Source organism: Ovis aries, chromosome 9 (genome assembly GCF_016772045.2).
Source record: "Ovis aries strain OAR_USU_Benz2616 breed Rambouillet chromosome 9, ARS-UI_Ramb_v3.0, whole genome shotgun sequence".
Lineage (NCBI taxonomy): Eukaryota > Metazoa > Chordata > Mammalia > Artiodactyla > Bovidae > Ovis > Ovis aries.
In genome coordinates this window covers 23133826-23205914 of record NC_056062.1, presented here as the reverse complement: position 1 = coordinate 23205914, position 72089 = coordinate 23133826, and positions in this window count along the sequence as shown.

The following is a 72089-nucleotide window of genomic DNA, read 5'->3' as shown; positions in this document are numbered from 1 at the left end:
GTCCCATCATTCCAAATGTGTACTTAAGAGCACCAGCTCACAGCTGAACAGAATTAATTACCTCTCCCCAAGACATTTTCAACAGTTTGCAAACTGTTTTCTGCCTCAAGCCCTTCCATCCTCAAAGTCATCTTCCTGCCTCGCTCTGCCGATTTCACACTGGCTGTCCTAAAGCACACTTCCTGTTCTATCACTTCTGTGCAATGGTTCCTGGACGCCTAGGGAATCCAGTCTGGGTGGAGATGTCTTTCTTGTTTCTGTAGCTTATGCTTCCCAGCTCCCTGCCCACAGCCTCCTGGCAGAAGACAAGAATGATGGTTAGAGCTGTATGCTCACAGCTGAGTCAGTGGGAGCACCATGAGGTTGAGTGAGGAGCAACCAAGGTCCCCTCCCTCCCCCATAGCTAGCTCCTCTCATGATTCCCAGACCTGTGTTCACCTTGTCTCCTCCCCAAGTTCTCCATAAAGAGACAGACTTCATCAGATTCAAAGGCTGACCATACCACCTGCACTGACCCTTCTCCCTGCTCTCAGATGCTTTCTCTTCCACCCCGAGGAACTCACCCCCACCTTGCCTGACCTGAAGCCCTCTACTACCACATACCCTGCCCCTCCTTCCCTTTCTGGTCCTCTTGGGCTCCCCGAGGTCAAAGGTTGCAACATGATGATCTAGTTAACTTATCCACATTGAAGATATTCAGCACAGGCAGTGACCTACTTATCCGAGCCTGTAATTTAACTGAAAGCACCATCCCAGGCTAGAAGGAGGATACAGCAGTTGGAGGGCTGATGGTGGCTAGTGTCATCATCTAGGGAGAATGGGACCTTGCATTGTCTTTAAGTAAGATGTGATGGATCACCAACCCTTGCTATCCACTCTTGCTTGAAGGAGGTGATGGGCCATCATGAAAAAAAGCACTGAACTGAGAGCTGATTGACTTGGGTTCTAGGCTTGATTCTGCCAGTTGCCTAGTGGTGACCTTGGGCAAGTCATTTGTCTTCTCTCCTCCTCAGAATCCCTGTGTCTTAAAGTAGAGATGGCCAAGAGGTCCCTTAATGTTCCTTCTGGGTATGACTTCCTATGACTCTCTGGCAGACCCAGGCTCATCAGACCAACATCATGGCTGAGCTGGGATTCCACATCAAGTGAAGCTTCTGGTTGGTTCTTTAGCCTCCCTGTTGTATCACCTTTTCCAGGGTTAGTAGCTACCCTGTGACCCAGGAAAGAGCTCAGCCTCCATCCCTTCATCCTGGCCACATCAGAGAGACAGGAGCCAAAAATAAGTCGTCTATTCCTCATAGATGATAGCAGGATCAAGTGATACAGGACTGTTGAGCCTACTGGGTCCTGATGCTGGGGCTTGGGCCCATGCAGGCACATGGCTAGCAGGCTGGCTGAACTCTGAGAGTTCTTTTCAAAACTGAAATGTAACCTGCCTCAGACCAGAGCATGGTAGGTGGTCTCCATTCTTGGATTCTAAATGACTGAAGGTAACTGTTTTTCCTGGCCCCCTTATGATCCAGTATAATGTTATTGTGATTGGAAGCGTGGTGGAGAAGGGATTTTTTTTCCTCTTTCTAATCCCCAGGAACCCTGAGAGGGTTGGGTTTGTAAATCTTAGTACTTTCAGCATCCCAGGGATGATGTGTGATGCTTTGGAGGGCAGAGAGGATTGACCCCTCTGGGTCCTGGGCTGAGTTCTCTGCCTCTGACTCCTGGTGTGACCTTGGGCAAATCATTTGTGTTTTATGAGCCATGTCTTTCTTACCTGTAACAGGACGAGTTTGAGCTGGTGCTTCTCTCTGGCACCTACAGGTCCAACATTCTGGGCCTTGGTGATTCCATGATAAAAGGTATTCATGGAATCAACCCAGAGGGTCAAATCTCCTAGTATCATTGACTGATCCTGGGGACTTCTTGCAATTTGGTCTCCAATTGTCTATCATCATCTCCAGTCATCTCTCCATCTACCCCTCTCATCCCACCCCGTTCTCTTCAACATGGCTTCTTCTTTCATACATTTAAAAGCTGGCACTTGCAGTTGTGTCTACTTAGACTTCTATTTTAAGTCTTCTCCAATCCATGAAACCTTTTCATCCTTCCAACCCAGTTTCCATGTCACCTTCTCTGCGAAGTCTTCCTAATCTCCCTCTGGCTGATGGATTCATGACTATACTCTGGGTGTTCCTGGAACTCCCAGGGAGATACGTCAACTATAATAGTATTCATGTAAAGTTCTTGGTGCAAATTAGACCCTACTGTGAGCTTCATTGTCCCTGCCTCTAACCCCCGCCACAAATTTGTACACTGAAGTACACTACCCCACTACCTTAGAATGGAACAGTGTTTCAAAACAGGGTCTTTAGAGAGATAATTAAAGTAAAACGAAGTCATTAAGGTGGACCGTAGTCCTATATGCAAACTTTTGAAAGGTCTTGGACACAAGCAAGTACAGAGAAAAGACCATGGGAAGACACGGGGTGAAGACAGCAGTCTGCAAGCCAGGGAGAGGACCCTGCAACAGATTGCTCCCTCACAGCCCTCAGAAGGCACCAAGCTTTTTATATGTTTATATATAAACCTCAGCGCAGTCGGTAAGGAATCCCCCTGCAGTGCAGGAGACTGCAGTTCAATCCATGGGTCAGGAAGATCCCCTGGAGAAGGAAATGACAACCCACTCCAGTATTCTTGCCTGGGAAATCCCATGGACAGAGGAGCCTGGCAGGCTACAGTCCATGGGGTTGCAGAGAGTCATGGGGTTGCACGACAGTCACTAAACTACCAGCAGATGTTTTCTAGTCCCCACTTGGTTTCTGCCCCTGCTCCTCACTCCCTCCTTCTGCTTCTGCATACCAGCAGTGCTGTGCCCATCTCCATTTTCTTTTATTCATTTTTTAAACTATCTTGGCCCAGTTTATTTATTTACTTATTTATATTTTTTAGCTTTTCTGTTTTTGGCCACGTGGCATGTGGGATTATAGTTCCTGGACCAGAGATCAAACCTGCGCCCCTTGCAGTGAAACATGGAGCCTTAACCACTGGACCATCAAGGAAAGTCCCTCCATTTTAAGCCAGAGACCCTAAACGCTGCTCCCCTTCTATTCTGCCCCTGCTTTGGCTCTATCTTTATCCTCAAACACGAAGCTTTCCATTCAACCCCAAACAGAAACTTGGATGTTTCCCCACAGTCGGGGCCAAGACATCTCCCGGGGCCTTTGGGTTGTTGACATTATTCCTTTTCAGCAACAGCCCTGCCTGGTTGACTTTAGAATTGATAGCACCTTTGAAACTTACATAGGAGAGCCATGCCAGCCCACTCCCCATCCCAGGAGGCATGCAGGCAGTGAGATGACCCAGAATTCTTTATGGTTCCCACCTCATAAATTGCAGCTCGCTTGGGCCAGCGGCTGGGAAGTGAGTCTGAATGCTGATTTACAGAACAGTTGTCAAACACGGGCTGCTCATTGCCAATGCCAAGAAAAGACCCAATCCCTGGGTGCCTTTTCCATCTTTCTCCCAGTGACAGCTCCTGCCCCAACATCAAAGGCTTGTTTCCTCTGTGGGGCCAGCAAAAACTTATCTATGCCTTTTCAGGCGTGAGTCATCTGTCCGTTTATGATTGTCCTCTGGATCTCTTTTGGGAACGTGGTAATTACAGAATCTGAGATCATGGCCGTCCTTGGCATGTTCACTCCACCATCTGGTCCCCAAGATGTTCCCAAGTTACCTTTGTACCCAGCAGGCCGCTGTGAATTCACCTGAGCATCCCATAGATGCCTGCTCCCTGGCCCCTGCTGTGTCTTGGTCATTATCTCTGTCATTATCTCCTGGGATAATCTGTTCTGTCCAGTGGCACTGAGCTCATTGCATTGGGCACCATTCCAGAAACAATGGTCATAGTAATATTTTTAGAGGAGGCTACGTGATAATTGTGGAAACAGCACACAGCATTCAACAATCAGGCTTGGGATTTCAACTCTGGCTGTGCCAATGAACAGCCAGACCAGTGACCTAAATGTCCAGTGCCTCAGTTCCCCCATGAGCCTAATGAGCAGAGAGTAATGGCAATTAAATGAAATAGCCCGTGTAATGTGCTCAGAGCAATTCATGCCATTGGCTAGATCCCTCAAACCCAGTCCATTTATTTCCTACTTCCCTTGAGCTTTTATTATAGCATCAAGTTTGGAGAGAATTAAGATGCAGGTGAGAGTGCTGTCTTGAGGAGCCAAGGGGCAGTATTTCTCCAGCAGTCACCTCTGAAGGAGAGTCAACCTGGGAAGCAGCGTGTGAAACACATACTAAGTGACACAGCCTCTGGAGTCATTTATTTCCTTTGTGTCCGTGGTGTGGGCTGGGGTTGCTGATATGGTTTCCTCTGTGTGGCTCCCTCCTTAGGTGGGACCACGGCCTTCTGTCGATACCTGTTGGACAGCTCCTAGTACTGTCGGAACCATGGAGGGTGAGGATTAAGCAGCTCCAGCCACATGGTAGTAGAGAAAACAGTATTGGCTGTGGGGTCGCTCAGGCCTGGATTGACTCCTTGTGATGTCCTGTACTAGCTATATAGCCTTGGAAAGCCATCTCTCCTTAAGCCTCAGTTTCCTCACCTACAAATGGAGGATAACAGTATCCATTGTCTCCCAGATGACTCAGGTTAAAAGAAAAGGAAAATTCAATTCCAAATTGCTTAGTAATACGGGAGACATTGTATCACATAACTGAAAGAAAAAAAAAATCCAGAGATAGGACGTCAGGCATAGTCTGATCAGGGGTCTGACTCTACTCTTCTGCCATAATCTCAGCTCTAGTGCCATCCTTATGCTGTGTGTTGGCTTTGTCTTTAGACTGGCTTCTTTCATGCAGCAAAATGCCTGTTTGTTGCTCCTTTCCCATAATCAGAAAGTCTCAGCTTGGGTCAGACTATCTCTGGTGACGTGACCACTGCTGGACCAACCCCTGTGGCGCTTGGAGCATCTTCAGTCCACTCTGAAGACGGGTTAAGTACTCCTCAAATCACCTGCTACCAGGGAGAGATGAAATGATGTTGGGAGGACAACTGCCACGCTAACCAGAGTGAAATTTTGAGCACTAAGCAGCTGCTGAAATACTACTATGCCAGTTTTAGAGAACTGATTCTGTGCTGGGCAGGCAGCATCTCATTTACTTCTCACACCCATCCAGTATCATGACATGACCAGCATCCTTGGACCAGCTTCTCTTCCAAACACTTCTCTGCATGTCTCAGATTTCCCATCACTGTGGTCCTCCTACCAACCGTGACACTATCATTGATTTAAATGGTGGCTGAATAATGACCCCCTAAAATATTCACGTTCTAATCCCAGAACCTGGGGATGTTACTTACACAGCAAAGGGACTTGGCAGATAGGATAAAGGTTAAAGATCTTGAAATGGGGGGATTATCCTGGATTATCTGAGTGGACCCTAAATGTAAACACAATGCTCCTCACACAATGGATGCAGAGTTAGACTTAACCATGGAGAAAGAGACTGTGATGATGTGAGCAGTGACTGGATTGATGTGCTTTGTATGAAAGGAAGGGGCCACAGCCAATAGAGGCTGAAAAGACAAGGAAACCAATTCTCCCCTCAGAGCCTCTGGAAGAAACAAGCCTTGCTGATGTCTTTAACTTTAGCTCAGTGAAAATGATTTCATACTTCTGAATTCCAGGACTGTAAAGATGATAAAGTTTTGTTGTTTCAAGCCACTAAGTGTGTGGCAACTTGTCACAGTGGCCATAGGATGCTAATGCAAAATATAATTACGTGAGCTGTCGGGTATGGGGCCAGGCACTCATCTAAGTAGTGTTATTTCATTTAATTCTCACAATCCTGGCAGGTGGTGAGTATTGTTATCATTCCCATTTTATAGCTGGGCAAACCTAACCAAAATGACATTACAGACTTTGCTAAAACATACTACTCAGAAGTGAGGGGGATGTTCCTGGTGTTCTAGTGGCTAAGACTCCATGCTCCTAATGCAAGGGGCCTGGGTTCGATCCCTGGTTGGGGAACTATCGAGCATGTCTCAACTAAAGATCCAGAATGCCACAACGAAAATGGAAAATCCCATGTGCTACAACTAAGTCCCAGCTCAACCAAAAAAAAAAAAAAAAAAAGACGTGATGGCTTATGCCCCGACACTCAGGTATCAGAAGTGGCAAGGTTTCCCGCTGCCCTCCACTGTCTGCCATGGGCTCAGCACAGGGAGCTTCACCCCACTCCACTCCCCCCTCTTGCCAACTGTTCACCTGTCCTGTACTTATTCAGTAGACCAGCTTCCCATTGTTCTTAATTGATTCCCACCCCTGGCTGCCAGGCTCCTATCCTGCCTCATAGCAGAACCTGGCCCCTCCCTGTCTTCTTCCATCTCAATAACTAGCCAACATTTCCTCTCCCTGATTCCAACCATCTGGCATTGAAAACAGGCACCAAAATCTGGTGGTTCTTTTGGCTGGAAGTTTTATTGGCCTGGGGCTATGTTTTTAAAATATTGAATAGTATAATCAGGCAGGGGTAAGGCAGAGCAAGCAACCTGGCACCTGTTGTATTTCACAACCACTGGAGGAAGCAAGGCCTCTTATTATCCCCATTTTACAGATGGTGACACTGAGGCCAAGAGATTCCTGGAAAGTAATTTAACCAGTAAGGGATGGAAGCTGGATCCAAACCTAGGCAGTGTGCCTTCAGAACTTCTGATCTTATCCATCACTTTCCTTTTCAACTGCTCAGCAGTCAGGTGAAAGTGAAAGTTGTTAGTCGCTCAGTTGTGTCTGATTCTTTGGGACCCCATGGACTGTAGCCCACCAGGCTTCTCCATGGAATTCTCCAGGCAAGAATACTGCAGTAGGTCACTGTTCCCTTCTCCAGGGTATCTTCCCAACCCAGGGATCGAACCCAGGTCTCCTGCAACACAGGCAGATTCTTTACCCTCTGAGCCACCAGATAAATCCCTTGGCCTAAAGGCAAAGTAAAGACTAATATTCTTTCTAAGAGTGTAGAGAAGGCCATCTGAACACAAGGCCTCAAAGCACATGTATATGACATATAGCAAGCACATATAGTAGCTTTTGGAACTCTGAACATGATACCTTATCTATAAAATGGAGGGAAAAAATAACTATCTGATCAAATTATTATGAAGATTTATCAGGTGAAGACACCACATACAGATTTCAGATCATGGTACCAGGCAGAGGCTAAGTCCTCAAAATTAGCTATTTTATTTTACACATATCTGATTAAACATGATATGTCATGTTTGTTATAGGCATGCATATATAGTTATATATATTAGTGTTTATACTCACATGAATTTTTCTGCCTATCACCACATTGCTTACAAATGACTGGACAAATTTTTAAGCTGGGATGATTTAGTTTCAACATCTTTGAAATTCACTTTTGGGGGGCTCTGAGAATAAGAGTTGACTCATTGGAAAAGACCCTGATGCTGAGAGGGATTGGGGGCAGGAGGAGAAGGGGACGACAGAGGATGAGACAGCTAGATGGCATCACTGACTCGATGGACATGAGTATGAGTGAACTCTGGGAGTTGGTGATGGACAGGGAGGCCTGGCGTTCTGTGATTCATAGGGTTGCAAAGAGTTGGACATGACTGAGCAACTGAACTGAACTGAGAATAAATACCCCAAAGAGCTAGGTGAAATTGTGGCACAGTGACAGGCCTCCCTGGCTGCTGGTTTTGCCAACACAGGTCCATAAAGTCAAAGCTATAGTTTTTCCAGTAGTCATGTACCGATGTGAGAGTTGGACCATAAAGAAGGCTGAGCGCTGAAGAAATGATGCTTTTGAATTGTGCTGCTGGAGAAGACTCTTGAGAGACCCTTGGACTGCAAGGAGATCCAACCAGTCAATCCTAAAGGGAATCCACCCTGAGTATTTGTTGGAGGGATTGATACTGAAGCTGAAGCTACAATCCTTTGGCTACCTGATGCGAAGAGCCAACTCATGGGAAAAGACCCCGATGCTGGGAAAGATTGAGGGCAGGAGGAGAAGAGGGCAACAGATGAGATGATTAGATAACATCACTGACTCAATGGACACGAGTTTGAGCAAACTCCGGGAGATAGTGAAGGACAGGAAAGCCTGATGTGCTGGAGCCCATGGGGTCACAGAGTTGGACATGACTGAGTGACTGAACAACAAAGAAAGGTGAGGACAAAGAAAAATATCAAATATGAGAAATATGTCAAACAGGAGCTCAAGCCCAGAGCAATGGGGCAGATCCTCTAACTGCAGGTGTTGTTGTATAATATAAATGCTTCTTCTCGGATGGCTCTGAGCTCCTGGGCAAGGATCAGCAGAGGTTAACTGAGGGAACCATGTGCTCCGAGTAGTACCTGGTACCCATCTTGTGAATAACATAGACCCAGGAGAGGAGGCTGAAAGTGCTTTACCTGGAGTCATGGATGAGTCAGGAAGGTCTCATGGAGAAGATGGAGGGCCATTTTGCCTTAAAGATAACATAGTGGAGTTGAGTGATGATGATCAGTGAAATGGAAAAGTCAGCCTCTGGGGGTTGAGATTGGAGTTGGGGTTGGGGATGAGGTCAGAGTAGACACTGGGCTGGGAATCAACAGACCAGGAGTTTGGGTGGCAGAACACATCAGACGTAAGGAAGCGGTGAGCCCTACCCCACGCCAACCCTCCCCAACCAACTCCCCCCTCCCCCCGGCAGCAATGCTCGACTGCCCACTGCATGGGAGCACTCCCGTTCATGTTTTGTTGAGAAAACCATGGATTCCTTCTTGCAAACAGGACTGACAGATGCTGGGCGTGGAACTGCTTAATGAGTTTGAGTTTTGAATTTCATCCAAGGCTTTGACACTGTGCTACCCAAAGCAGACAGCTCTTTGAATTCATTATGTGTTGGTTGAATGCCAATATTTTCCCCACCAAAGACTCCTTCAAATACTTTCCCACAGTAAACTACATGTTTCAGAAGATCTTCCAATGCAGTGTATTTATTGAATTATAATTTTTGTTTTTATTTGAAGTGAGTAGCTCACTAAGTGGAGCAGATAGAATTCCGGATAAGCAAATGGACTCTATTAATCAGGAAACATAGGCTATCCTTGCCAATCTTTTTGAAATGGTAAAAATAGCTTAAGTATTTTATTACTTCCTTCATGATCACTAAATTGGGAAACATTAATAAAGAAAAGCAGACACAGAGTTTAATCTTTGTATTTCTATCTATTGATGCAGATGGCTATATACATTTTGTGGGTATAAAGAAATGGAGAAAGATATCTGTGATGGTTAGCTATGTCTACTTAGCTCTAGGACCCAGAAATTTAACCAAGCCTAGTCTGGGTGTTGCTATGAAGGTATTTTGTACATCTGGTTAGCATCTCCAATCCATTGACTTTAAACCAAGGAAATTCCCCTTGAACTGTGGGTGAGTCTCATCCAACCTGTTGAAGACTGTAAGAGTGAAAACTGAGATTTCCCTGAGAAGGAAAACTTCTGCCTACAGACTATAGCATCAACTTTTGCTTGAGTTTCCAGCCTGCTGGCCTGTATCTTATGCACATTTTAAGATCCATGAAGTCCATATATATTTTGGACTCATGAGGCAATTACTTAAGTTTTCTTTCTCTCTGTCCACATACACACAACACACACACAATCAGTTCTCTTTCTCTGCACAGTGCTGACTGGGACAATGGTCCTGACCAATAAACAAAGTCGGGCTCATTTAGAACAGTGGTACACATACTCTAAATATGCTAATGTTCAAACATCTTATAAGCATGAAATACAGGTTCTTGGCAGGGAGTAGGGGGTAGTAGAGTGAGCCTCTGGGTCATTGCAGGGTAGTTGCAGGACTGTGTGCAACCAACCTCATCATTAGACCTAATTAAAAAAAAATCCTGTGTATCTCATTTATCTGTTACATGGCCAATTATTTATTGAGTGCTTACTCTGGGGTTCATATAAATACTCGGGTTTACCCCATCTTGTGGGCCTCCCTGATGGCTCAGAGGTAAAGAATCCACCTGCTAATGCAGGAGAGGTGGGTTTGGTCCCTGGGTCAGGAAGATCCCCTGGAGAAGGGAATGGCAACCCACTCCAGTATTCTTGCCTGGGAAATCCCATGGACAGAGGAGCCTGTCAGGCTACAGTCCATGGGGTCGTGAAAGAGTGGGGCATGACTTAGTGACTAAACAACAATGACAGCAAGCTCCACCCTGCAGACAGAATGAAGGACTCCCTGGGAGTCTGTATCCCATACATCACGGCGCTGTGACCAAGATAGCAGGCTATGCCGCTCACGTCCCATTACTCAATGAGATGCAGAGCCTTTGTGCTCTCATTCTGCTTTGCAAACAAACATTTTGTCCTACCCAGACACCAGCAAGCCTGTCTGCATCCACCTAAAGACAAGATAGACTACCAAGGAGGCTTCCAAAAATGCTGACCAGGGAAACGGCATATGTGCTATTTCAAAAATAATAATACATCATCAGTTGATTGAAAATGTAATATTCAGAATAATAGAATAGCTAGGAATTTGATCAAGCATGAACAAGCCAAAGGCTCCTAATGCACTGTGAATTAATCATCAATCCATTTATTGGTGGAAGACAACCTCAACCCATACATCAAAGGAAGGGCAGAATGGTCTCAGAAAGCCTTAGCTAATCAGAATAAGTAAATCCATTTCAAGGTGACATTCAATTTTATGGGGGAAAAAATTACATTCTCCTGGGTGCTTGGGATCCCAGGGTATTTCTAGTTCAGTATCTATACAAAGGAGGCATGCAAACCCATGGTTCGCTAAATGAAATAGAAACTTTGGTTAAAGTTCTTAACTGCTGTGCAAATTTACTTTTTGGTTCTCGACTATCTTCCAGATAGAGCCTTCTTTGAGATCATGAAGGGCACAGTATAGGCAAATTTGCCATGAACATATTCATCTTCTGGGGACTTCCCTGGTGGTACAGTGGTTTAGACTCCATGCTTCCAATGCAGCAGGCATGGGTTCGATCCCTGGCCAGGGAAATAGGATTCCACATGTCACACACACACACAAAAAATAAATAAAAAAAAAAATACAGCTCCCAGAAGATCTGTTCAATGATTCACTCACCAAACATATAAACAAGGACTTCCCTAGTGGTTCAGTGGTTAGGGCTCTGCTTCCACTGCAGGTGGCATGAGTTTGATCCCTGGTTGAGGAACTGAGATCCTGCATGCCATATGGCCAATAATTAAAATACTATAAAAATTAAAAAAAAATTCAAGGTCTCCTGAGAGCACAAGTGTTGAAATTCATCCTGATGTAATCCAGACTGTCTCGAATGTTTATTGAATATTCTCTAGATGTTTATCATGCACCTTCATGTGTAAGCACCACTGTAGTAAATGCTGGGGTTATAAAGTTAAACCGGGGGCCTTCGCTCAAAGTCTGGTGAGTTAAGACTCCGCGCTTCCACTGCAGGGGGTGGGAGTTCGACCCCTGGTAAGGGAACTAGGATCCCTCATGCCTCACAGTGTTGTCAACAATTTTGTTCTGAATTCAACTGGGGAGATCTCTAGTCTTGAAGGAAAGACAGAAAAGGAAGTATTTCATATAGTCATGGAAGCAAGAACCTGAGGGACCATTTGTGCCCTGAGGGTGGAAAGTCAAAGAGAGAAGGAGAAATAGTAACTGTTAATTCCAGTTCCAGCCATTAAAGGGATTTGCAATGATGCTTGTCAGTGAGTGGTGGATTGGAGGGCTGGAGTGGTGAAGGAGCTGAGTGTATTTCTGTGGTGGAGCCTGTCTCACGGAAACATGAGGACAAGAGAAAAGAAAGCACTCCAACAGTGAGGATCTGGGTAGACCTAAGAGAAGGCAAGGGGGCTCCCCTGGTGACTTGGTGGCAAAGAATCCGCCTGCCATGCCGGAGACCCAGGTTCAATCCCTGGGTCAGGAAGATCTCCTGGAGGAGGTCATGGCAACCCACTCCAGTATTCTTGCCTGTAGAATTCCATGGACAGAGGAGCCTGGTGGTCTATATAGTCCATGGGGTCTCAAAGAGTTGGACACGACTGAGTGGCAAACACACTTTAAGAGCAGGCAAGAGTCAAGCACTCTTCAGGACTCCCCATCTTCTGTCTCTCTCCTCTTCCTGTCTCAGCTCTGGGCTGTCTGTGTAGGAGCCTCATTCTCTCCTCTGCTGCCACAACTCCACGCAGCCGGGCAAGATGGCTGCCAGCAGTTCTAGGGGAGCATCATTCCAGACTTGTAGCTCCTCCTCAAAGGAGAAATTGGTGCCGTGATCAGAAAACCAAAGAAAGATATTGGAAGGCGAACAACAATAACAACAAATCAAATAGAAACAAATCTCTGCCTCATTAGAGAACCAGACTTACTGAGATGTAGAGATATTAAGATGCTTGACTCTTGGTTTCTCTTCCATAGTCCTTGAAGTCAGGCTTCCTAACATTTTCCCAACTTCATGGAACAGGTAGAGTCCTGAGGTTAACTGACTAAGCTGCCCCCAAAAGGAAGTGAGTGGCTCCAGACCTCCAGGTCCCTTCCCTGCTGTTCAAGAGCCAAGAGGACCAATATCTTGACCCAAACTATTACCCACTAGTCAGGATGCTACTTTTTGCCTTTAAGACTTTAAAGAAGGAAAACACTGGGCCAATAATGGTCACTTGTTCCTTAGTTCCTTAACTTCAGCATCATGATGTAGAGATAGTTGAAAGGCATCAAGGAACGGGGAAGAGTAACACCTCCTTGGAGGACAGAGGCTTCCTCCTGGTTCAGGGCAGAAAGCAAGAGACTTGCTTCTTGTAGTGGTGGTTTCTGGAAACCAAGGGCAAATGCTAGGCTGGATTCTTGAGCAAACACTCTGGGAAAAGCCAGAGGAACATGTTCCACGTTCCATGACCCAAGCACCTTGAAGTGAGAGGCAGGTAGGTGAAGGTAGGCAACTTGGCAGGATGAGGTTAACTACCAGTGTGTCCTGGAAACAGAAGGCAGCAGTCCAATTATTATCAGCAGCAGAAATTTCTGTCTGAGCCTAGACTTTAATATGTGTTTAAAACTATGTCCTAGGGGCAAGCTGAATATATTGGAAAGGCTGGAAATAGAGTGGATGCATGGTACATTTTTGTAAAAATAAATTAAACACTTTAAACAAGTTATTTTACTTTCAGTTCAGTTCAGTTCAGTCTCTCAGTCATTTCTGACTCTTTGTGACCCCATGGACTGCAGAATGCCAGGCCTCTCTGTCCATCACCAATTCCCCGATCTTACTCAAACTCATGTCCATTGAGTCGGTGATGCTATGCAACCATCTCATCCTCTGTCGTCCCCTTCTCCTCCTGCCTTCAATCTTTCCCAGCATCAGGGTCTTTTCCAATGAGTTAGTTCTTCACATCAGGTGACCAAAGTATTGGAGCTTCAGTTTCAGCATCAGTCCTTCCACTGAATATTCAGGACTGATTTCCTTTAGGATTGACTGGTTGGATCTCCTTGCAGTCCGAGGGACCCTCAACAGTCTTCTCCAACACCACAGTTCAAAAGCATCAATTCTTTAGTGCTCAGCTTTCTTTATGGTCCAACTCTCACATCTGTATGTGACTATTGGACCTTTGTCGGCAAAGTAATGTCTCTGTTTTTGAATATGCTGTCTAGGTTGGTCATAGCTTTTCTTCCAAGAAGCAAGCATCTTTTAATTTCATGGCTGCAGTCACCATCTGCAGTAATTTTGGAGCCTCCCAAAATAAAATCTGTTACTGTTTCCATTGTTTCCCCACCTATTTGCCATGAAGTGATGGGACTGGATGCTGTAATCTTAGTTTTCTGAATGTTGAGTTTTAAGCCAGATTTTTCACTCTCTTCTTTCACTTTCATCAAGAGGCTGTTTAGTTCTTCTCTGCTTTCTGCCATAAGGGTGGTATCATCTGCATATCTGAAGTTATTGTTATTTCTCCTGGCAATCTTGATTCCAAGCTTGTGCTTCATCCAGCCCAGCGTTTCTCATGATGTACTCTGCATATAAGTTAAATAGGCAGGGTGACAATATACAGGCTTGACATACTCTTCCCGATTTGGAACTAGTCTGTTGTTCCATGTCCAGTTCTAACTGTTGCTTCTTGACCTGCATACAGATTTCTCAAGAGGCAGGTCAGGTAGTCTGGTATTCCCACCTCTTTAAGAATTTTTCAGTTTGTTGTGATCCATACAATGTTGCTTTTGAATTGATGCTTTTGAACTGTGGTGTTGGAGAACATTCTTGAGAGTCCCTTGGATTGCAAGGAGATCCAACCAGTCCATTCTGAAGGAAATCAGTCCTGAATATTCAGTGGAAGGACTGATGCTGAAGCTGAAGCTCCAATACTTTGGCCACCTGATGTGAAGAACTGACTCATTCGAAAAGACCCTGATGCTGGGAAGATTGAAGGTGGGAGGAGAAGGGAACAACAGAGGATGAGACGGTCGCATGGCATCACTGACCTGATGGACATGAATTTGAGTAAGCTCCGGGAGTTGATAACGCACAGGGAAATCTGGCATTCTGCAGTCTGTGGGGTCACAAAGAGTCGGACATGACGGAGCGACTGAACTGAACTGAACTGAACTGAACTGAACTGAACACAGTCAAAGGCTTTGGCATAGCCAATAAAGCAGATGTAGATGTTTTTCTGGAACTCTCTTGCTTTTTTAATGATCCAACGGATGTTGGCAATTTGATCTCTGGTTCCTCTGCCTTTTCTAAATCCAGCTTAAACACCTGGAAGTTCACAGTTCACATACTGTTGAAGCCTGGCTAGGAGAATTTTGAGCATTACTTGGCTAGCATGTGAGATGAGTGCAATTGTGCGGTAGTTTGAGCATTCTTTGGCATTGCCTTTCTTTGGGGTTGGAATGAAAACTGACCTTTTCCAGTCCTGTGGCCACTGCTGAGTTCTCCAAATTTGCTGGCATATTGAGTGGAATACTTTCACAGCATCATCTTTTAGGATTTGAAATAATTCAACTGGAATTCTTTCACCTCCACTAGCTTTGTTCGTAGTGATGCTTCCTAAGGCCCACTTGCCTTTGCATTCCAAGATGTCTGGCTCTAGATTAGTGATCACTTCATTATGATTATCTGGGTTGTGAAGATCTTTTTTGTACAGTTCTTCCATGTATTCTTGCCACCTCTTCTTAATATCTTCTGCTTCTGTTAGGTCCATACCATTTCTGTCCTTTATTGTGCCCATCATTGCATGAAATGTTCCCTTGGTATCTCTAATTTTCTTGAAGAGATCTCGACTTCCCCATCCTATTGTTTCCCTCTATTTCTTTGCTTTGATCGCTGAGGAAGGCTTTCTTATCTCTCCATGCTATTCTTTGGAACTCTGCATTCAAATTTTCCTTTATAAACCTCTTTTCCTCTGCCCTCTCCCCTCCTCTTCCACAGAACTCCCCATCCCTTCTCTCTGCTCTTCTCTTCTGTTCTCTCCTTTTCTCTTCCCTTCTCCTCTTCTCTCCTCTCTTCTCCTCTCTTCCCTTCTCTTCTTTCTCTCTCTCTCACACACAAAGTTAACGCATGCTGTGTTTCCATTCCTGCAGTGGAGATTCTGGGGGTGCTGGCTAAGACTCGCTAACAAAGTACATCCAGATAGAAGATAACAAGAGCTAGAAAGAATCTTAGTAACTGCCTACACCAGTCCTTTCAATTTACAGAGAAGAAAACCAAGACCCAGGAAGGGAGATAACCTGCCCACTTCCCTAACCTGAGAGGCAGAGCTGGGTCTCTAAGATTTCCAGATCAGTGCATGGCGCTGTTCTTCCCCCCCACCCCCAGGTGTGTAATTCTTTCCAAGTCTAGAAAGTGGAGGCAGGATGTGAACCAGAGCCTGTCCAATGTGGAAGAAGGAGGCATGCTGGGGATCAGATCCTGACTACACTAGCTGTGTGAACCTTGGGCAAGCTACTTTAGTTCTCTGAGCTCAATTTCCCATAATATAAGAGATGAATTTATAGTATTATTGTGAGGATTGAATTACTTCAAGTAAAATCTAACATTATGTTAATAGAATGATAGTATACAAAAAATAAATCTCAATTATGAATATAGAGGCAAGAATTTGAAATAGATTATTAGGGAATAGAATCTAGCATGTGTCAAAAGAAGACTATACGATGATCAAGCCTGGTATATTGTAGGAATGAAAGGGCGGTTCAATGTCAGGAAACAACACATAATCCTTTACATCAAAAATTAGACTAAAAAAAGATCATATCAGTAGATACTGAAAATGGCATTTTGCAAATGAGATAAGAATTACATTTCTAGTACAGTGCTTGACACACAGTTTCTCAAGCGATGGTAGCTTTTGTTAAGAATCATGGAATCATGATTAATCAGCACCAGCTGGGTTATACAAAGACTTTGACTTTTATGAAGATAGCAGTTATTTCTTGGAGTATTTCCTGAGCTAGATTTCAAATATAAGCCAATCTACTTACCATGTTGAGAAAATAAACATGCTGATTTTATTAGGTTCATCTGATCCCCACACCACCTGTTCTTCAAGCCCAAAGCTATTTTTAATCTCTGTAGGACAGTGTTCCTCCATCTTTAAAGTAGAAATGATAATGTATCTCCATTATAGGTTTGTGGGAATCAAATGAGACAATCAGTGCACAGACTGGGCAGATTGCCTCCACGAGGCAATCACTAAAGTGTGCCCATGTCCCCTGGGAGTGGCCTTTAGTTTCAGCCTAATTTCCCTAAATAGTCATGTGAATGCCTGGGTGGCAGATCTGTAATTCAGGTGAAAATGAAAAGGCAGACAAGCTTCTTTGGTGGGAATTACTGTGACCTACACTATCTATAGCTCTGGTGAGACTGTCAGGTCAAATCCAAGGCAAAAGACATTTACGGGCATCTTGAGAGCAATCATCCAAGGAGAAGAAATACTAAAAGTGGAATATGTTGAAAGAGAGTTTCAGGGAAACAGCAAGAAAAGACTTTGGCTTGGATTAGACTCGTGGGAAAGACTTCAGAAATTATCATTTAAAAGTCATGTCTCCTCCAGAGTGTATAACCTCAGTACTTTGCAAAGAAATAGTTAGTTTCTTACTTATTTAAAACACTTGGAATATTTTAATACTTACAGAAAAGTAGCAAGAACAGTGTAAAGAATGCCCATGTTGCCTCATGCGAGGAATCCACTCATGTTTCATCAAATGCCTTGTAACAAAGGAATCCAGTTCAGAATCGTGGTCACCCTTAGTCCTCACGTGTCTTTTGTCTCCTTCAAGGTGGAACAGTTCCTCAAATTCACCTTGACATTCATGACTTCAACATGTGCTTTTCTCTTTAAATATGACATTTAAAAATTCCAGTTCACAGCAGCGATAATTCCATTAGTAATAAAACTTGTTAGTAATGAGGTAGATGCTGGCCAAGTGCAAAGTCCTTTGTGAAGTTTGACAGTGGAAAATGTACTTGCAGCATCTAGTGTTTTCTTATGATTCCTTGATTCCTTTTGGAGGATGACATTTATTTTTTAAAAGAAAACCCACTTTTTAAACACTACAGAACATTTATTTTGTAAAATGTCCTTTAATTTGTGTTTGTCTGAAGTATCCTGACGATTGTATTCAGCCTATGCCTTTTTGGCAGGAATTTCATAGAAGTGACTCTCTGATCTTCTTGCTGCATCTCATCAAATGACGTGCAGTGCTGTGTTTAACCATTACTGATGGTGTTAACTTTGATCACTCCATCAAGGTTCTAGGCTTGTCCACTGTAAAGTTACCCTTTCTCCCTATGTAGTTAATAAGCATTTTTGTGGGGGGATGTTTCAAGACTAATATCTTCTTCCTCATTCGGTTTCACCTGCCTTACTATTAGCCCACATTGATGGTTCTTGCCTGAATTAATTTTTTACCGTGTGTGTGTGAGCTCAGTCATGGCCAACCCTTTGCCACCCCCATGGACTGAAGCTCACCAGGCTCCTCTGTCTATAGAGTTTTCCAGGCAAGAATACTGAAGTGAGTTGCCATTTCCTTCTCCAGGGATCTTCCTGACCCAGAAATTGAACCCGTACCTCTAAAGTCTCCTGCATTGGCAGGCAGGTTCTTACCACTAGCACCACCTGGGAAGCCCTGATTTTTACCATCACAGTTGCCAAATGGTGACCTTTTAATTCCATCTTTTCATCTACATTTATTAGTTGCTATTTTGTTGTGAGGAAGAGATTTTACGTTTTCCCTCTTTATTTATTGATGTATTTTTATCAAGGTGGGGATATGAGTTCTTAATTTATTCAGTGGCACCCAATCCATTAGTATCCTTATTTATTTTGTTACTCAAACTGTCCTCAATTTGGCCAGTGGGAATGCCTTTCGGCTTGACCCTGTGTTCTTCTGATGTGACCCCATCATTCTTTGAGGACTTTGAGCATTTTCTAGTACACAATATTCCAGGCTTGTCTTATACGTCTTCTGACTCAGCCCTGAGATGAACCATTTTTTTCTGAGAAGCCCTGGGTCCATTTAATGAAGAATGTTATTTCGAGACTAAGATCTGGATGCTAGGTACAGTTGTTGTAATTTGGCTGTTATTACTTCCAGAGTCTTTCAGTCTCTAATTCAGTGGCTCGTTTTAACTTTCTCTTTTTCTATATTTGTGACTCCCTTCTATAATAGTGAGAAGCCTGGTTCCCATTATCCTCAAATATTTGCGGATTCATCTACTTCTTCCCATATCTAACCAACCTCCCAATCTTGCTGGGCTGGTAGCCTGCTGGGCTGTTTTCTCACTTGAATCTCAATCCCTTGGGGCCTTCCTCCTCATCCTAGCCTGCCAAATGGATTTTGAACTGAATTATTCAGGAAGGAAGGAAGAGAGAAGAGAAGCCAAATAAATACAAATATATATATATATATTTTAATAATTTTTAGTTTGGTTCTGGATATGGGAAGATGGGGATGCTCATGAATAGTCAGAAGTATGAGTGTATGTGTGTGTGTGTGTATATATATATATATATATATATATAAAACAAAGTTGAATTTTTAAAAAATTAAATTAAATTTATTTATTATTTTTGGCTTTGCTGAAACTTCGTTGTTGTGCACAGGCTTTCTCAAATTACATGGGCTTCTCACTGCGGTGGCTTCTCTTGTTGTAGAGCATGGGCTCCAGAGCACACGCTCAGTCATTGTGGTCTTAGTTGCCCCAGGGCATGTGGGATCTTCCCCAACTAGGGATTGATCCCATGTCCTCTACATCAGCTGGCAGATTTTTAACCACTGAACCACCAGAGAAGTCCAGAAGTGTGTATCTGTACAATGTTTCTGTTTTAAATATGATGCTCAATTCCTCTTTATTCAATATAGCCAATCAGACACACACATGCAAAATCATACCCTTTCACCTAGAAATTCCACTTCTGAGAAATTATCCTATTTCACTGGACAAATATAATAGACAGTAGTAGTATTTGTTGCAACATTGCACATAATAGCAGAAACCTAAAAATGTGAATGTCAAATAAATTACAGTTTATCAACAGAATGCACCAGACAAATGTTGTATAGATCTATGTCCTTTGTCACAGGAAATGGCAATAACATATTGTCATGTGAGAAACTGAATTAAAAGGAACAAATATCATACATTCTCTTTGAATACACATACTCTCTTCATGGGGGAGAATCTCAAAGGCACTTCATACAACAGTGGGTTTTCTCTAGTTGTGGACTGTTAGATTGTTGTACTGTTTTATTTAAAATTTTTTGATTAGTATAAATTCAACAGTGAACATATGTTATGAAATTAAGAAAAAAGACAAAAAAAATAATCACAAAACCTAAAACTTGATATTTTATCTGGGGACTTCCTTAATGGTCCAGTGGTTAAGAATCTGTGTTTCCATTACAGGGCGAACAGGTTTGATTCCTGATCAGGGAACAAAGATCCTGCATGCTGTGCAATGTGGGCAAGAATTAAAATAAAATAAGGTAAAATAAAATAAAAACATGCCTTTCCCCCAAGTGAATAAGGTCAATAGATAATTGACAGAGATTAGAAAAAAAAATTTTTTTTTAAATTTTGTCTGAAAAATTGGCATGCACTCCATAAACTTGTACCAAATCCACACCACCATCCCACTACCCACCAGCTGGCAGCAATTACAATTGTAGGGCTTACTGCACAAACATGGAGTGAGAATCAAGGAAATAATGGAACATTGTAAGATACAAAATGTGACGTGCTATTACGGTTGTTACTGTTGTAATTGCTGTTGTTACTATTATTATTATGATTGGTATTGGTTTCAGTTCTTTGTTTTCTAAATTCAGAGGAGAAAATACTAGCCTTTTTTTTTGGCTGTTTGGAATCCAGAGAGGAACCGTTTAGAAAGGCACCTTCTCTGAAGGAGCTTAGAATCCAGTGGAGGTGAGTTCCCAGCTCTTTTACATCAGTCAACAGACAGGACCAGGCTACAACCCAGGACAAGACAGGAGATTGGGTCCACTTTTGCCAGCAATCCAAGACCAGAGAGACTCGTGTGGGCTGGGGAGGCGGGGAAGGTCTCAGGGCACAGTAGCCTATTCTTGGTAGACTGTGTGAATTGTTAATTGCTTTCCGAGTGCTGTGACTGGACTTGTTCACACCTTAGGATGGGTATGAAGTGCAAGTTTAGAAATGAATTAGAAGGATAAAAATGATGCTGAGAATAAAATCCACTATTTTTAGAGATCCTGCAGAGTTTAACATGCCCTGAAACTCATTTTATCGAAGACAATAATGGCCCCAAGACAGATATATGAAAGGGGGGGTCCGGATGTGTCATCTTCTCTGGCTCCCATCCTGGCATCAGGGAAGGAAAAATATCAACCTCGTGTATGCCGGCCCAACCTAAAGGCAAGGGTTTAGTCTCTTTTGCTTATTGATGGATTCCAAGTGTCCAGAACAGTGCCAGGCACACAGTACGAGCTCAATAAATACTCACTGGATAAATGAATGAACCCTCATTTTTACTTTCAATATGTAAAGTATTCTAGTTAGATTTCTTTTTCAAACAGGTGGTCCACTATTGGACACTAGGAATTAAAGAGTGTGCTTGACTTTGCTTTCAAACTCAGAAGCCAGATTCCACCAGTGCTTGTCCAAGAAACCACCTGAGATCGCAGTGTACAGCCTCAGAGAAACATTAGGCATTTGGCCTGTCTTTTAGGAATCGGATTTTCAAATGCCTTAATTTCCTGACAATTCTTTCCCTTTAGAAAGACTAACTGACTTTCAAGCAGAGCTTCTAATATCTTTTCACAAAAACCCTGGGGGCTGAGGCCAGTTCCAGGCCACATAAATGTTCCAATTTTTCTATCTGTTTTTATCTTTTTCTAAATGGTTATTTATTTATTTATTCCACAAAGAGCTGACTCATTGGAAAAGACCCTGATGCGGGGAAAGATTGAGGGCAGGAGGAGAAGGGGACAACAGAGGGTGAGATTGTTGGATAACATCACTGACTCAGTGGTCATGAGTTTGAGTAAACTCTGGGAGATAGTGAAGGACAGGGAAACTTAGTGAGCTACAGCCCATGTGGTAGCGAAGAGTCGGACGCAACTGAGCATGCACGCATGCTTTAGGTCACCATCACGAATCACTTTAGTAGAAGAGAATTTACCTGCTTTATTTGAAGGTTAATACTATTTCTGGAGTTTAGGTTATCTTACCTTCCCAAAGCTTAATGGTAGAGATTTAATTACAAAATAGACAATTTTGTAAATGACTGAGAACAATCACAGAGAACCATAATCTGCCATCTCCATGATCATAGATTTCCATCCTCTGGGTAACCTCCAGTCGTTTCAGCTCTGTTCCATGCCCTGTAGTAAATTGTTCTTCAGTGACCCCAATGGGATGGTTTCTTAAAATGGATGGTGTTTATCCAGATGAGTTATGTCATTTGGATTCTTCTTCCCTTTTTTTTTCTCTTTATTTTTTATTATTATTTTTTTACTTTACAATACTGTATTGGTTTTGCCATACATTGACATAAATCTGCCATGGGTGTACATGAGTTCCCAATCCTGAACCCCTCTCCCACCACCCTCCCCATATCATCTCTCTGGGTCATCCCAGTGCATCAGCTCCAAGCATCCTGTATCCTGTATCGAACCTAGACTGGCGATTCATGTCTTACATGATGGTATACATGTTTCAATGCCATTCTCCCAAATCATCCCACCTTCTCCCTCTCCCACAGAGTCCAAAAGTCTGTTCTATACATCTGTGTCTCTTTTGCTGTCTCACGAGTGTAGACTCCCAGATAAACAATCTGTGGTTGCATTATAGGTCATATTGCTTCGGGTCTCTTTACGACTCTGATGAGCATGAGCATTTCTTAGTCTAAGCCAAGAATGCTCAGTGTTTTTGTCATGACTGTAATTCTGAAACGGTATTGACCGAGTTTAGGAATGCAGTACATACAGGTTCAACCAAGTATTGATTACCTCCTAACAGGTAGTAATGAGTGCATTAAACACTGGAGAGCTCAGCTGAGTCAAACAGATAAAAATACTGGTAGCAGATGGTGTCTGTGACACACTGAAGCCTAGGGTAATCTTGGTTCCATCAGCCAGCTTTTGTGGCTCTTTGTCAGCGAACTGGCTTCAGGCTGCCAGAGACTACTTGGCCTCTGCTCTGCAAAGACCAGAAGTGTCTGGGAATATATATTGTCCAGGGGCAGCTTTTGACCAGTGAAAAGGAGTACATCAAGGCTGTATATTGTCACCCTGCTCATTTAACTTATATGCAGAGTATATCATAAGAAACGCTGGGCTGGAAGAAGCACAAGCTGGAATCAAGATTTCCAGGAGAAATATCAATAACCTCAGATATGCAGATGACACCACCTTTATGGCAGAAAGTGAAGAGGAACTAAAAAGCCTCTTGATGAAAGTGAAAGTGGAGAGTGAATAAGTTGGCTTAAAGCTCAACATCAGAAAATGAAGATCATGGCATCCGGTCCCATCACTTCATGGCAAATAGATGGGGAAACAGTGGAAACAGTGTCAGACTTTATGTTCTGGGCTCCAAAATCACTGCAGATGGTGACTGCAGCCATAAAATTAAGAGACACTTACTCCTTGGAAAGAAAGTTATGACCAACCTAGAGAGCATATTCAAAAGCAGAGATATTATTTGCCAACTAAGGTCCATCTAGTCAAGGCTTATGGTTTTTCCTGTGGTCATTTATGGATGTGAGAGTTGGACTGTGAAGAAAGCTGAGCACTGAAGAATTGAGGCTTTTGAACTGTGGTGTTGGAAAAGACTCCTGAGAGTCCCTTAGACTGCAAGGAGATCCAACCGGTCCATCCTAAAGGAGATCAGTCCTGGGTGTTCACTGGAAGGACTGATGCTGAGGCTGAAACTCCAATACTTTGACTACCTGATACGAAGAGCTGACTCATTAGAAAAGACCCTGATGGTGGGAGGGATTGGGGGCAGGAGGAGAAGGGACGACAGAGGATGAGATGGCTGAATGGCATCACCTACTCGATGCACCTGAGTTCGGGTGGACTCTGGGAGTTGGTGATGGACAGGGAGGCCTGGCGTGCTGCAATTCATGGGGTTGCAAGGAGTCAGACACGACTGAGTGACTGAACTGAACTGAAGAAGGTGGAGGATAAATAATCCAGCCCCCTTGTCCTCTGACTGGGACAACTCAGGTGTAACCCACGCTATCTCCCCTGTAACATTGACACTGACTTCCTCTCATTGCTAGATATTGACTCCTTGCTAAACTTCCTTCTCTTCCCTTTTCCACACTCTCAAGCCCCTATTGTTTTGTTTTTTTTTTTTTTCCTTTTCTGGAAATACTTCCTAATAAACCAATTTCAGGAGAATCTTTGCATCAGGGTCTGCTTCTGGGGAGTCCAACTTATGACAATATTGTAATCGAGCTGCAGCATGCGTGCTCACTCATGTCCACCTCTTTGTGACCCCATGGACTGTAGCCCACCAGGCTCCTCTGTTCATAGGATTTTCCCAACAAGAGTACTGGAGTGGCTTGCCATGCCCTCCTTCAAGGGAGCTTCCTAACCCAGGGATCAAACTCCCCTCTCCTGGGTCTCCTGCATTGGTAGGTGGGGTGTTTTTCTTTTTTTAAACCACTGGACTGGATACATGGTCCTAAAAAATTGACTGCTAGTTGCCTATCATTGATCCAAGTGGGCCTTCAATAGAAATTTGTAAGATTTGTACAGCTGACTCAACAGATCGATAAATGCTAAAGCTACCGCTACCTGGGACTTCGCTGGTGGGCCAGTGGTTAAGACTTCACCTTCCAGTGCAGGGGGTGCAGGTTCGATCCCTGGTTGAAAGCTAAGATCCCACGTGCCTCATGACCAAACACAAAACAGAAGCAATATTGTAACAAACCCAATCAAAACTTGAAAACAAAGCTTTCACTACCCAAATGCTGAAGAAGGCTTTCTTATCTCTTCTTGCTCGATAAAGGACAGAAATGGTATGGACCTAACAGAAGCAGAAGATATTAAGAAGAGGTGGCAAGAATACACGGAAGAATTGTACAAACAAGATCTTCATGACCCAGATAATCATGATGATGTGATCACTAATCTAGAGCCAGACATCTTGGAATGTGAAGTCAAGTGGGCCTTAGAAAGCATCACTGTGAACAAAGCTAGTGGAGGTGATGGAATTCCAGTTGAGCTGTTTCAAATCCTGAAAGACGATGCTGTGAAAGTGCTGCACTCAATATGCCAGCAAATCTGGAAAACTCAGCAGTGGCCACAGGACTGGAAAAGGTCAGTTTTCATTCCAATCCCAAAGAAAGGCAATGCCAAAGAATGCTCAAACTACCGCACAATTGCGCTCATCTCACATGCTAGTAAAGTAATGCTCAAAATTCTCCAAGCCAGGCTTCAGCAATACGTGAACCGTGAACTCTCTGATGTTCAAGCTGGTTTTAGAAAAGGCAGAGGAACCAGAGATCAAATTGCCAACATCTGCTGGATCATGGAAAAGCAAGAGAGTTCCAGAAAAACATCTACTTCTGCTTTATTGACTATGCCAAAGCCTTTGTGTGGATCACAATAAACTGTGGAAAATTCTGAAAGAGATGGGAATACCAGACCACCTAACCTGCCTCTTGAGAAATCTGTATGCAGCTCAGGAAGCAACAGTTAGAACTGGACATGGAACAACAGACTGGTGGTTCTAAATAGAAAAAGGAGTATGTCAAGGCTGTATATTGTCACCCTGCTTATTTAACTTATGCAGAATACACCATGAGAAACGCTAGACTGGAAGAAACAAGCTGGAATCAAGATTGCGGGGAGAAGTATCAATAACCTCAGATACGCAGATGACACCACCCTTATGGCAGAAAGTGAAGAGGAACTAAAGAGCCTCTTGATGAAAATGAAAGAGGAGAGTGAAAAAGTTGGCTTAAAGCTCAACATTCAGAAAACGAAGATCATGGCATCTGGTCCCATCACTTCATGGGAAATAGATGGGGAAACAGTAGAAACAGTGTCAGACTTTATTTTTTGGGCTCCAAAATGACTGCAGATGGTGACTGCAGCCATGAAATTAAAAGACGCTTACTCTTTGGAAGAAAAGTTATGACCAACCTAGATAGTATATTCAAAAGCAGAGGTATTACTTTGCCGACTAAGGTCAGTCTAGTCAAGGCTATAGTTTTTCCTGTGGTCATTTATGGATGTGAGAGTTGGACTGTGAAGAAAGCTGAGCACCGAAGAATTGATGCTTTTGAACTGTGGTGTTGGAGAAGACTCTTTAGAGTCCCTTGGACTGCGGGGTGATCCAACCAGTCCATTCTGAAGATCAACCCTGGGATTTCTTTGGAAGGAATGATGCTAAAGCTGAAGCTCCAGTACTTTGGTCACCTCATGAGAAGAACTGACTTGTTGGAAAAGACTCTGATGCTGGGAGGGATTGGGGGCAGGAGGAGAAGGGGACGACCGAGGATGAGATGGCTGGATGGCATCATGGACTCGATGGACTTGAGTCTGAGTGAACTCCAGGAGATTGTGATAGATAGGGAGGCCTGGTGTGCTGCGATCCATGGGGTCGCAAAGAGTCGGACTCGACTGAGCGACTGAAATGAACTGAACTGAACTGAACCCAAATGATCTTTCCTCATTTTCACCTCTTAATATCACCCCCTCAGATTCATCTTCCCTGAACACTGGGTCTAAAACAGGCCCTCATAGCTACATTATCTCCATTTTGGCACCTTATTGGTTTCATTTGTGGCACTTGCCACAGTCTGTAATTATCACATGCCTTTGTTTCTTCTTTGATTTTGCCTCTCTTCACCCCTAGACGATAAGTCCCATCAGGTCAGGGTCCATGTCTAACTTCCTTGGGTCTGCTCTGAGGTAAGCTCAGCGCTTAGCAACAGTTTATCGAATGAATGGAAACCACTCCAGTATTCCCCACATTGTGTCCACCAAGACTGACCTTTGCTCAGGTTGCAGACTGGTTGTGTATGTTCAGGACTTCCAAGAAATTAGAGGTCGACTCTACAGAAATTTTGGAATACCCACCTGTCCCCAGTAAGGAAAACAGATGAAGCACATGTATTTATACGGATTGTTTAGCCTGGGACTCACCAGGCAGTAAACAGATTGTGCCTGACAAGTCTTCGTGAAGGGTGTGGAAGTTTTGAAGTCAAAGTGTTGCTGGCGTTGATTTGGCGTTGATTTTCCCCCGAGCTCTTCTGATGACTGTGCCTCGTGTTTCTGAATCAGATTCTCTCAAGCAATACTTATGCCAGGAGGGGCAATTTTTTTGTGGGCTGTCCATGAATACTTTGGGGGGAAGTTAGGACCTCTCCGAAGTTGTGAAGATGACTTCTGAAATCTTCCACCCACTTAGACAGAAGGACTATAGCAGAACTTCTCAAAGTGGGCCCCATAGAACACAACTGCTATAGTATATTAAGAGGCATGCACAGAAATGAAAGCTTATGTGGATGGCAAAATATTGGGCTGGCCAGAAAGTTTGGGTTTTCCTGTAAGTTGTTGTTCAGTCGCTCAGTTGTGTCTGACACTTTGTGACCCCATGGACTGCAGCATGCCAGGCTTCCCTTTCCTTCACCGTCTCCCAGAACTTGCTCAAGCTCATATCCGTTGAGTCGGTGATGCCATCCAGCCATCTCATCCTCTGTCACCCCCTTCTCCTCCTGCCCTCAATCTTTCCCAGCATCATGGTCTTTTACAGTGAGTCAGCTCTTCGAGTCAGGTGGCCAAAGTACTGGAGCTTCAGCATCAGTCCCGTAAGATGTAATGGAAAAACTCAAATGAACTTTTTGGCCAACCTGTATATTGTGGAAAGAGCCTTTAATATGCTCGTATATTTTGTTTGTGACTGTGAAACTCATGTGACCATAGCAGATTTTCTCCAGGAATTATCACATATGCAGTGCTTCATGAGGCATGGTCCAGGTCTTCGTGGCTGTGTTTCCCCATGCTTCTGATCTGCAGGAAGTCCTCATCTTCTTCCACACAGACCACCTCTAGAGCCTTTTCTACGGTTCTCTATTTTTGAATCTTACACCCTTTCTCAAATCAGGGTATCTATCTGTCTCTAAACATTCTGCCAACTTTCTCAGTGGTTCTGGTTTGCAAACCGTTGCAAAACTTAATGGCTTTCAACAGCAGCCATCATTTCTGTAGCTCATAATCTTCCATTTGGGCAGCACCTAGCAGGGAAGGCTCATCTCTGTGCCCTGAAGCCTCTACTGGGAGGTTCTGCTGGAGGATCTGCTTTTGAGATCAGTTTACTCACATGTTCGAAAGTTGGTGCTGGCTGGTGGTTGAGACCTCAGCCAGGGCTAGCAGGAGGAATACCCATAAGCGGCCTCTCCCTGTGGTTGCTTGGTTTCTTCACAGTATGCCCAGTGGAGTCCAAGACTGAGTGTTCAGAGACACAGGAAGTGAAGTCTGGACTTCTTAAGGCCTGAGCCAGGACAAAACTCAGTTTCAAGTCCTTGGTGTTCTACTGCTCAGATGTCACAAAACTCAGATCCTTTGACAGATGAAAGGGCTGACAGGGATTTGGGGTGTGTGTGTGTGTTTAGATGCCTGCAGCAGCTCTGTGACGGCTTCCCTGGGGCTCAGTGGTAAAGAATCCGCCTGGTAATGCAGAACACTGGAGTTCGATCCCTGGGTCAGAAAGTTCCCCTGGAGAATGGAATAGCTACCCACTCCAGCATTCTTGCTTGGGGAATTCATGGACAGAGGAACCTGGTGGGCTACAGTCCGTGGGGGTCACAAAGAGTCAGACACGACTAAGGGACTAAACAACAACAGCAGCTCTGTGAATTTGCTCTTCTAATTCTGCATCTGATGTGACTTCTCTCCCACCCCTACTCTGCCACCTAGAAAACTACTGATTCTCCAAGGCTCAGCTCCACTTCCTCTGTAGAAGTGCTCTTGTGTATTCTTCATTAGCATGGTGTTTTTATCGCTAGTCTCATATTTGTCGCATGTTAACATTGGTTGTCTAAGAGGGAGATAGGATATTCTTTGCATGTGTGCTGGGTTGCTTCAGTCGGGTCCAACCCTTTGTGGCCTCATGGACTGTAGCCCACCAGACTCCCCCATCCATGGGATTCTCCAGGCAAGAATACTGGAGTGGGTTGCCGTGTCCTCCTCTAGGGGATCTTCCTGACCCAGGGATCGAACCCTTGTCTCTTATGCCTCCTGCATTGGTAGACAGGTTCTTTACCACGAGCGCCACCTGGGAAGCCCTCAATAAGATATCCTATTCATCCTTTATTCTAGTTCCTGGCATAAGGCCTGTGATGAATTAATTAATTTTCCCAATAAACTGTTATCCTAACAGCTACCATTTCATAAATGTTTTCTGTTTAATAGGCGCTAAAATATGTCCTTTACAAATATTATCTTATTGAATCCTCACAAGTGGGAAACCGTAATTATTTCTATTGTACAAATGAAGAAACTAAATCATAGTAAAATTTCCAATGCCCCACAGACTGTAAATGGCAGAACCAGGATTCAAGTTCAAGTTCAAAGTCCATGTCCATAAATAATATGTTCTTATTTGAATGCCTGAATAGTGAGTCAGTTACAGTAGCACTTGCATCTACTCAGCATTGAAAAACCAAACAATGCTCTCAAATAGTTCATCTGCAGACTCCACTGCAGTGTTATAGGATAATTACATTTCATTCCTACAAACCACTATCTATTGTTCTAAAGGATCAAAATAGTTAAGGAACTATTATGTGGAAAGGAGACTGGGGCTTGTTTTTGTAGCTCAAGATGGTAAAATTAGAAGTAATAAAAGGAAGATATGAAAAAGAGGGAGATTTTTTTCAACATAAGGAAAAACTTCTAAAGTATTAAGACTGATCATAGATGGAATGCATTGATGTGGAGGTGCTGAGTTCCCCGTCATGGCAGGGATCCAAGAATATTGTGCCTGATCACTGGGTTGTTTCAGAGACATGGACTGGGTATCTGTAATGGATATGCTGTTTTTGGTCTTCCTTATCCCTTCACCCTTCTCCTGGGAATTATATCAGAATTTTCCTTTGACACATAGTCTCTCCCTCAGTTTCAACTAATGTGTTTTAGGTCAAGTTTAGGTGGAGTCAAATCTATCCTTGCTCCTAGAGGGACAAACTGACAGGCCTCTCCAATCAAAGTTTTTGCATATTTCTTGCCACACTGATTACTTTAGTGATGAGTAATGATGAAGTCACATTGTAGGCGGATTCTTTACCAGCTGAGCCACCAGGGAAGCCCAGTGATGAAGTCATAGCTGCTGATCCATTCAACCATTTATTCAAAAATATGTAGATTAAACTTTTCTTTCAAGTTATGAAGGATTCCTCCCACCCTCCCTCCAATGAGTATTTATCTCGAAAAAAAAAAAAAAAGAAAAAATCATGAAGGATTCACCTTATGAGAATTGTCCTCCCATGGCAAACAACTATAAACTAAGCTGAAACATCTAAACCGCGATCTTCAGACATTCTTTTTAAACATTTTTATTTATTATCTTTAAATTTTTGTCTGTGCTGCTTCTTCATTGCTGTGTGGGCTGTCTCTGGTTGCAGCGAGTCAGGGCTTCTCTCTAGTTGCGGTGTGCAGGCTTCTCACTGTAGCGGCTTCTCTTGTTGCAGAGCATGGGCTTTAGGGCACATAGAATTCAGTAGTTGTGGCGCTTGGGCTCAGTAGTTGTGGCTCCCAGGCTCTAGGGCACAGGCTCAATAGTTGTGGTGCATGGGCTTAGTTGCTTTGCAGCTCATGGGATCTTCCTGGATCAAACTTGTGTCTCCTGCATTGGCAGGGGGATTCTTTCTTTACCAGTGAGCCCCCAGGGAAGTCCCAGACATTCTGTTTATGCAGTACAGGGATGTCATCTCTGAGAGACAGAAAATGAAAGAGGAGAGCTGTATGATTGGTCCAGATAACTGGTTGGAGGCAGTTTCCAGGACACCATCCAGGAAAAGAGAGATGGTGAAGAGAAGACTGCAATCTTGCTGAGTTGAGAAGGCTTAGGTTGGCATCTGAGGATGCCAAGTCAGCTAGAATTTGTGTGACAGATTTCTGGAGAGGAGGAGCCTGTGCAAAGAAAGAGTTCCAGAAATCTGCCCAAGAGTTCCCTTGTCTTTGGCTGAAAACCTATCTAGGCATGTATAAGATGAAACTCTGCACGGTTTAGCTTGTCTTGCAGATTTGCTTTTGGTATTGACTATGTCTTTTAAAGTTTATCAGTTTTAAAATGCATCAGCCAGGGATTTATTTCAGTGGTTCCCTGTTTCAATGTTTCTTTGCCATAGCTGGATAGTGATTAATCTCAGTAAGGACAGTAGTGGCTCACTAGCTTTGCAGTTGGTATATTCAAAATTCAATATTGCTAATGTTATTTATTATTATAATATTTAATATTAGTTTTATGTGAAATAATATTAAACAACATAACAGAGGGAATGCCAACAGCAACAAAAAAGAAAGCAACAAGAAAACAACAATGAAAGATGTGAAAACATTTTCTCCTAAAATGTTACCCAGTGATGTAACAAAGATTGCAACTTCTAACAGTTTGTTGGAAGACAGTTCTCCAAGGGTCTCTCATATTTCTTATATGTCTTGCAAGCAGAGGCACTGATTGTTTTTATTCTGGACTAGCTTTTCAAGGATGTCTTTATTTTATTTTAATTAAAAAAATTTTTTTTGGCCGTGCCACACAGCGTGTGGGATCTTAGTTCCCCAAATTCGGATTGTGCCCCTTTGCCCTGAAAGTATTTAATCTTAACCACTGGACCCCCAGGGAAGTCCCCCAAGGATGTTTGTAAAGCAAATAGACTTGACTGGTAGAGCATCTCCTGGGACAAAGGACAGGTGCATTTTCAGCCTTGGATGATGGAGACAATGTCTTCCTCTGAAGCATAGCAAGTATCCTCACCTGTCTTGTCCCCACTGGACTGTGAGCTCCTAGAAGCCAGATTCTGTCTTCTGCATCTTGACATCTTCAGTGCTCATCTTAGGGCCCTGAACAAGGTAAGTCTTCAGTCTGTTTGCTCAAAAATAAGCAAATCAGGCCAGGGACTTGTCTAGCTATCTGTTCTCCCTGAAAACAGAAGGAGTAAAAACCCAGGTACTTTTATTGATACTGTACATATGTTAATTCTCTTAATCCTTGTGGTACCTTAATAAGGTACAAACAATTATTGTTTTTTATTATCAAGATAGGCAGTAGAGGGGATTTTCCTGGTGGTCCAGTGGCTAAAATTTCGCCTTCTAATGCAGGGAGTATGGGTTTGATCCCTGGCTGGGGACCTGAGATCCCACATGCCTTGCGGCCAAAAAAGCAAAATATAAAACAGGAGCAATATTGTAACAGATTCAATCAAGACTTTAAAAATGATCCACATTAAAAAAAAAAAAAAAACAAAAAACAGATGGGCCGTAGAGGACGTGTTATGTATATGGAATCTGGAGCCAGAGTGCCTGGATTTGGATTCTTGCTCTGTTACTTCAAGCTGTGTGACTGGGGCAAGTGGCTTAACCTCACCAAGCTCCTAGCTTCCTATCTGAAAAACAGGCATCATGAGAATAATATTGGATTGTTGGGAGAGTTCAGTGAATGAAACTAATGCAAATTTTTGGTACACAGACTTGCACAAGTGTGAGCAGACAGAACACACTCATATGGGCTTTACAGGTTAGACAGCTGAGACCTAGGAGAGGTGAACCACTTGCCCAATGCCGCAAGGCAAAAAGTGTTGTAACCAGGATTTGGACAACGATAGACTGATTCTGTGATGCTGAATGATTTGCCTTGGGAACAAACTGAGATCATTCTGTCTTTTTTTGAGATTGCACCCAAGTACTGCATTTCGGACTCTTTTGTTCACTATGAGGGCTATTCTATTTCTCAACCCTGAATATTTACTGAAAGGACTGATGCTGAAACTGAAGCTCCAATACTTTGACCACCTGATACGAAGAGCCAACTCATTTAAAAAGACTGATGCTGGGAAAGATTGAAGGCAGGAAGAGAAGGGGACGGCAGAGGATGAGATGGTTGGATGGCATCACCGACTCGATGGACAGGAGTTTGAGCAAATCCTGGGAGATAGTGAAGAACAGGGAAGCCTGGTGTGCTGCAGTCCATGGGGTCACAAAGAGCTGGACACCACTTAGTGACTGAAAAACACAACAGCAGACTGATTTTAGAGGCTGCCCTCATGATCACTACTCTACTTTCTCTGTTCTGAACTCTAAATTTAATAGATTAGCCGGCTGTCATCTGGCTAAGAAGAGATGAGCCTCTAACTGGGTCTCCTCCTGCCTTTATCTGGCTGGTGCCCCAGCTGGGGGCCTACAGGTCCCCATCTGCCTGTGGGGCTGATGATAGCAGGTGGGGCTTGACCCAGACTCAGTGCAGCAACACTGCTCCTCACAGGCGTTCCTGGAGCCCCACCTATACCAGCTACTCAAGAAGAATATCCGTGAGGGGAGGAGGCTTCCCTGACCTGGATACTCCCCAAAATGTTCCAGATACTTCCTGGGAGCCCCAGCCAGGGCCTTGCATGACCCACAGCTCTGATTGGGGGAACCAATGTTTCAGCCCCTGGAACAGGGCCTGGCACACAGCAGGTTCTCAGTTTGAATGAGGGAAGAAACCTCAGGTTTTGGAGTCATGGAGTGTTAGAATGGATGGGATGTACAGTGACTTGCCGCTCCCTGTTTGAAATAATTGTATTTATTGAGTTTCGACTGTGCTGCTTCGTCATGACTGCTTGGGCTTTTCCCTATGCAGTGAATGGGGACTCCTCTCTAGCTGCGGTGAGAGGGCTTCTCGTTGTGGTGTCTCTTGGAGAGCACAGGCTCTAGAGCACACGGCCTTCAGGAGTTGCAGCTCCCGGGCTGAAGAGCTCAGCTCAGCAGTTGTGGCACGTGGTCGTAGTTGCTCCACGGCATGTGGGATCTTCCTGGATCAGGGATCAAACCCGCACATCCCGGGACTGGCAGGTGGATTCTTTACCACTGAGCCACCAGGGAAGCCCTCTTGTAACGCCTTTCTAAAGTTCTCCTTCCGAGCTGCCCATATTCCAGGATTATCTCTCTGTTCAGTGGGCCAGTAGAATTAAGCCAGGAAAAACAGAAATTCCTCCTCCACTTCTCCTCTTTCCTTCTTTTTTTCCCTTCCTCCCAGCCAGGAAGCCACACATCTAATGTTCTGGTGGTAGATCTTTACCAACTATATCTCCAGAAGAAAAGAGACCAGTTTCATAGTGCCTGCCAATTCCTGTCGTGTCAATATTCCTGGCGGATTCCCAGTTCCCGACACGACATCATTGCATGCAGAGTTGGGAAAAGATGATACTCTCAGCTCTGAGCCAGTGCAAGCCATCTCAAGCCTTCACTGCCAATGTAGGACTGTGACTCCAGGCTTTGAAGACTCAGCAATCTGATGCAGGTTCTGAATCCATATTTGTTATCTGTCCGACCTTGAGCAAATTGCTTAATCTTCATGCGTCACAGTATCCTTATCTGTAAGATGGGAATAATAAAATTATGCATGTCGAGGAGCTGATCCGAAGAGCAGTCTGCCAAGTGAATACAAAGGACATAGCTCAAAGGCTTGTCTGGCATATCTAAGCACCCCATGCAAGGTAGCTACTGTTAGTTAATAATATAATATATTAAAATCACACAATATAACAATTTCTCCCCCTCCTTGCTAAATACTACAACAGACTAGCAGTAAAAACCAAAGCTCCCCAGCTTGGTGAGAAGTCTGGATGGTTCCTTGTGTTGCAGTCGCAATTTTGGAGCAAAGGTAAATGCTGACGTAGCAAAGTGAGTGCCCAGCCTTTGAGGAACCGAGTGGCTGGAAAGAAAGAATTACAGCCAAGATGCAATGACCTTCTCTTCTTTGCTCAAAATAGATTTCTGGCCAGGAGGCATTCTTCCATGATCCCTTAACAGCTTTCAGGAAAATAGATAATCGAGGCCATAAAGCACACTGCATTCTGATACATGATGTAACTTATAAATGAAAGCTCCATCTTTCTGATCCTGCCAGCCAAGAAGGAAAGAGAATGATGCTTCCTGAGTGAGGACAGGCTAGATCACAGAATGCTTCCCACAGCTAGTGACCTGCATGTGTTTGTAACCACACTGAGGCCCTGTCCAGTGTCTGGCATATAGGCAGAACTAGAGAAATACCTGCAAAGTCAACAGAAAGATGCATTGAGTACTTAACTTGGTACCAGGCATTGTGCTCAGCCTGGGGACCCAGAGATAAAGAGAACACATGTGTGACCCCTCAGAACTCACTGTTGAGTGGAGAAGAAAGACGCATAACTAAACAACTGTCACTTCATAACCATGGCGTGAAAATAAGTCCTGAGATCGAAGCTCAGGTAGTGATGAAACCTGCTGGGGGTTATCATGGCAGGATCTACACAGGAGATGGCATGTGAATTTGGTCTTGAACTATGAAGGACTGTGCCACTTTACAGATAAAGAAACTAAGGCTCAGATTTAAAAACTTGCTGAAGTCACAAAGTCGTTCAACTCAGAAGCTCCCATCCTTGGCTTGTGCACAGAACCTTGTCTCTTAAACAGGGGTAACAGGTGCCTCCTTTGCAGGGCTGAAGACAAGCTTCATTCATTCCTAGATTAACTTCTAAGACAATCTGATGATGCCTGTAGTGTGTTCCACCTGGACCAGCCCACAGCAGCTCCTCATTATGTGATGTTCTTAAGAAAAGCTGAAAGTGTTAGTTGCTCAGTCATGTCCAGCTCTTTGCAACCCCCTGGACTGTAGCCTGCCAGGCTCCTCTGTCCATGGAATTCTCCAGGCGAGAATACTGGAGTGGGTTGCCATTGTCTTCTCGAGGGGATCTTCCCGATCCAGTGATTGAACCCAGCTCTCCTGCATTGCAGGCACATTCTTTACCGTCTGCGCACTGGGGAAGCCCTATGAAAAGTTGCTCTGGGTTTAATCTGTCCCCAGCCACTGTCTGAGTCGGGGAGGCCTCATGGTGTCTGGCTCCCCAGCTTCTGCCCCACCAGGACACTCCCTCTCCTCTCACATCCTGACTGCCTTTCTGTGGTCATTCCAAGTCAAAAGAAAATGACAGTCGGCCCTCATGTCAAGGCTATGACAGCTGGGGCTGTATCTTTTTCATCTCTGTTTCTCCAGAAGGGTCTGGGACAGGGCATTTATTCAACATAAATAGCTGCGGAACTGAACTGTGCACATTTTCAGTCTCGTGAGCCTTCTCACTACCACTTTCCTCACTTCTGTGAGCCTGTAAACAAGATACCATCTCGTCCTCACGTTGCGTCTGAGCGGTGGACCATCTCACCCCTTATTTTACATCTGAGTAAACAAAGGTTCAGGGAAGGGGGATGGGGAATTGGTTGTCCAGCACGAGAAGGCTCTGGAAGCACCTTTCGTCCTGTGGGTGGCAGAAGTCATTTGGCAGGGATAGGGGTGCGGAGCCCACCTCAAAACCCACTCTGAGCTTTGCCGCTTTACCCACTTCTGTGGTCTCCCAGCTAAATTGCTGCAATATGTTCTCCTTGGCAGTAACCCTGAAGACCACCCAAGCGTTGAGGCAAATGCAAAATGCAGTCCCCGAGCCTCGGCCCAGAGTGGGTGTGTCTTGGAGCCAAGCGTGTGCTGTGGTCTCCTGGCGCTGGGTTCCCGCCCAGGTGAGCTCCAAGCCAGTGGAGCCCAGAACATGCTAGGGGAATGGGGGGAGTGGTTGCAGAAGCTGGGGCAGACCCAGACAGTGGCAGCGCCCACAGACGGAGGACCCTCACCCCTTCCTGGTGTTGATAGGGGTGTCTGGTGGGAACCCAAGTGGGCCCCACTTCATGCAGCTGGTGCCTTTCTGCAGAACTGGGTGAGAAAATGAATTCTTGCAAGTCAGAAACTTTCTTTTTGGACTTTTTAAAAATTGGAGTATGATTACAATGTTGTTAATTTCTGCTGTGAATCAGCTGAACGTACACACATATTCCCTCCCCCTTGGACCTCCCACCCCTGTTCCCCACATCTAGGTCATCACAGAGCACGGAGCTGAGCTCCCTCTGCTACACGGCAACTTCCCCCGAGCTGTCTGTTTCACACGTGCTAGTGCATTTATGTCAAACCTCATCTCCTGATTCATCCCACCCTCCTCCCCTTCCCACCGTGTCCCCACGTCTGCTCTCTACGTCTGCATCTTTATTCCTTCTCCGGAACTAGGTTCACCTGTACCATTTTTCTAGCTTCCACATACCTGTGTTGATATACAATGTTTGTTTTTTTCTTCAAGTCAGAAAGTTTTATATAATGATGACAGCATGTACTTTTTAAGATATGATCTTACATCCTTTAGTAGAGAGCTCTAGCCCTAACACACACTCTTTATAAATCCTGGTGTGTGCATTTTTAATTTGCTTTGTGTCCCATTCCCTTACACCCTAATGAGCCCCACAGATTAGGAGGCCAGCAACCTCTGTGTGCAGCTCACTGGCTGTTTCCTCTTGACCTTGGGAGAGACAGTGAACTTCTTAGACTTACTAGTAAATGATACAGTGCACTTAAAATGGCAGAACACTGCTGAGCGCTGATTAAGCATTCAATACACACATGATAGTTTTTTAGGGAGAGTGGATCTTGTGGTTTTAAACTCAGCAAAATGGAAATATTACCTGACCCATCTTCTCTTGGGGTTGTGGAGGGCTGCTGCAGATCACTGGGCAAGCTGTTATTTATTCATTCATTCCACACTTGATTTTGACTGTCTGCTAGACATTTATGTTCTATTTGGAAAAAAAAATATAATTCAGTTTGGTCATTATTTTAAGGGAATTAAGCATCAAGCAGAGTGAATGTGAACAATGTGCCTTGTTCTACCCACTATTTTTCTGTGTGCTATGGACTCCTTAGATAGATGAAGTGCACACAATGAAATGTATAGGATTAGAAAGGAAACCAAATCTATTGAAAAATGTTGGGGAAATTTTGAAAAAAAAAAAAAAGACTGCCACATTTATGTGTGATGGATCTAATGTGTACTGCAGTTTTAAACAGTGATGAATACAAACACTATTTTGAGATCTAGCAAAAGGCCTACTATGAAATGGGAACATCAGTTGTTCCTATTGGCAACAAAGCCACAGAGCGAGGGGCTACAGTTACCACTGAGGTTGGTTGATGCATCGATATATGAAGAGCTAAATTTCAGTTGGAGATATGTGGAAAAAAAAAAAAAGTAAATTTTGTTCTCCTTCAAGTTCACTGGTTCCTCTAGAATTCCTTTTCCTTTTTGGCCGTGCTGCACAGGATGTGGGAGTCTTAGCTCCCCAGTCAGGGACTGAACCCTTGCCTCCTGCAATGGCCCATGCTGGGTCACCAGGGAAGCCCTCATTTTGAATCCTTGGATCTTGAATCCTTGCACCCCAATTTAAGAGTTTCTGAACCAGGCATAGTAAATGGCATCGACCAGCTAAGAAACCTAGTGGCCAAGTCAGTAGCGACAGGAGCCAGGAAGGCAACGTGATTGAGGGAAGGGGCAGCTGTAGGAAAACCCCACCTGAGAGGCTGAGCCGGCTCCAGCCCAGCAGGACAGGTGCTTCTGAGCCTGACAGATCATTCCCAGCAGAAATGGACAGCCAGTTTGCTAACCTCTCCTAGAGAAGCTAGATTCTTTGTTGAGAATCCCCTTCTCCCCACTATGAGTTTGAAATATTGTTAAGTCGCCTAGCATTTGGTATACAGATCTATATCATGGGACAACACCTATTTCTCCTGGGCCAGTTCCCTCTTTGGGCCACCTCGGAGCCACGCAGCTCCCCAGTGGCGCTGTTTTCCAGAGGCTCCAGTGTGTTTTCACCTCTGGAAGCCTGAGTACATGCACATCCTCCTTCCCAGATGCCTCACCCCACCTGGCTGACTCTAGCTGGTCCTTCCACGGCCCCTCCTCCAGAGAGCTCCCTAATCAGGACTCCCCTGTCATGCGATCGCAGGCCTCGACCAGAGCGTGCATTACACAACTCTTGCACGTGTGTGCTTCTCTCACTGGGGTGTGAGTGCTCTGAGGGCAGCATCCGCTGTCTCTTTGTCTCTTTCACATCTTCATATAGGCTGGAAATGGGGCTTCCCAAAGTGGCCCAGTGGTAAAGAACCTGCCTGCCAATGCAGGAGACGCAGGAGACATGGTTTCGATCCCTGGGTCGGGACAATCCCCTGGATTAGGAAATGGCAACCCATTCCTGCATTCTTGCCTTGAAAATTCCATGGACAGAGGTGCCTGGCAGGCTATAGGCCATGAGGTTGCAAAGAGTCAGATACAACTGAGCACACACACACGTGTGCTGGAAAAGTATGCAATAAATGCTTTTTTTGAAAGAATGCATGAATTGAATGAATGAAGAGAATGATTTAGATAATGTGACTTCTAAGATGATTCTAGGGATGGATTTCCTGATAGTTAGACGGGCTAAGTCCCTGGATCACAGACCCTGCTGGTACCCTGGGGCTCGGTCTTTGGAGGTGGATGAGTATAAATTGTGACTGTGAAATGACAATTCTGGTTTCAGACTCCCATGACAAGTTCCTTTGATGGTATCCATGAGACAAGTCTGCTCCTTCTGCAGGTGGATGAAAAAGAAATTTTTTTAAGGCATAAATCATTCGGAATGGCTTCTTATGAATAAGAAGGGAGTAGAGTTCAGAAACTCTGTTTTTAGCTCCCTCAAATGAAACGAAAGCCTGTCTATGAGGTAATAAAATTGATTTGCCAATTTGACTTCTAAACCAGCTCTAAAGGTAATTTCTCAAGAAACATTCCAAACATGTCTTGAGCAAAAATGGCATCATTAGAAGAAGCCTCTGGCTTAGTAGGAAAGGAGGAGGGGGGTGCTTTGGAAGGCCAGCTCTCATCTGGAGGTTAAGGTCTGGCTTGTTCCCTTGAAAGACCAGCCTCATTCTCTTATAAAACAAATTTAGCATTTGCAGAGGATTTAAAATATCAACGGGCGCTTGCATGTGTTATCTCTGTAAGCCTTGCAATACTTGTGTGAAATTATCAGGGGCAAATGTTTTCAGCCCCATCGTACACACAGGTGTGGAAGTAGAGGGTCAAGGAGCTTGATGATTTGCTGAAGGTTCAGATCTGGAAGGAGACAGAGCCACCCCACACCTGCCCATACGCTTGTGTGTCATCAAAGTGGCACCCAGCACATGCCAGTCACACACGTGGGATCCCAGGCCATGGTTTCAGTGCTGCTATTCATCCTGTCTGAGGAGGAAGACTCTGGTGTGCATTAAACTTCGTGTTCTTACCTTGTTTGAGAGATATGATGGTGTAGCAGTGTCTTAGTGTGGGCCGCTTTATCAAAATGCCATAGACTGGGTAGCTTAAACAGCACACTTATTTCTCCCAGTTCTGGGAAATCTAAGATCGAGGTGCTTGGCTCTTTTCTTGGTCCATAAATGTCCATTTTTTGCTGTCTTCACATACGGGAAAGGGTGAGGGAGCTCTCTGGGGTCTTTTGTTAAGAGCATTAATCCCATGCCTTCATGATCCAGTGCCTAATCACCTCCAAATACAGTCACATTGGGGAATAGGTTTCAACATGAATTTGAAGGGGACACAAACACTTAGTCTCTAGCAGCTGGTTAAACAGAGAAGGCGACGACACCCCACTCCAGTACTCTTGCCTGGAAAATCCCATGGACGGAGGAGCCTGGTAGGCTGCAGTCCATGGGGTCACGAACAGTAGGACACGACTGAGCGACTTCACTTTCACTTTTCACTTTCATGCATTGGAGAAGGAAATGGCAACCCACTCCAGTGTTCTTGCCTGGAGAATCCCAGGGACGGCAGATCCTGGTGGGCTGCCGTCTCTGGGGTCGCACAGAGTCGGACATGACTGACGCGACTTAGCAGCAGCAGCAGCAGCTGGTTAAAAGGTCTTCCTTGGTGGTTCAGACAGTAAAAAAAATCTACCTATGATGCAAGAGACCTGGGTTCGATACTTGGGTCAGGGAAGATCCCCTGGAGAAGGGAATGGCTACCCCACAGACAGAGAAGCCTGGTGGGTTACTGTCCTTGTGTCTCTAAAGAGTCAGACATGACTGGGTGACTAACGCTTTTACTTTTTTCGCTTTCAAGTGGTTAAGAATACAGACTATGGGGCCAGAGGACCTGGGCCTGCCTCCCAGCTCTGCTGCTAGCTAGAGACTAAAGGAGTGTTTTAAGTGATATAGTAACACATGTAAAGTATATGAAGAGCGTGGGGAGATTTCCCTGGTGGTCCAGGGTTAGGTGCGCTTCCACTGCAGAGGGTGCAGCTTCAATCCTGGTCAGGGAGCTAAGATCTCACATGCCGCACGTGCAGCCAAAAAATAAACAAAGAAATACATTTCAAAAGTATATGAATGGTGCCTGGTCTGTGATAAGATTTAGCTAATTATTATTATTTCATTTTACCTTTCTCAACAACCCTTAGATGTCTGTGGTCTTGTCCCCTGTATTACACATAGGGAAATCGAGGTTATGTCTTTTTTTTTCAAAGTCCTGGAACTGAGACTTTGAACTTAATACGCATGTGCTCTTGACCAATGTGCTGTCTCCAGTTGTGCTCACAGATCTGGCAGGCAGCCATATTCACATTAATATATTGTAAACACAGGCAATAAATCCCTTCTTTTCCTTCATGGTATTCCTCAGAAGATATATCTATCTGGAGGCCCACAATTGAAAGTCATATCCCATCCTTATGTATCACCAAAGGATCTGCTTCCCCAGAGGACTGAAAATATAATCAAATCTCCAATTATACCTCAGTTTTGCAATGCAGTCTTCAACAATACAATTTCAGAACCATGGCCAGGTTCTTTAATTTTGCTTGTTTCCTTCATAATTGAATACATAGTCTGATCCTCTTGAGACTCAAGATTTGCTTCTTAAAGCATGGTTTCTATCTCTGTGACAAATGTCTTAAGTTTATGAGATCTATACTTCTTAGGGCTAAAATCAGTACTGACATTTTCTCTACTGCCATTCATTTTCAGAAGAGAATGAATGCAGAAGAAGCATTTAAATAATTGAACAACCAACCACTGCTGACATTGAACTGTTGGCTTTTAGGCTTGAATTGTTCATCCATCACGGGATGATAAAAATCTGTATTAAATGCACAAAAGGCAAACAATTGCTTATGACGAATCTGAAGAGAAGGAGGTAATAAAAACGAGTGGAGAATATAGGAGTATCCTGAAAATGAGGTATAGCTAAGGAGGGTCCTGCATTTGCCACTGTCTAGTTATAAAGTGTTCTGCAGTTTAAAGGCACTTGACTAAGTAGGAACCTGCAAGTTGATTGAATATTTCAGAACTCTTTGAATTGTAAACAGAAGATCCAATCTCTGGTGGGTTTTTAACATTTGTCTACAGTTCTTTCCCCCTTGCTTTCATCTTGGCTTCCTGTGAGCAGAGTATAGTTTTCTTTCCCTTTGATTTTGGGCTTTGAGAGTAAGACTTGCTTTGCCAAGGAGTGTGACTGGGGGTGCCACACCGGAACATCCTCCTTCCACCATGAGAAGAACACACAGTAGGTGACATTTGTTCCATTAATCTGAGTCCTGGACCTGAACATAACCATAAGCCTGGGGTCCAGCCTGGCCTAGCTGATTCAAATGTATGATATGAACATCTGTGTGGTAAAACCATTGAAAGCTGGGTTTGCTTGTTATGCATCATTACCACAATGACAACATCGGCAACCTGGACTAACATATAATTCAAGCTAGCCTAAAATGAAAAGAAAATGTCTTGGTTTATGTAACAAGTCTTCTTAAGATCAGAGGTTCAAGTTATGTTGCCTTTTCCCACCCATTCTTACATCCATCCTATCCTTCCATCCATCTATCTGACTGTCCATTTTCCAGCCCTGCCTGTTTCTGCTTCTCTTTATGTTTTGACCTCATCTTCTCCTTATGGAGGCAGACCCAGGTTATGCATTTGCTAAAATGTAATTTGCAGAACATAGTTCCAATAAAACGCTTTGGGAAAGTTTTTGTGGTCCAACAGATTTGAGAAAGAGTGTATACTACATTTTAGCTTTAAAATGTCACAAAGCATTACTGGCAAACAAACAGATCAACATGCAAAACAATGCAAGAAACTTTGAGAAGTTCCCCTAGAATAGAAAAATCTGTAGCATGATTTTTTTTTAATGCCAAACTTTCCAAGTTTATTTGACCATGGAAGGCTATTCTTGACAATCTCTGGGAATACACTTGAGGGCAATGGTGGTATGATGGAGAAAGCACTGGCTTGGGAGCCAGGAGACCTACATGTCAGTATGGCCTCTGCCACCAACCTCCTCTGCACTGCCTCAAGGAAATTGCTTCCTCTTCCTGGCCCCTGGATCCCCATTCACAAAATGAGAGGTGTGGACTTAGTTGGCCTTTTAAGACTCCACTGGGGTCCATGATCTATAATTCCAGCAGTGTGATGTATTTCATGAAAGACAGGGTGGTTAACCTTTGGCCCGGGAAGCACCATATGGAACTATGGAGAATGTTCAATCAGTGAAATATGATGGTCCAGCACAGTGAGAGTAAAGAGGATGGGAGAGATTCAGCAATGTTGCTCTAACTTGTCAGGTTGCCTGTGGCTCTGGAGCCTTGGTCCTGGATCCCTCTGTGCTCCATGATCCCTTGTCCCAAGTTCCCCCTCTTCTGTGCAGCCTCTGGAATGGGTTGTTGATAATTCTCAGTGGCATTCAGTTCAGCCACTGGGTGGGGGAGGAGGGGGAGGAGAGTCTGCTCTGAATCCTGTATTAGTCAGGATGCTTTGGGTGGCAGAAACAAAACCCTGACTCAAGCTGGCTTAAACAATAGGGAGTTTATTATCTCACATATCAGGAATTCCACGGGCAGGGCGGATCCAAAGCCGGTTGAATCACCCATTCAACAGTGGCACTTAAGAGTCCTTCCTCGTCATCCCTCTGTTCTGCCATGACTATTTGTCCTCTTTCTCATGCCGGTGGCAGCAGGGTGGCATCAGTTCTGAGGACCACATCCAGACATGACACAATCTAGAGGATAGGGGTCCATTTCTTTTCGTGGCTCTTTCCTGAAGGCAAAGACATTTTTCCCCAGAAGCCTCCAAGACTCACCCTGGAAAGACTTCTCTTTGTGTTTCCTTGGCTGGAATTGGGGGAATGGCCATTCCTAAACCAAGCAATGGCAGAGAGAGCAGGATTATCCTTAGGTCAATCAAGCCCATCCCTGGAGCTGGGAGCCGGGTCAGCCACCCCCTAGTCTGATGTGGGAGAAAGAGAACAGAACTTGAGTTTGGTTAGGAAGGAAGAAGAGAAGAATGAATGCCGAGTGGACGATCTATAGTGAGACCTTAAGGGAGAAATGTGGCTTTCCTGGTGGCTCAGACAATAAAGCGTCTGCCTACAATGTGGGAGACCCTGTTTGATCCCTGGGTCGGGAAGATCCCCTGGAGAAGAAAATGGCAACCCACTCCAGTACTCTTGCCTGGAAAATCTCATGGACGGAGGAGTCTGGTAGGCTGCAGTCCATGAGGTCGCAAAGAGTTGGACACGACTGAGCGACTTCACTTGAGAGGAGAAGGGAAAGTGAAGACCCCTTTGGAATAGTCTGGCTTCAATTAAACATTTCCAGCCACACATATTAACCCGTTGCTAACAATTCTTTTGTACCATATTGTTCTCAGAGAATGTTAATCTCCTTTTTAGCCCTGAGTTACATGACAAAAGACTTTTTGTCACTTTAGCATCTGTTTCCAGGCGCTAGGAAGAGGTGGGAGAGGGAGAAAACTCAGTCTGTCCTATTTAATAATTCTGTTTAAGCACCTGTGTTTTCCACATTTTAGCAATCTTACCCACTTGCCTCCTATCTGAAATAGCCAGTCTAGGGAGCATGGCCCACATACAAGCATGGATACCAAGGGGGAAAGTGTGGGGGTGGGATGAACTGGGAGACTCATATATACACTATGGGCTTCCCAGGTGGCTCAGCGGTAAGGAATCCACCTGCCAATCAATACAGGAGCCACAGGAGGTGCAGGTTTGATCCCTGGGTTGGGCAGATCCCCTGGGGAAGGAAATGGTAACCCACTCCAGTAGTCTTGCCTGGAACATTCAGTGGACACAGGAGCCGGGCAGGCTACAGTCCATGGGGTCACAGAGAGTTGGGCACAACTAAGCAACTTAGCACACATGCATAAAACAGGTATGAGAACCGACTGTATGAGAACCGACTGTATGAGAACCGACTGTAGAACACAGAGAACTCTGCTCAGTGCTCTGCGGTGACCTAAATGGGAAGGAAATCCAATAATGAGGGGGTATATGTAAACATATAGCTGATTCACTTTGCTGTACAGTGGGAACTAATAGAACATTGAAAAAAAAAAACTATACTCCAGTGAAAAATTTTAAAAAATCATGTTCTTTTTTTTTTTTTCCACATATCTCCAGAAAGTTTATTTATTTATTTATTTATTTATTTATTTTTTATTTTTTAAATTTTAAAATCTTTAATTCTTACATGCATTCCCAAACATGAACCCCCTCCCACCTCCCCTCCCCATAACATCTTTCTGGGTCATCCCCATGCACCAGCCCCCAAGCATGCTGCATCCTGCGTCTAAAAAATCATGTTCTGTGGGAGTGAGGGTACTCTGGTCCTTATTCTAACAAACTGTAGAATATGATGGAAAGTGACGGAACAAAGTGACTGCACAGGGCTCCCATCTCCAGCTTTATAGATGAGCTGATGAGAGTTAGAACCTTTCTTCTACCACTTCCTAGAAATGGAATCCTGAGCAAATTGTTCCAAGTCAGTCTTCCTCAGTTTGCTTCTCCAACAGGGAGATAATAATAGTAATAATAATTCCCACCTCGTACAATTATCCTGAAGATTAAAGAAGGAAGAGCCCACCCATGTCTAAGTGCCAAGCCTCACACAGGGATGTACCTAATAGCTATCGATTATTGTCATTTTTACGATTATAGGAGCAGAGCTATTATTATGATGTCATCTAGAAAAATCCCAAAGCAGCCAACAGAGTCAAGCTGATGCTTCCATTGCCACCGAGAGCAGGCTTTTCTCTCCCTGGTGGCGCTCAGTTGGCACTCCCTATCCCCAGTGACACAGCATCACATGGCAGGAGGAGGGACGCCAGGGACGAGACTGGCGCTTGATTCAGCAGAGTGACTTGGGCTGCCAAGTAGGCTTTTGGAAAATTTCTTGCTCCCCCCTCCTGGAGCATATTTTGGACGCCTACTTGTCATATTGCAAAGTGTATGTGACAAAACAATCTGGGATCTTGCTGACAATGATGCGCTTCATGCAGCGGCATGGAATCTCAGGGTGTGCTGCCAGCCTCGGGGACCCTGGCACAAGGCAACAGGGCTGGAGCCCCTGCCTGGCAGGAGGGGTCAGAGGCAAGGCAGGAGCACGGACCTGGGTCCTTCCCAATGGACCTTGGTTTTTGTGTCCCAGCCTGGGCAGCACACTGAAGTTTGCCCTCCTTAAACAAGAGAAGGTCATCCAACTCTTGGGGGGCAGAGAAAGGTAGAAGGTTGTAGCAATAGTGTGCATCTAGTAAGCTCTCTATTTTTTTTCCTAAGAATGCCATAACAAACTACCCCCAGACTCGATGGCTTCAAAGAACAGAAATGTGCTCTCTCGCAATTCTGGAGTCCAGAAGTCTTATATCAAGGTATTGGCAGGGCCATGTTCCCTCTAAAGCTTATAGGGAAGGATCCTGCTTTGAATCTTCCAGCTGCTGGTGGCTCCAAGTGTCCCTAGGATTGGGGCTGCGTACCTTTGATCTTTGCTTCTGTCTTTACACAGCCTTTTCCTCTGTGCATCTTCTCGCCTTCTCTTCTCTTAAAGGGACATCTAGAGGAACCTCCCTGGTGATCCAATGGTTAATAATCTGCCTTCCAATGCAGGGATGTGAGTTCGATCCCTGGTCAGGGAACTAAGATCTCACACGTCTTGGAGCAGCTATTGGGCCTGCGTGCAACAACTAGAGAAGCCCGAGAGTCAAAATGAAGATCTTGCCTGCTTCAGCTAAGACTCGCTGCAGCCAAATATACACACACTTAAAAAGGCCACGTAGAAAGGTAAATATCATATGATATCGCTTTATGTGGAAGCTTAAGAAATATTACAGGTGAACTTATTTACAAAAAAGAAATAGCTACAGATGTAGAAAACAAACTTATGGTTACCAGGGGGTAAGAGGAGGGAGGGATAAATTGGGAGATTGGGACTGATATATACACACGACTATATCTAAAACAGATAACTAATAAGGACCTGCTGTATAACACAGGGAGCTCTACTCAGCACTCTACAATGGCCTATATATGGAAAAATAATCTAAAAACATTTTTGTTTTATATATAAATATATATATATATATACAAATAGCTGAATCACTTTGCTGTATACCTGAAACTAACAACACTGTAAATCAACTAAAGTCCAATAAAAATTAAAAAAAACCCCAAACCTCACAAAAATGAAAACAACCATATACATGTTAAAAATAAAATGAGAGGCCAAAAAAAATAAAATAGTAACTTCACCAAAAAAACAAAACAAAACAAAACCTGTCATTGGACTTAGGGATCTCCCTAACCCTAGATGATCTCATCTAGAAATCCTTAATTTAATTATATCTATAGAACCCCTTTTTCCAAATAATGCCTTATCCATACAGGTGGACCTGTATTTTGCAGGGCCACCATTCAACCCACTGTAAGCCCCTTCTCTGTGGCAGGTGCTAGACCAAGGATACATGACCAAACCTCATCCCTAAAGGTTTGTACTGTTTGAATTCCCATTTCCAGATGAGGAACCTGAACTGTCTGAGCACTCTTCATGATTCTCTTTTATTCCTTACACAGCCTTGTGCAATCAAAACTATCATTAACTCTCACTGTACACATGAAGACACTGAAGCTTTGCGAGACTACGTATCTTGCACAACAGGTAGCAAAGCTTTGCACAACTTGCACAGCAACAGCAAATCCCAGGACTCAAGATTAGCTCTTCTTCACACTAACTGGACAGAAATACAGAGTTCTTACCCCGTCTGCCTTACTTTCTTAAAAAAAACCAAAAACCAAAAAAAAACACGTGGTGAATTAGTAACAACGTGAAGATAAAGCAGCCTTTTTTCATCTTCCAAGAAACTCAGTAATTTCCTCCATCTTCTCGCTTCCTGATGTTGACTGAAAAAAAAAATCGACAAACTACAAGTAGAGAATTATGTTTTATTCAGTGGACAGACTGAGGACTTAAGCCCTGGACATAGCCTCTCCAGATAGCTCTGAGGGAATGCTCCGAAAAGGAAAGGGAGGGGCCAAGGTTTATACAAGTTTTTGCAACAAAGACCAGGTAGTTAAAACATTAAAAGGTTACTGATAATTACAGAAAAAATAGACATCACAAGTTAATGAATTTAGCACATTTCTGTATACGGGAAAATGCAAGAGTCTGGGCTCATTGAAATCATCCCTTTGATGAGCACCTTAGCTCTCCAGGGCTGGTAGTCTGTTCTTTTCAGGGTGCACTGTTGAGGGTGACTGCAGTGGGTGAGGGCTTGGTGTTCTGAGTGAGGCCTTGGGCTCACTGGGGGACTGCAGGTAGTGACTGATGACTTGATGGCCACAACATCCTTTGTTTGCTGATAACAGCAGGCAGCTTTCTTCATTCATACAACTTAGTGGCATAAAAAAGACCAACACTGGTGATCTCAGTTTCCATGGTCAGGAATTTGGATGTGGTGAAACTGGGTCCTCAGCCTCAGGGTCTCTCATAGTCTGCAATTAAGGGGTCTCTCTAATAAGGATGGATCTGCTTCTAAGGTTGTCAAGAATCAATTCCTCCCAGGCTATTGGGTGGAGGGCCTCAGTTTCTTACCATGCTGAGCTGTCTGCAGGGCAGCTCATGACATGGGAGCTGACTTCTCAGAGCCAGTAAAAGAGGCAAAGAGAGAGAAGGAGTAGAGGAGATGGACGTTGCAGTCTTATTTTTAAAAAGTCCTTTTAAAATTGTGGTAAAATGCACATAACATAATATTTATCTTCCTAACCATTTTAAAATATACAGTTCAGTGGTATTAAGTACATTTGCTTTGTTCTTGATTAAAACAAAGCTATCCATTATCTAGTGACTAACGGTTACTTAAGAGTGTGTGGCCAGGAAAGGGATATTTAAAGAGGTGATGTTTAACCTGAGTTCTAAACAATCAGAGGGAGTCAGTCATGAGAAGACTGTGGGAAGAGGCAACAGGGCAAACAAAGCTCCTGAGATGGAATGAACTTGGCCATATAGAAAGAAGAGAAGGAAGGCCACAGGCCCTGGACCAGAGTGAGCAAGGGGAGGGGCGGTAGGAGATGAGGCAGAAGGGGTGATCATGGCCAGGTCCTTTGCAAATTGCCCGGAGCCCGCATTTGACCCTCTGTGTAATGGGAACTGTTGGAGGATGTGATCTGAGGAATGAGGGACTCAAAACAGAGGTGGTGAAGGGAAGAACCCGTGTCCAAGGGCAGTGAGGCAGGAGGGCGGGCTTGCCCGGATGATCTGCTGGGTCACTTTCTCATTTGGCTTCTGTCTCCTCCTAGGAGACTGGCTTTTGCAACCACTAGTTGAGTGCCTCCCAATCATCTCCTGTCCCCCATTTAATAGCTCTAGGGTGTGGTTGCGTGCATGCTTAGTTGCTTCAGTTGTGTCTGACTCCTCGCGATTCATGAACTGTATGGAACGCCAGGTTCCTCTGTCCGTGGAATCTTCCAAGCAAGATACTGGAGTGGGTTGCCATTTCCCACTCCAGGGGATCTTCCTGACCCAGGGATTGAACCCCCATATCTTGCATCTCCTGCACTTTGCCACCTGGGAAGCCCTATAGAGGTGTTAAAAACATTCACATCAGTGAGATAACATAATGGAGTAATGAGAATATCTAGCACTTACTATGTGCCATGGACAGTTCTAAGTGATTTACATACTCTGTCAAATGAATATAATGTCATTATTTGATGATCCTGTTTCACAGGTGAGGAAAGTGAGGCATAGAAAAGTTAATCAACTTGCCCAAGATCTTATAACTGATAAAGACCAGAGCCAGGATTCAAACTCTGTGCAAGAGGCCTTGTTCTTGTCCACTAAGCCATAACATTTATATCATCTCCCAAGTGTGGGCTCTAACACTTAGGTTCTGACAGGCATTTAATTATTTAATCCATTTTGTTTTTGTTTTTGCTTGGTTTTACATTATAGCAGGGCACAAGAATACTGCTTTGTCATCAGAATAAATTCCCAGCTTAAACAAGGATGACTATTTCTCTTTCACCAGGGACAGCCAGCTTGACGACCCATCCCACCATGCTGGGCTTGCTGTCACAGTCTGAACAAAGTACAGATTCCTCAAGGCCAATAATTAGGTATGTTCTAGCATCTGCAGCAGCAATAACAGATAATTAGTTTATCCCCAAACTAGGTGACGTGATTAGTGTTTTTGCTCCAAAGTCACAGAGGAAAATTGCAGGTAGAAGCTAAATTTAAACTTCCACCACAGGAGAAGTCAACCCGGTAATCGCTATGTTAAATTCCCTGCTGAAAGGAAGTCAACAAATCACCGAAGTCATTAGCCATCATCACCCAGGCAGGATCACCTGAAGTCTGCTTGGAATGGTGAAAACAGCACTGGCTCTGAAGTCAGATGCGGGGATCTAGAAAAGGCCTCGGGAAGGCTGTTGCTCTTGGGGAACATTTTGTATTCACGTGCTGTGTCTGGACATGTGGCAGGCAGGTTGGACCATGAGGTCCAAGGTTGACCAGCAGAGGGTGACAGAGGAGAAACATGGGAAGGTCCTAGGTCCTGGAGGATGCTGAGTGACTGAATTATCCATTTGTGAAGCTGCCTTACCTCCAGACATTTTGGCATCCAGGGAAAAAAGTCGCTTTATTGATTAAGGCATTTCAAAGCGACATTTCTGTTAGCTGAAGTTGAAGATGAGTAGCTGATGTACTAGATAATTATGAGAAGCAGTTGATCGTATGAATGCAAAATGCTCTGGGCTTTGTCCAAGATAAAGGGAGACATCCTAAGAGTCTGAAAGAAGGGAGGGAAGCTCAAACATTTTAAGAGACACAGGAATGGGAAATACGTGATTGAGGGCTGTTACTGATGTTACTGGCCTTCCCCGACCGGGGTCAGACATGGCCAGTCAAGAACAGAACCTGTGCTATAGCTAGTCAGTGTCTGGAGGTATTTGGGGGGCTCACCTCACTTGTTTCCCATCTGTCAGGCGTCAGTGTCCTTTGTTGCTTGATGTCCAATGCTTCCTATATATTGTCCTTTAAAAATTCATTAGTGTCAAATTATTACACAATAGAATTAGTAATATGTCAATTAGTAATTAGAATATGTTTTATAATGTTTTATAACAATTATATACAATTGACCAATTGACTCTTGAAAAACATGGGTTTGAATTTTGAGGGTCTGCTTATATGAGAACTTGTTTTTTGAGATTTGAGACAATTTGAAATAACTCACAAACTGCATAGCCCAGAAATATTAAAAAAAAAAAAAAATTAAGAAAAAGATGTGTCATGAATGTGGGCTTCCCAGGTGGCGCTAGTGGTAGAGAATCCACCAGGGTTTGATCCCTGGGTCAGGAAGATCCCCTGGAGGAGGGCATGGCAACCCACTCCAGCATTCTTGCCTGGAGAATCCCATGGACAGAGGATGCTGGGGGGCTACTGTCCGTGGCGCTGCAAAGAGCCCCACATGACTGAAGTGATGAGCCCACACGCACATGAATGTAGATGCTAGCTTATCCTTACATAGGCATAAACTGATATTTAATATAAAATTCATAATGTGTTACTAACACATTGCTTATAATTATTACATTGTTTCATAACTTTGCTTTCAAACAAGTATTGATATATTACCACAGGATACGCCTCTCTCTCTCTCAATTGGAAAAACTGTTATCATCCTGATATCACAAGTGATTTTTAAAAAAATGTTTCTGATACAGTAGTATGAATATGATTCTTAACATTGTATGCCATAAGACTTTTATAATGATGCATTCATTAGTGCGGGCTTCCCAGGTGGCTCAGTAGTAAGGAATCCTCCTGGCAATGCAGGAGACGCAGGAGATACGGGTTTGATCCCTGGGTCAGGAGGAGGAAATGGCAACCCACTCCAGGATTCTTGCCTGGGAAATCCCATGGACAGAGTAGCCTGGTAGGCTACAGTCCATGGGGTTGCAAAGAGTTGGACACGACTGAGCGACTGAGCATGCATGCACATTCATTAGTGTACGGGCCAGGCTGTTGTGAAGCAATTATACTGATTACCCTCAGTTCAGTTCAGTCGCTCAGTCATGTCCAACTCTTTGTGACCCCATGGACTGCAGGATGCCAGGCTTCCCTGTCCATCACCAACTCCCAGAGAATGCTCAAACTCATGGCTATCATATCGGTGATGCCATCCAACCATCGTCTCCTCTGTCGTCCCCTTCTCCTCCTGCCTTCAGTCTTCCCAAGCATCAGCGTCTTTTCAAATGAGTCAGTTCTTCGTATCAGGTGGCCAAAGTATTGGAGTTTCAGCTTTAGCGTTAGTCCTTCCAGTGAATATTCAGGATTGATTTCCTTTAGGATTGACTGATTGGATCACTTTGCAGTCCAAGGGACTCTCAAGAGTCTTCTTCAACACCGCAGTTCTAAAGCATCAGTCCTTCGGTGCTAAGCTTTCTTTATGGTCCAACTCTCACATCCATACATGACCACTGGAAAAATCGTAGCTTTGACTAAACAGACCTTTGTCAGCAAAGTAATGTCTGTGCTTTTTAATACACTGTCTAGGTTGGTCATCGCTTTTCTTCCAAGGAGCAAGCATCTTTTAATTTCATGGCTGCAGTCACCATCTGCAGTGATTTTGGAGCCCAAGAAAATAAAATCTATCACTGTTTTCATTGTTTTCCCATCTATTTGCCATGAAGTGACTGGACAGGATGCCACTATCTTTGTTTTTTGAATGATGAGTTTTAAGCCAGCTTTTTTACTCTCTCACTTTCACCAAGAGGTTCCTCTTTGCTTTCTGCCATAAGGGTGGTGTCATCTGCATATCTGAGGTTATTGATATTTCTCCCGGCAATCTTCGTTTGAGTTTGTGCTTTATATAGGCTGGCATTTCGCATGATGTACTCTGCATAGAAGTTAAATAAGCAGGGTGACAATATACAGCCTTGATGTACTCCTTCCCCAATTTGGAACCAGTCCATTGTTCTATGTCTGGTTCTAACTGTTGCTTCTTGACTTGCATACAGATTTCTCAGGAAGCAGGTAAGGTGGTCTGCTAGCCCTATCTTTTGAAGAATTTTCCAGTTTGTTGTGATCCACACAGTCAAAGGCTTTGGCATAGTCAATAAATCAGAAATAGATGTTCTTCTGGAACTCTCTTGCTTTTTCCATGATCCAGCGGATGTTGGCAATTTGATCTCTGGCTCCTCTGCCTTTTCTAAATCTAGCTTGAACATCATTAAGTTCATGGTTCACGTACTGTTGAAACCTGGTTTGGAGAATTTTGAGCATTACTTTACTAGCATGTGAGATGAGGGCAATTGTGTGGTAGTTTGAGCATTCTTTGGCATTGTCTTTCTTTGGGATTGGAATGAAAACTCACCTTTTCCAGTCCTGTGGCCCTTGGTGAGTTTTCCAAATTAGCTGGCATATTGAGTGCAGCACTTTCACAGCATCATCTTTCAGGATTTGAAATAGCTCCACTGAAATTCCATCACCTCCACTAGCTTTATTCATAGTGATGCTTCCTAAGGCCTACTTGACTTTACATTCCGGGATGTCTGGCTCTAGCTTACTTTATTGTAAGAATACAGTATATGATACATATAGCATACAAAATATGTGTTAGGAAACTGTTTATGTTACTGGTAAGGTTTCTGGTTGACAGCAGGCTATTAGTAGTTAAGTTTTGGGGGAGTCAAAATTTGTACACAGATTTTCAACTGCATGAGGGTTGGCCTCTTAACCCCTATGTTGTTCAAGTGTTCAGTATATAATATATACATACTATGTATAGGAATATATTATTATTATAGTGTATACAGAAATATATAACTATAATATATTGTATAATTAGTATGATGATAATTATAATAAATGAACAATAATTAAAGTCCTGGTAGTTTATATTTTAAAGCAGATTTCTCACTGTGAAAGAAATGGCTTGTTCTCCCAATAAAGAAATATACATATTATGTACACATTCAAATTATAGAATGTGTTATATAATTGTTATGATACTTGTTAGTTGCTCAATCATGTCTGAGTCTTTGTGACCCTATGGACTGTAGCCCATCAGTCTCTGTCCATGGAATTCTCCAGGCAAGAATGCTAGAGTGGGTAGCACTCTGGGGGATCTTCCCTGACCCAGGGATCGAACCCAGGTCTCCTGCATCACGGGCAGATTCTTTACTGTCTGAACCACCAGAGAAGCCAGTAATAATTAAGGTTCTAGTGGCCCGTACTTTAAAACCACCTTCTCACTGTGAAGGGACTGATGTGATTTTCCATCGGAGGAATTTAAAGCAAGCAGAGTTTGCAGGATGTGGTGATGGATTTGTCTCCCTCTGCCTCCTGAAAGCACGTCTCACAGATCCCAAATTACAGTGAGGAAAGCTGCGCCTGTCAGAGGATGCTGCGAGCTCTCGGCACAAATCAGGTTATTCACGTTGCTGCAGAGCCTTACTGAACCAGGGTAGGTGAAAATGAACTCGTGACAGTGTCTGTTCTAATTTTACCCCCACCCCAACCCTCCACACGTGTACAATGCAGCACCGTTTAGAAATGAATGGGATTGTAGCTTCTATTCACTGAAAGCCAGGAGATGAGCAACTTCTTCTGTGTTGAGGACACAGAGCTGGAGACATTCAGAGGGTGGTTGGCACTACCAGCTTCCCTGTTAGCTAAGCTTCCAAACTGATAGTCCTTGCTCATCATACCTACAGTGCTGATTGCCCAAAAAGTAGCCAAGGCAACTCTGTTTTAAATAATCTCTGGGAGCACTATATAAATTACTAAAGGTCAATAATCTTCGAGTTCCCACTGGACAAAATTAAGTAATCCACCTGGATGACTGATTTATTCTACCGCTTAGGGAAACAATGATCAATTGCAAAATGGCTAAATCCTTCATTCTATCCTTTCTTGGCATCCACTTCTGGTCCACTGTGGCTTGCAGTTTCTTTGTCTAAGAGGTAGGGTGTCTGTTCCCTCACCTCTTGAATCTGGCCTCGCCTTGTGACATGGTTTGGCCAATAGAAAGCCCTGGAAGTGATGGTGTGCCAGGTCTGAGCTGAGGCCACAAGAGGTGATGCAGGCTTCCACTCTCTATTTCTTGAAATCTTTCCAGATGCCACATAAGCAAGCTTGGGCTGTCCTGCTGGAGGGTGAGGGGGGCTATCCTCCATTAGCCAGCCTCTAGCCATGCCAGGAGCTGACAAGGTAACTGTCTGCAGATTTGTGAGTAAGCGTGGTCTAGACTAGGTGAGCTGCCCAGCTTAGCCGAGGCTAACCATTATTGACTTGAAACATCATGAACTTAATAAATGGTTGCTTTTTAAAGTTACCAAGTTTTCAGGTTGTTTGTTACACAGCAATACAGACTGATACAAACATCTTGTAGAAAGCTCTTGCTTTTGTTAATAGTCAAAGACTTTTAAATATGTGCTTTTACCAATGTGTATGCAAGTTAGGAAGGGAAAATACTTAAAGAAAAGTCAGAAACTTGGGTTCTGCCAGCTCTTATGAGTTTCAAAATAGCCCAGGAATTTCTAGAAAGGTCATGACATATATTTAGAAATTTGTCTTCTGGATCCACCAACTCCTCCCCCTCTAGTTTTGGTTTATTCCATATATTCGATTATAAAAAGAATGTAATGAAATAAATAGGCATTTTCATGCTGATAAGAATGTGAATAGACATGATATCTTTTTTTGACATGATATAATTTTTATTAATTACATAAATATTTATTAAAAATACTCTGCAGTCAGGAGGAAGGGTACAGTATATATACAACTTCTGTCCTTAAGCAGCTGACAATTTTTTAGAAGTAACAAACAAAACCTTAATTGTGAAACATATATAAAAATAAAATACTGGAAAGGAATTTGGCATTATGTATCGATGGCTTTAAGTCATTTTTACTCTTTGGTGCAATGATTTCTATTCTGAAAATACAAAATGAATAACCCAAATGAAAATCTTATTCACAAAATATTCTTCTCTCTATGTAAGTATGGGCTTCCCAGGTGGCGCTAGTGATAAAGACCCTACCTGTCAATGCAGGAGATGTAAGAGGCGTTGGTTCAATCTCCGCATCTGAAAGATACCCTGGAGGAGGACATGGCCATCCACTCCAGTATTCTCGCCTGGAGAGTCCCGTGGACAGAGAAGCCTGAGGGGCTATAGCCCAGGGGGTTGTGAATAGTCGGACACGACTGAAGCCACTTAGCACACATATATAAGTATAGGTGAAATGTACTAATTACCAACAGCAATTAGTTATCCTATGTCTACTAGCTGGAGTGCTGCACAACCATGAAACTTATGTTTATGAAGAATTTGTTATAAATCATGTTTATAACAAAGTCATTATGACAAGTACTCAATAAAATACAGAATACAAAAATACATTTGCAGTAACACTGAGCTTAAATAACAAAGTAAAGATTAGGAAAAATACTCTATTTCTAGTGATTTGGACAAATAACGGGAAAGAAGAGAGGAAATTAACATTTTTGATGATGTGTTATGTATTAAATATATATGTATTATGTCCCTTAACATCAAAAGATTACTGTTAATTAAAAAAACAACAACAACAAAAAAAACAGTGGTTGATGATTTGGCAGTGGCGGCCCTTGTTTCCATTCTGAGTTCACTCCTGCTCACCACAGGGGTGAAGGTAGTGGTTGATGGCATCCTTCTTTTGCCAATAGGGCAGGCAGCAATTTTTAAGATTATGGCTGAACTGATCCCACATGGCATCTGAGGCTGGGCCCTAAAAGGCAATATAGTGTAACTCCTGTCTGGCCCTGTTTCTCTGGGACATGCACATTGGGCACACACGGCCTGGAGTTGTGGAGCTGTATGTTAGGGTAGGTAGACCGCAGAGAGACGGGGATGTGTGAGGAGCCCTGGCTTCTCTGTTTGCAGCTGACCCAGCAGTAACTGACACAGGGCACGAGAAGGGCAGAGCACTGTGCTTGGGAAGGTCCCCGCGGTCTGTCAGGATGGAACTGACTCTGGTTTTTTTTTTTTTTTTTTTTAAGAAGTCAGCATCAGAATTTCTCAAGTTACTCAACTCCTCTGGAGGTAGGTTTTAACCAGTTTCAAGAGCTATAAGCCCACAGGAATGCAGAACTCAGTTCAAAACACACTATAAACTGACTCATTTTCACGAGACTATTAAAAAAAAAGTTGAACATATGCTTCATTTTCTTAGGGCTTCCAAAAACAATAGGCAAGTCTTTCAAATGGAGCCATGTGTGTGCGGAAGATCTGTCTGGAATCCAAATCCGTCCCTGATGTAGTTAGCCTAAGGAAAATTCTTTTGTTTCAGTGAACCTGGAGGCAAAGAAAATCACTGGGCTAGAGAAGCAGTCTTTGTCACAAGGTTGGAGAAGTAATGTCGGGCAGAGATGGTTGGGTAAATCAGGTCAGCTTTTCCCCACCTCAGTAACTTGGCCATCTTCCCTTCTAGGTCTTGATTGTACAAAAGGTACAAGTGACTTCACATCCAATGAATCCTGAGTGGCATGGAGGGACAGGGAGATATTGTATGCCAAGAAGCCAAATGGCCGGTTATGTTCAGATTGTAAAGAGATGGTCAGAGCTGGTAGAGTTTTCAGGGATGCTACAGGTAAAGCTCTTTGTTTCTATGGGTGGGACGTTGGAAGCACAGGCAACCAGTGTGACTTACAGAACTGGTTATAGAGTGGGTTTTCAGGCTCAGCTGTGTAAAAGTCTTTGCGACTCCACGGACGATTGCCCCTCAGGATCCTTTGTTCATGGAATTTCCCAAGCAAGAATACTGAGTGGGTTGCCATTTCTTCCTCCAGGGGATCTCCAGGAATCAAACTCGAGTGTCCTGTGTCTCCCACGTTGGCAGGCAGATCTTTACCACTGAGCCATCAGGGAAGCCCACAGCGGAAGGGTAGTGGTCAGAAGCGGCCAAGAGGAGAGGCACAGAAAAGCCCCAGGCGTGACATTCACTGTCCTCTGCCTGCGGACTCCTGGGAGCAGCGCTGACCTTCCCAGTTATGATGTGGCAACATTCGCAGAGTATTCTGAACCAGAGGAGCCCCCCTGAGCCTTGTTCCCAGAGTTCTTATTGGGGTCAAGTGGCCCACAGTGACCTTGGTCACCTACACATGCTTGACAGCCATGTGGCTGACCTCAGTCTCCTTCCTGAGATCAAGTTGGCACCCCATGACCCAAGGACCCCCATCCCAAATTACAGCATCCGCACAGACTAGCAGGCAAGGGCCAAGGCCCCCAGGTAAATAAAGACTTTCAGGTGGGACGTTCCAAGGGCTCAGAGGTGACCCCCCAGGAGCTGGGGCAGGTGATAAACCTTTCTCTGGGCAAGGAGGTCCTTCGCTGTACAAGCTCTAGCTTTATCCCGGTCAAGTTCACAACGTTCATTCACTCATGTGGCCCAGTTTGGGCGAGTCTCTGCTCTTAACAGTCGGGTTTGTCTTCTCCCTTCCTCTGCCTTCTCCTTCCTCTTCCAGGGCTAGAAAACAGAGTCACTCAGGCATCTGCTCTCTTTTGCATTCTACTGGCTTCCTGTAGATCCTTGCATCTGCACCTTTTTTTTCCATCCTCATTGTCAAGGTCACTGTGGGCCCCTTGAGGCAGGACAAACACCCCCTAACTGGCCTCTCCAACTCTCTCCCCCGCCCCGCCCCCGGCAGTCCACCCTCTGGAGTGTTTAGAGGGACCTCTCTAGATATCACCAGTAGAGGCTTATCCTTCGCTTGAAAGCCTTAGGTGATTTCTACCACCCACAGTGTTCAAGCTGTCCTGGCAAACGCAGCGCTACTTGCTTTTCTGGACCCTTGCCCTATCACGTTCTCACCTGTCTTCTGAATAGGATGTTGCTATTCACACCCCTTTCCATCTGGATTATTTTCCTGCCTCTCTCACGCCTCTCCAAGTCCCCCTCCCTCTGCCTCACCGCCCTCCACTCATCAGGCGAGGCCAACCTCCCTGGGCTCAATTAACAAGTCACCTCCCAGGAGAAGCCTTCCTGGTCCTCCCTGGATGCTTCCTCAGTGCTGTAGACAATCCTGCTCTTCTTTTTACCTTGTCCCATGTTTCCAGCCCTTTGCCTGGTGCATAGGAGATGCTCAGGAAATATTTGTTGGCTTAATTCGCAGAGAACAAATAATACAATTTGCAGCATATCTGACTCCATATACTAAAGAGGTCTTCTGAGGCTGGATTTTATTACAGGTTGATTTCCAAACATAATGGGATTAGACTTACTTAAAATTAAAAAAAAAATTTTAACTTTATTTTTAATTTTTTTTGGCCACAACATGCAGCACATGGGATTTTAGTTCCCTGACCAATGATCAAGCCTGTGCCCTTTGCATTAGAAGAGTCTTAACCAGAATCTTTACCAGTGAACTGCCAGGGAAGTCCTCCCCCATTTTTTAAAAAAATTGAAATATAGTTGAATTGGGCTTCCCTGGTGGCTCAGCAGTAAAGAATCTGCCTGTAATCCAGGAGACACAGGGGGCACAGGCTTGATCCCTAGATTGGGAAGATTCCCTGGAGAAGGCAATGGCAATCCACTCCAGTATTCTTGCCTGGAAAATTCCATGGATAGAGGAGCCTGGCGGGCTACAGTCCATGGGGTCATAAAGGAGTTGGACACAACTGAGTCAGCATGTACACATACGTATATACACACACACACATTCAGTTTTATATGTATACACACAATAATAAATACTTACATACACATTTTTCCATGTTCTTTTCCATTATGGTTTATCACAGGATATTAAATACATTTCCCTGTGCTGTGCAGTAGGATCTTCTTGTTTACCCATTCTATGTAGACCAGTTGGCATCTGCTAATCCTAAGGGCCCAGTCCAACCCTCACCTCCCTGCCTTCCCACTGGCTGCCACCGGTCCATTCTCTCCCTCTAATGGGCTTAGACTTCTGATTCTCATTTTTTCCTTGTTATTGGCCACAGTTTTCATGTCAGATCTTTCATTTTCATGTTTGTATCCCCTCCAGTTTCTTCCTTATTCCTACCATGGCTTCTTGTTATCTGCAGAAATCTTTTCTTCCCTCCTCGAGAGCTCTGCTCTGGAACTAGTAAGTGACTCAATGACTTTATCAGGTAAAGCTTGGCTGTAAAGCAAATCAAGTACTCCTGGCAGGCTCTGCTTTATGAGAGAATATTTACTATGATTGAGCCCTGGAAGCTGGTTATCAGGTACTGGCTGTGTTTTAAATATTGCGTTGTTTTCTCACTGTTGTTTCAGCTGCCGGAAGGAAGCACCAACAGTCTCCAATACTGCCACCCTGTGGCGAAGTGGGATAACAAGCAGGTTTAGGGAAAGTGCTGGTTTGTATCAACCCACGTTTCCCCCTGTTGTGGACTGAAAGGCCGTATGAGGACACAGTGAAGCGGTGGTTGCCTGCAAACCAGGGAGAGAGCTCTCACCGTAAACGGACCATGGCCACATCCTGATCCTGGTCTTACCAACAAAGCTGTGAGAAATGCATTTCTGTTGTTTAAACCATTCAGTCTGTGATATTTTAAGGCAGCCAAGGAACACTAAAACAGCGGTCTATTCCGATCCTGGCTTATCCTGTGAGTCACAAATATTCAGTGGGTTTAAATCATCTTTATTTATTACTGAACTTAATAGCAAATTTATTGAAAAGTTAATGATATTTAACTCTACTCAAGACCCTGTAATGATCTTTTGGGAATAGAATCTAAAAAAGAGTGCGTGTATGTATATGTACAATTGATTCACTTTGCTGTATAGCAGAAACTAACACACCATTGTAAATCAACTATACTCCAATAAAATGAATTGAAAAGTAAACGATATTTAATGTAATTTAAATTTTAAAGTCACAAGCGTCTGCTGGGAGTAGGCATCTTTTTAAAGAAAGTATTCATTTATTTGGCTGCACTGGGTCTTTGTTGCGGCTTGCAAACTCTCAGTTGCAGCATCTGGGTTCTACTTCCCTGACCAGGGATTGGACCTGGGCCCCCTGCATTGGGAGAGTGGCGTTTTAGCCACTGGGCCACCAGGGAATTCCCAGGAGTAGATGTTTTATGGAAACCAGAAAAGTGAAGTTGCTCAGTCATGTCCAACTCTTTGTGACCCCATGGACTGTATCAAACCAGGTTCCTCCATCCATGGGATTTTCCAGGCAAGAATACTGCAGTGGGTTACCATTCCCTTTTCCAGGAGATCTTCCCAACCCAGGGATTAAACCAGGGTTTCCTGCATTGCAGGCAGATGCTTCACCATCTGAGCCACCAGGGAAGTCCATGGAAACTGGATAAGGGGTTAAATATGAGTCACGTGAGTTGATACAGGGATGGCAAATGCAGATACAGACACTGACTAGAGGGGCTCAAGGGAGAAAGCTAGGAAAGGTAGAGAAATAACAAAGAGGGCTCTGGGCTTCCAAAGACCTTAAAGAAGGGGTTTGAATCCATTTTACATAAATCTCTGAGCACTCAACTATTATCTGGGTTACTAATAACATCTTAAGTTATAGGTCCCCTCCAAGTTACAGACTGGATAGACCTGCTCTAAAAATTTCAGTCATGATTCTTGTGTTCAGGTGAGGAAAAGCATGGAGCCTCTTCCAGAATGTTGTATATATGTGGCTTTTTCCTTTCTAGGCATGATGTAATTTATATAGTACTTTAGAAAAAAAATAATGTATTTTATTACTGTTAGCAAGTGGAACAATAAAAATTACTAAGAACTAAGATAAAGGGGTGGGTGGTGGCTTCCCAGGTGGCGCTTGGTGGTAAAAAACCACCTGCCAATGCAGGAGATGCAAGGGACTTGAGCTTGATCCCTGGGTAGGGAAGATGCCCTGGAGAAGGAAGTGGCAACCCATTCCAGTATTCTTGCCTAGGAAATCCCACGGACAGGGGAGCCTGGTGGTCTACAGTTCATGGGGTTGCAAAGAGTCAGACGTGACTGAGCAACTGAGCTGAAGACAAAGGTAGTCCTAGCAATGGCACCCCACTCCAGTACTCTTGCCTGGAAAATCCCATGGACAGAGGAGGCTGGTGGGCTGCAGTCCATGGGGTTGCTAAGAGTCGGACACGACTGAGTGACTTCACTTTTACTTTTCACTTTCATGCATTGGAGAAGGAACTGGCAACCCACTCCAGTGTTCTTGCCTGGAGAATCCCAGGGATGGGGGAGCCTGGTGGGCTGCCGTCTCTGTGGTCTCAGAGTCGGACATGACTGAGGCGACTTAGCAGCAGCAGCTTGAGCCTAAGCATTGTCCACTGGGGGGAATTCTGACATGTTTGGGCAGATCAGGCTGACAGAAGTGGGAAGAGGGAGTATTGCCTGAGGAGCTTCTTGGAGGATACACTTATTCTAATGGAAGCAGATATAGAATTAAGGAGGAAGAAGACTTAACTGTTTGCAAATTAAAACTTTAGCTGATTACTAAGCTTATGTGTGCAGCCAATTTGCTTTGAATCATGTGATGTTGAAAAAACATCATATAAGGAAATAACAAAGTCTCACCTTACGTGTGGTTTGCCAGATATTTCTCTGCACAAGGTAGTGTTAAGCTCCCTGGCCTCCTTTTCACTGGGTGAAACGATGGGGTTAGAGCCCCATGTGAGCTGTGAGGACAAGCGGATGCTAGCGCTCAGGGCTGAAGCATAAAATTGCAAGTTTGAGACCCTTCTAAGCTCTTTTTCTCTTTGCAGTGACTTTCAGAGTTCCAGATTGTGGCTGTCCCATAAGTCTGGGTTCCTGAAGCAGTTGGTGGAGGAAGTGGCAACCCACTCCAGTATCCCTGCCTGGAAAATCCCATGGACAGAGGAGCCTGGAGGGTTGTCCATGGGGGTTGCAAAAGAGTTGGACAAGACCTAGTGGCTGAGCACACACTGAAGCAGTACGACGAACATAGACCCACCAACCCACAACAGTCACACAGTGAGAGCAACAGATAAACATTGGTGGGTTTATATATATATGTAAATTTGTATTTCTTTTAAAAATTGCTTATTTATTTTTTGGCTGCCCTGCATCTTCGTTGCTGCACTCGGGCTTTTTCCAACTGCGGTGAGCGGGGACTGCTCCTGGTCGGAGTGTGCTGGCTGCCTCTTGCGATGGCTTCTCTTGTTGCAGAGGGCGGGCTCTATGCCACACAGGTGTCAATAGTTGCAGCTCAGTAGCTGTGGCTCATGGGCTCAGTTACCCTGCGGCATGTGGAATCTGCTAGGACCAGGGATCGAACCTGTGTCCCCGACGTTGGCAGGGGGATTCTTAACCACTGGACCACCAGGAAAGTCCACCTTGTGGTTCTGACTGCTGAACTGTGGTTGTTGGTCACTGCAGCACACCTGATCTCCAAAGTGACAAGATGAGGTTTTCAGGAATCTTCCTCAATTAAAACATCCCTGTCCTACACCCTTATTTTCAAGCCACACCCAACAGGTAGTGAAATGATCTGCCTTTAAAAAATTCCTCCATTGCAATTTATTCCCATTCCCTTTGTGATCTTTTCTAGCATACACATTGTGAGGCTGGGTCAAAGAAAATTTCATACAGTTTCTTATACATTGTGTGTAAAAAAAAGGAGTTACCTTGTTTCCAATCACTGATGAAAACTTCATGAGCCCCCACCACACATGAGCCCAAACAGGATAGGAGGTTGGGAGAGAGAGGAGACGGTGAGATGGGGGTAGAAAGAATTTTGTTTGCTGATAAGCTGTATATAAGTCTCCTCTGGTTTAAATAACCTCTTTTTGTATGGTTGCTGGGGGGAAGGGTGGGAGGAAGAGATAGTTAGGGAGTTCGGGATGGGCATGTCCACACTGCTATATTTAAAATGGATAACCAACAAAGACCTACTGTGCAGCAAGGGAACTCTGCTCAATGTTACGTGGCAGTCTGGATGGGAGGGGAGTTTGGTTGAGAATGGATACTTATATACGTATGGCTGTGTCCCTTTGCTGTCCACCTGAAACTTACAACATTATTAATTGGCTATGTGAAAGTGAAAGTGTTAGTCACTCAATCGTATCTAACTCTTTGCCACCCCATGGACCACGAGGAGCCCACCAGGCTCCTCTGGCCATGGCATTCTCCAGGCAAGAATACTGGAGTGGGTAGCCATTCTCTTCTTCAGGGGATCTTCCTGACCCAGAGGTCAAACCTGGGTCTCCTGGATTGTCGGTATTCTTTACCATTTGGGCCACCAGGGAGGCTATACCCCAATACAAAGTAAAAAGCTTGAAAAAAATTTAAAATAAAAAATAAATTTTGTTTTCAAACAGTCCATTTCAGTAAATGCTCAGTTATTCAGTGTTTACCTCCTTCCCTCCCAAAGATGGCATCTAGTAGGGGAGAGGGACGTCTGTCTTTGTGGCCCTACGGAGGATCTGTGGACAGACGTGCTTTCTCAATGATTTGGATTGGTTTCCAGGTCACCTGCACTACTGACCTTGAGGTGCAGCTGGTAAACTTGGGGTTTATTTCCTCCTTCTTTCTCTCTCTCTCTGTCTCCTATGCTACGTGCCCTCTCTCCTGCTCCAGCACAGCTGCTCATCCCCATGGTCCACAAGCTTCTGCCACTTTGCCTCTTGACTTTGTGAGGTCCCCTGGGGCAGTTAGTGCTCTTACCTTCCAACTTCCCTGCCAAGAATGCAGAGACCTCGGGGTTCATTCCAGACTGAGGGTGGGGCTGGGCCGAGGGAGGCTCAGGAGCGCCAGTTTGGGCAGCTTCTCTGCCTCACCATGCTGATTCACCAGCCTAATCGGTGTAACTGCTCCACTTTGAGGGGCTGGCTGGGACACCAGGGGCACCCGCAGAGCCTTCAAGCTATCGAGTCCTCCATTTTGAAATTCAGGAGGTAGAATCCACTGCATACGTTTCTGATTGCTTGCTCCCCTGCCTCAGTCTTCTTCCTCCACTGAGTCAGAAGGATGACCAGCTTTCATGTCTGTCAGCTGGGACATCGGTCATGTCAAATCCTGAGCACTGTCTGTGCCTTGCTTAGGAAGAAACCAGTGTTCACTTCAGCCAAGTCCAGTTCTTTATATGTTCACTGGTGCTTGAAGAAGAAATACTATATCTTGGTAAAGTATGGCTTTTAAAGTATTGTCTTGGAAGTTCTATTTTAGTATTCAAAAGCTAAATACCAAATGTGCTTTCCATCTCTTTGCATTTCTGCTGGAAGAGTCCTGATCACACACTTTCCCTCTACTTCCTTGCCAACGCAGATGGATGCCTTTGGGTGATGAGAGAAAAGGTCATATACTTGGAAATACAAAGATAAAGACACATTAAGGTTAAAAATACCTTCAACATTATTGTAATTTTTTAAGGAAAACGGTCATATTTCACTTCTCTCTGCACATCCTCATGATGCCTAGCACATAGTAGGTACACACATGCAGTGACCAACTTGTTCCAGGAACTGAGACTTTTAGCACCCAAAGTACCATGTCCAAGGAGCTCTCAGTCCTTGGCAGACGGGCAAACTGAGGGTCACCCCTGTGTACACAGTCCATTATTTATTGCTGAAGGTAAGATGGTGATTTTCTCCTTATGAAATGATTATCCCCATAGTACTCATTAGCCTCAGAATTAAATGATGACATGTTGGAATTTCCACACATGTTTTTACTGTAACTTCTGAATTTCTAAATAGTGGTTGTGCTTAGCCAACACATAACTGACTCATATGGTCTCACTTCAAAGAACACGTGATTATCCCTCACAAAAGAAGACTAAACAGAGCCCAGATTTGTGCCTTTGCTAATTGTTTGTTCTGGCCCTTTGGTCTTTCGCCATAACTGCTCGCTTTCAAGGGACTGGAGAAATGGCTGTGTGTTTGTGCTCAGCCGCTTCAGTCGAGTCGATTCCTTGTGACCCCACTGAACCTGCGTCTCTTGCATTGGCAAGCAGATTCTTTACCACTGAACCACCAGGGAAGCCCAGAGCAATGGTTGGCTGCAGTATTAAAGTAAATTCTTTTAAGGTCTTTAATAATTCTATTTATTTAGGATAATCTATTTGTGACTCAGATGGTAAAGGATCCACCTGCAATGCAGGAGATCTGGGTTCGATCCCTGGGTCAGGAAGATCCCATGGAGAAGAGACTGGTAACCCACTCCAGTATTCTTTCCTGAAGGATCCCATGGACAGAGGAGCCTGGTAGGCTACAGTCCATGGGTTTGCAAAGAGTTGGACATGACTGAGCAACTAACACATACATTTAGTAAACAGATTTACTCTTTAATAAAATCTCTGTTTTGTGTTAATGGTTTTGAACTGCAAATCATTGCATCTTGAGAGAAATCCCAGGACGTAGGAAGGAAGGAATCTCACGAATAATGTGCAATAAGCGCATGTGCTTACCTCAAACTGGTGGAGAGCAATGGACTGGGATTTGGGAGACAAGAGATCTCGTCAGGCTTGTACCACTAACTGGCTGTGAGGTCATGACTAAAGTTTCTCATCTGCGAAAGGGGAAAGGTATAGATAATTTTTAGACCAGTGCTAATGCGAGGGGATTTATCATGGTCAAAACTTTTGATTCCTTTTTTAAAAATCCCACCTGCCAATGCTGGAGACGCATGTTCGATCCCTGGGTGGGGAAGATCTCCTGGAGAAGGAAATGCCAACCCACTCTAGTATGCTTGCTGGGAAAATCCCATGGACAGAGAAGCCTGGCAGGCTACAGTCTTTGGGATTGCAAAGAGTCGTCCACGACTTAGCGACTAAAGAATGTACACACACACACACACACACACACACACGTGCACGCACACACACATACACACACACACATACACATACATGTCTTACTTGTTTTCTTTCTCTAGAAAACCCTGTCTAATACATCCATGATAGGCCCTGGAAAGGTTTAGAGGAAAAGAGGACCAGAGGCAATTTTCCTGCTCATGTTTTGTCTTCTCATCATATTTTCATTTTCTTCGTGACAGAGCACACTCTCTTTTTCTATAGTTTTAGTCAATAGGAATTAAATCAATTGGAACAAGGAGCCATATTTCCCCCTATATTTGGCTTTTACTAATAAGAGGCTAGATTCTTCTGGAGAAGGGAATGGCAACCCACTCCAGTATTCTTGCCTAGAGAATCCCATGGACAGAGGAGCCTGGTAGGCTACTGTCCATGGGGTTGCAAGAGTTGAACACAACTTAGCAACAAACAGACAGACAGAATAAGAGGCAAATATCAGGAAAATACATTGATATGCTAATGGTTTGCTCTTGTGTAGCTCTTTTTACTTTATCCAAGTTTATTCCTCACAGGCATGATTTTCTTATAATCTAGCATATAGTGCGGAATAGATGATTAATTAATGAGTTGACGTGGACGGTCCTCATGACAATTCTGTCAGATAAATAAATATGTCAGCAGCAATGTTCCAGGAAGGTGACATGTTGGACCGAGGTCACACAGCCAGGAAGTAGAGAAGCTGGGATGAAATTCCAGAGGACTCGATGTTAACACAAGGTAGTACCAAGGCTGACTCAATGTCCTCAAAGACTGAACTCCATACTCATGCCTCCTGTGATATGGAGCAGGAATAATATAGTCTTATCCTTTGTAGGGTCGTGAATTTCAAATGAGATCATGCACATAAAATCACATCATAAGCTTTGATGAGGAACCCCTTTCCAGAATAACACCTACATTTTCCCCCTGTGATCTGTGTCACAAAGGAACAAGGTCAGTGGACCAGCAACTTTCCACTGGCTACCCCAAATCCTCGTCTTTTATGGAGCTCAACCAAGTTTCTAGTTTCATAAAATACTGTACCTTATTTGCCACTCATTTCCTTGGTTCAACCTGCTTAAATATTTCCCCTAATTCACAAGCAGTTCAAAAAGCAATACATTTTTGTCAGTGCTACGTATTTTAATTTTAATTTATTATTATTATCATTGGCTGCACTGCACAGCTTGCAGGATCTTAGCTCTCTGACCAGGAATTGAACCCAGGGCCCCAGCAGTGAAGCCACTGGACTGCCAGGAATTCCCAAAGCTATGTGTTTTTAAAGGTTTGCTAGCAAAACATGGCAACCCACTCCAGTACTCTTGCCTGGAAAATCCCATGGATGCAGGGGACTGGTGGGCTGCAGTCCATGGGGTCACGAAGAGTCGGACACAACTGAGCAACTTCACTTTCACTTTTCACTTTCATGCATTGGAGAAGGAAATGGCAACCCACTCCAGTGTTCTTGCCTGGAGAATCCCAGGGATGGAGGAGCCTGGTGGGCTGCCGTCTATGGGGTCGCACAGAGTCGGACATGACTGAAGTGACTTAGCAGCAGCAGCAGCAGCAGCAAAACATACAGATCTCTTCTTGTTTTGTAGACATGATGCATTTTGAGACTTGAGTTTTGTGTGCACTACTGATATCTGCTTCTATAGCATTTTAATAGATTCAGTTCAGCCAAAAAAAAGCAAAAAACACATTACTTTCTAAGCTTGGGTGCCATTCATATTTCTTGTTGTTAGTATATTGCAAGATTTTTTTTGTTTCTCCATGTACATGAGTGTGGGATTCAGTGATTTCTGAAAATAGCATCACATATATTAATATATCAATAAATCATAATGATCCATAAACTCTTTTCAACTAACTTAAGGATAGATTGATTCTCCTGGCAATAAGTAGTTCTACTATTTCATTTAAATATTGAAGGAAGTACTTAACTCTTTACTCCTGTTTATTCTTTTGAAAGCAATATGAAAATACTGCTTGTTGTCTGTAATAACTTTTCAGTTCAGTTCAGTTCAGTCGCTCAGTCGTGTCTGACTCTTTGCGACCCCATGAATCGCAGCATGCCAGGCCTCCCTGTCCATCACCAACTCCCGGAGTTCACTCAAACTCACGTCCATAGAGTCGGTGATGCCATCCAGCCATCTCATCCTCTGTCGTCCCCTTCTCCTTCTGCTCCCAATCCCTCCCAGCATCAGTCTTTTTCAATGAGTCAACTCTTCGCATGAGGTGGCCAGAGTACTGGAGTTTCAGCTTTAGCATCATTCCTTCCAAAGAACACCCAAGTCTAGTCTCCTTTAGAATGGTCTGGTTGGATCTCCTTGCAGTCCAAGGGACTCTCAAGAGTCTTCTCCAACACCACAGTTCAAAAGCATCAATTCTTCAGCACTCAGCTTTCTTCATAGTCCAACTCTCACATCCATACGTGACCACAGGAAAAACCGTAGCCTTGACTAGACGGACCTTTGTTGGCAAAGTAATATCTCTGCTTTTCAATATGCTACCTAGGTTGATCATAACTTTCCTTCCAAGGAGTAAGTGTCTTTTAATTTCACGGCTGCACTCACCATCTGCAGTGATTTTGGAGTCCCCCCAAATAAAGTCTGACACTATTTCCACTGTTTCCCCATCTATTTCCCATGAAGTGATAGGACCGGATGCCATGATCTTCGTTTTCTGAATGTTGAGCTTTAAGCCAACTTATTCACTCTCCACTTTCACTTTCATCAAGAGGCTTTTAGTTCCTCTTCACTTTCTGCCATAAGGGTGGTTATGCATATCTGAGGTTATTGATATTTCTCCCGGCAATCTTGATTCCAGCTTGTGCTTCTTCCAGCCCAGCGTTTCTTTTTAACTTTCTTTAAATTCATTTTCCTACGCATCTTCCTCAAGTTAGAAGAATAGATGGTGGAAAACATGCAAGTGTTGGAGTCAGACAGAGCTGAGTGGTTTCCAGCTCCTCTGCTGCCCTGGATTTTATCTGTGGGCCCCCAGCACCATTTTCTGCCTTTCTGTCTCTTTCTTGTACTGTAGGGGTTGGAAGACTGGGAGCTATATTTCCTTTTTTTTGCCTACTGGCATGGTTCCAACTGACAAAGGTCCTTCTAGTCAAAGGTATGGTTTTTCCAGGAGTCATGTATGGATATGAGAGTTGGACCATAAGAAAGGCTGAGCACTGAAGAATCGATGCTTTTGAACTGTGGTGTTGGAGAAGGCGAGTCCCTTGGACTGCAAGGAGATCAAACTAGTCTATCCTAAAGGAAATCAACCCTGAGTATTCACTGGAATGACTGATGATGAAGCTCCAATACTTTGGCCATCTGATGCAAAGAACTGAGTCATTAGAAAAGACCCTGATGCTGGGAAAGATTGAAGGCAGGAGGAGAAGGGGACGACAGAGGACTAGATGGTTGGATGGCCTCACTGACTCTATGGATATGAGTTTGAGCAAGCTCTGGGAATTGGTGATGGACAGGGAAGCCTGGCGTGCTGCAGCCCGTGGGGTCACAAACAGCTGGACATGACTGAGTGACTGAACAACGTGGTTCCAGATATGGCTGAGGTTCTTGCAGTGAAATGAGTGTCCCTGAGACATAGAAGGAAGAAGGGAATAGAAACCATTTTGCTCTTGCTGGCAGCAGTTTTGGTAGATGTAAAAGTCTTTGCAGCAGCTTCTGTATTTCCCTAACAATTGTTTCCAGTTTGGAGCTTTGGCAGATGCACCATCTTGACAGTGCCTTCCTGAGTTATCCTCATTTTGGGGTGAATATACCCAGCTGCAATGGCAAACCTGAAAGCTAATGATGGGCAGATCCATCCTAAACTGCCCTGACTTTAACTTTGTGGGGTCCACCAACAGTTTTGTAAGCTTCTGATGTCTACTTAGGATTAACACAGCTAATCTTTTTCAGCTTAAAACACCTAGACTGTTTTCACTTTGCCTGACCAATCTCTAACTGATTTCACCACTGATGTGCTTTGAAACCAAAAGCAAGACATTTTACTCTTTGAACCTTAATTTCCCCATCTGTGAAATGGGCATAATGACTCATAGAACCCCACAAAGATAAATAAATAATGCATGTAAAGTTTTCAACACAAAGTATGGATGCAGTAATGTTAGTATTTTGTTTTCACAGTCTCCCCTACCCCCTCCTGCCTTTAGAGATTTCTTGATTGTTTTCTTTTAGTTCCAGGGTTTGTCCTTTTTTTTTCTTTAATTGATTACAAATCTAGATGTCTTGGGGTGAGCTCCTGCTCCCTGCCATTTTTTTTTTTTTATGAGACTTGATGCTGCCTCCAGTTCCAGTGCCATACTTTTTTGAGCACAGATTTATCACCTGTCTTTCATGACAGGGATGATTGAATTCTGCCAGAATTTTTATGGTTATTAGCTGGTAAGCTTGTCCTGGGAGACTCCATCAGAACTTTCCTTATGCATATCTCTCAAAGTCATTTTTAACTATGTCTGATTCATTTGTCTTGTTCCTAAAAGTAGCAAGAAATCTCCCGGCCAAAGGAAGCGTCTTCTTTGAGGCAAGTGGTCTTTTTATAATTCCTAGTCTACTTTTAGGAACCCACCGGCTGTGTTTCTTGTATTTGCAGCTGAAAAGGCTCAGCAACCAGGCCTCTGGGTCTGTGGGGTGGAGTGGATGATACAAGTGATGGGATCTAGTGGTCCCAGCTCTGCCTCAACTTCCTGAGAGGCCTTAGGCTGAGAACTACATCCTCTGGACCATGGTTTCCTCTCTCCTAACATCAGTCAACTCTCTAAAGGGCGCTCCCAGCTCAGGCTTTCATTGGATGGCTGGTGGAAGCCTGTTGCTTCTCCCAGATTCCCCTCTGTGGCTGACATCAGGGAACCCACTGGAGATTGCTCTTCCTGCCTCCTCATGGATCCTTCTAATGGGCATGGAACAGATCCTCCAAAGATTATCTCCTGAACACCCAAGGTCTGGGTGATGAACAACCCCATCCTGTGCTTTTTTGCTGTGGACCACGGGCAAATTTCAACTAAGTTCACTATTTTTTTTTTTCCTCTCTATATTGTGTGGCATGCGGGATCTTAGTTCCCCAGTCAGAGATCAAACCCAGACTCCCTGCAGTGAAGGGACAGCATCGTAACCACTGGACTAGGGAAGTCCTGAATTCACGTCCATCATCACTTGTGGAGCCTCCTGTGTGCCAGATGCAGGGCCTTGTGATGCGGGTGTGTAGTGTTTGTTAGCTAGGAGAGATGGACAGGCAATGGTGCTTCAACACCATTTGATGAGTGGCTGCCAGGAGGTCCCAAATCACCAGTGCCAAGGTCCATCCAGTCAGAAGTGTTGTTGGCCAGGACCCTGAACCAGCTCATTTTTAAAAACAA